Source organism: Geotrypetes seraphini, chromosome 12 (assembly GCF_902459505.1).
Source record: "Geotrypetes seraphini chromosome 12, aGeoSer1.1, whole genome shotgun sequence".
Lineage (NCBI taxonomy): Eukaryota > Metazoa > Chordata > Amphibia > Gymnophiona > Dermophiidae > Geotrypetes > Geotrypetes seraphini.
Genome location: NC_047095.1, coordinates 48,772,807 through 48,844,895, shown reverse-complemented (window position 1 = coordinate 48,844,895; position 72,089 = coordinate 48,772,807).

Here is a 72,089-nt window from a genome sequence, read left to right as displayed (position 1 = left end):
CCTTTAAGCCCCATTCTCAAAAAAAAAAAAAAAAAAAAATTGCCCAAGCCCCAAATGCCCAAAACAAGACCTTTTAGGTGTGGGAGGGACCGGTCCTTCACCTAAAACCAAGATTCTCTAACCGGAGTCTGTCATAAGCACCGGTTAGAGAATCGTGGAACAACCCCCCCACCCCACGCAACAATCGTGGCAGGAGGGATGCCTGGTCTTTCTATTTATTTGGTGTTGTACTAAGTACAAAGTCTAGTTTCTTTAATTTGGGTCTACTTATGTCTTTTTTTTTTCCCCAAACCTTTTTATCCAAACCTTTCTTAAAACCAGCTAAGCTATCCACTCTTACCACATCCTCTGGCAACGCGTTCCAGAGCTTAACTATTCTCTGAGTGAAAAAAAAATTTCTCCAATTGGTTTTAAAAGTATTTCCCTGTAACTTCATCTAGTGTCCCCTTAGTCTTTGTAATTTTTGACGGAGCGAAAAATCGATCCACTTGTACCCATTCTACACCACTCAGGATTTTGTAGACTTCAGTCCTATCTCCCCTCAGCCGTCGCTTTTCCAAGCTGAAGAGCCCTAACCATTTTAGTCTTTCCTCATACAAGAGGAGTTCCATCCCCTTTACCATCTTGGTCGCTCTTCTTTGAACCTTTTCTAGCGCTACTATATCTTAGTGTACTTGGTAAGTGACCTTCACAATTCCAGCACATATGTTCTTAACATAAGAACATAAGAAGTTGCCTCCACTGGGTCAGACCGAGGTCCATCTCGCCCAGCGGTCCGCTCCCGCGGCGGCCCATCAGGTCTGCGACCTGTGAAGTGGTTTCTGACCACTTCTATAACCTACCTCAAGTTCTATCTGTACCCCTCTATCCCTTTATCCTCCAGGAACCTATCCAAACCCTTCTTGAATCCCTGTACAGAGTTCTGGCCTATCACTTCCTCCGGAAGCGCGTTCCATGTGTCTACCACCCTCTGGGTAAAAAAGAATTTTCTAGCATTTGTTCTAAACCTGTCCCCTTTCAATTTCTCCGAGTGACCCCTAGTGCTTGTGGCTCCTCTCAGTTTGAAGAATCTGTCCTTATTTCCTCTCTCTATGCCCTTAAGGATTTTGAAGGTTTCTATCATGTCCCCTCTAAGTCTCCTCTTCTCCAGAGATGATACCATTCAAGTTACACTGACTATTGTTTTCAACTTGTAGTCTTTTGAGGTTTAATATACATTTAGCTCTGTCCTAAGGCTGACACAGAATAGCCGATAAAATAATTTTGCTCATCTATGTAGTCAATGCTGACCTTAATTGCACTTTACATGTTGGTATTTATATGTATATTACTAATTCAGCTGTCTCTTTTGAACTTTATTGGAATTGCAAATAGATTTCAAGCTGTTGATGCATTTTTTTTTTTTTCATTTTTATTACTTTACTAATATATTCTTTGTAAGTCTGTCCAGGTACAGCCAACTCCCAGGTGATCCATGCACACATTAGCTTTATACCCACTACAATATGAAAGTTCTTTTAGATATAACATAATGTACATCAATGCTTCTCAACTAATTCAAGCCAAGTACCCCCTAAGTCTAACAAATATCAACCGAGTATTCCCGACCATTGACCGCCCAAGCTCCGCCCCAGACCTGCCCAAGCTCTGCCCCAGACTCTGTCACCATTACTAATTATAATGCAATTTCTTCCATTCATTTTTCATTTATACACACAATATAATCTTATTAACAATACATAATGGTAACCACAAAATTAAACTACACAAAGCACACTGTTTTTTTTCAAATAGGACAAGGCAGATGACTTTAAAACTACAGAAAAATAAACAAATATAGTGCAAAATATAGTATAGACAGCAGGTATAAATTCTCAAAACTGACACAGTTCAATCACTATGAAGAGTGTTCAATAATTTATCAACCTCAAGAGGAAAGAAAAGAGTTTTCAAAAAACTTTTGTTTTATTTTTCAGTATAGTCCCCTAATAGCTCCATACACGTCATCCACTTGGGGGTTTTGGTGGATAAAACAATGAAATTGGCGGCACAATACGCAGCGGCCTCAAAAAAGGCGAACAGAATGTTGGGCATTATCAAAAAAGGTATCTCTACCAGAACCAAGGAAGTTATCCTCCCACTGTATAGGGCGATGGTGCGACCGCATCTGGAGTACTGTGTTCAGTACTGGTCGCCGTACCTTAAGAAGGATATGGCGATACTCGAGAGGGTCCAGAGAAGAGCAACAAAAATGATAAAGGGCATGGAAAACCTCTCATATGCTGAGAGGCTGGAGAAGCTGGGGCTCTTTTCCCTGGAAAAGCGGAGACTTAGAGGGGATATGATAGAAACTTACAAGATCATGAAGGGTATAGAGAAGGTAGAGAGGGACAGATTCTTCAGACTGGCAGGGGCAACAAAAACTAGAGGGCACTCAAACAAATTGAAGGGGGATAGGTTCAGAACTAATGCTAGGAAGTTCTTCTTCACTCAGAGGGTGGTGGACACCTGGAATGCGCTTCTAGAGGAGGTGGTAGATTTTGGGTTTCAAAATGGGATTGGACAAGTTCCTGAAGGAAAAGGGGATTGAGGGGTACAATTTGAGGGTTACTATATAGTACAAAACGCTTTAGAGTAATAGATCACTTATAGGTCATTGACCTGGGGGGCCGCCTCGGGAGCGGACTGCTGGGCATGATGGACCTATGGTCTGACTCGGCAGAGGCGATGCTTATGTTCTTATTAAGCTTATGTTCTTATTAAGTAAAAGTGGATCAATGAAGGCTGATTCCTAGAGGAACCTTATGGTCCATACAATTGATTACAGTGAACAGCTGTTCTGAAGATCCCAAATTTTTTTAAATAAATAAAACCAATTTAAATCAATTTAAAAATAAGGGACCTATATTCCAAATTTATGTTGATACTTGTGGGCGGAGCATAGTCAGGCCATGGGCGTGTCACCAAACAATGCACACAACTTAGAATACTTGTGTGCACTGATTGCTGTAACTAGGTGAACTCACTTACACCAGCCATTGACCAGGTGCAAGTGATTGTGTCTAACCTTTGGTGCACCAAAAATATTCTATAGTGCAGTATATCACAATCTGTGTGCCGCAAGATGGAGAGGCGACGGGGCTGGCTGACTGCTTACTGGACATGCCTCTCATGGCGAGAGGCACATTCTGTAGGCCAGGGGAAGGGAACTCCGGTCCTCGAGAACCGTATTCCAGTCGGGTTTTCAGGATTTCACCAATGAAATATGCATTGAAAGCAGTGCATGCAAATAGATCTCATGCATATTCATTGGGGAAATCCTCAAAACCAGACTGGAATAAGGCTCTCGAGGACCGGAGTTCCCTACCCCTGCTGTAGGGCACAGGCACCTCTCCCCCTCGTCGGGCCTCTCCTCTTGCAGCATCCGGGCCAGGGCCCCATCTGGAGGGCCTTTGACCATGCGCAGACATGACCGTGATGACATCACACATGCACATGACATTGTCACGTCGATGTTCGTGCATTTCCGGATGCCCTCCAGCCGGGGCACAGGGTTTAGTGTGCCGTGGCTTCCAGAAGTTTGCGAGCCACTGCTATAGTGACTTAAATGTGCCTTAGTGCCATTATAGATTTATTTACATTACATTACATTAGGGATTTCTATTCCGCCATTATCTTGCAGTTCAAGGCAGATTACAAAAGAATTATCCAAGATGTATTACAATAAGAACTTAAAAAAAAAAAAAAATTGGTCATTTTCAAAAAGAGTGAGAAATGGGTAAGGTTATTTGTTTGGGGTAGTTGGCTTTAGTAAGAGGTGGAGTTTGAGACTTGCGGTATTATTTTTTTTTCCAGAGTTTTCTTGAAGAGTATGGTCTTTATTTCTTTTCTAAAAGTCTTGTAGTCGAGGGATGTCGTCAGTAGATTGGCGATTTGGTTGTCTAGTTTGGCTGCTTGAGTGGCCAGGAGGCCATCATACAGTTTTTTCCGTTTGACCTCCTTAATTGGGGGGTATGAGAATGGGGTGTGAGTTTTCCTATGTCTGGTTGCGGTGTTGTGGATGAGGCGGTTATTCAGGTAGTTTGGACTGTCTCCGTATAAAGTCTTAAATAGTAGGCAGTAGAATTTAAATTGTATTCTTGCTGGGATCGGAAGCCAGTGATATGCTTCTGTAATGTGATCATGTTTCTTTCATGAGTAGATGAGTCTTAGTGCTGTGTTTTGGATAGTTTGTAGTTGTTTTGTTATGGATGTAGGGCATGGGAGGTAGAGGATATTACAGTAGTCAAGTAGGCCTAGTATTAAGGACTGAACTATGAGCTGGAATTGAGTTTTCTCGAAGAATTTCCGAATTTGTCTTAAGTTTCTCATGACTAAGAATGACTTTTGTATTGTTTTATTGATTTGCGGTTGCATGGTGCAGCATCTGTCGATAGTTATTCCTAGCAGTTTTAGGGTGGTTTGTATGGGGTAGTTGATTGCGTTGATTTCAATGTTGATTATGGTTGGTATTTTGTTGTTCTCTAGGAGGATGAATTTCGTTTTATCTGGGTTCAATTTCAGTTTGTGATCTTTCATCCAGGTTGCTATTGATTTTAGTGTTTGGTATATTGTGTTCGTCATGGAGAGTTCAGGTTGATCGAAGGGTATGAGAATGGTAATGTTATCGGCATAGCTGTAGGAGGTTATGCCTTGTTTGTCCAGGTGAGAGCTGAGGGAGGCTATATAGAGATTGAAGAGAGTCGGGGATAGAGGGGATCCTTGGGGAACTCTCCAGGGGTTTGACCAAGGTTCAGATTTTTGTTTGTCCGATTTTACTCTACAGGATCTTGATTTAAGGAATCCTTCAAACCATGTGTATACTTTATCTGTGATACCTATTGTATCCAGGATTTGTAGTAGAATGTTATGGTCCACCAATGCAGAGGTAAGGTCTAGTTGTATGAGCATCATTTTTTTTCCTTTGCTGAAATGTTGTCTGGCTGTGTCTAAGAGAGATCCTAGTAGTGTTTCCGTGCTGAAGTTGTTTCTGAAGCCGGATTGTGTGGGATGGAGTATGTTATGGTTTTCTAGGTAATTGGAGAGGAATTTGGCAACTAGTCCTTCTATTATTTTGACGTAGAGTGGAATAGAGGCAATGGGTCTGTAGTTGGCTGTTTGGTCTATCGGTCCTTTGGGATCTTTGAAGATCGGGGTGATGATGATTTCGCTGAGGTTGGTAGGGTAGTGGCCGTTTATTAGCGAGATTTGTATCCAGTTTAGAAGAAGAGCGTGGAATTTTGTGCTGGATGTTTTTAGGAGATATGGTGGACAGTTTTTGAGGTCACAGGATGCATGGCTGTATTTTTTGTAGTATTTGTTGAATTTGGGCCATTGTATGTTGGGGAATTGAGACCATATTCTATCTGCTGCAGTAGAATCTCTATCTATGGGGAGAATTGTGAATTAGTTAGGATGGGTAGAGGTGTCGTTGAGGGTAGCTCTTGCATTGGTAATTTTATTTTGGAAGTGTTTTGCTAATAGAGTGGCTGAGGGGGGTAGTATTGTTAGTGGTCAGGTAGGGTTTGGTATCGGTTAGGGTTTTTAGAATTTGGAATAGTTTTTTGGTGTCTTGGGTTTCAGTGCCTATTAGGTTGGTGTAGTGTGCTTTTCTCTTGTCCTTTAATTGTGATTTGTATTGTTTGTTGATTTTTTTCCAGGCGGATTTTGTATGATCCGAGTTTGATTTTCTCCATTTTCTCTCTAGTCGTCTACATTGTCTTTTGAGTTGTAGCAGTTCAGAATCAAACCATTTATCTGATCTCCTGCTGGGTCTGGATTTGGTTTGCAGTGGGGCTAAATCATCAAGGGTGTTGGAGCAAAGTCTTTTCCAATGTAAGATGAAGTCCTCGGGGTTGTTTTCTAGAATAGTTTCATCTATTTTAGACCAGAATATGGAGGGTTCGATGTGTTTGCGTGAGGTGTATGTTACTTTATTGAGTTTTGGTATAGTTCTTTTGTAGGTGTAGTGGTCTGACCAGATGGATCTGGACCATGTTCCGTTAGATGTATGAATTTCTGTTAAGGATGGTTGGTGGGTCATGAAGGCTGCAATATCAAGTTGGTGGCCTTTTTCATGAGTTGTTTGTGGATTTAGCATTTGGAAGGATAAGGCTTTGAGAAATGAGAGAAAGTTGTCTACTTGTTTGGATGATTGATCATCTAGGTGTAGATTTATTTATTCAGTTTTCTATACCGTTCTCCCAAAGGGAGCTCAGAACAGTTTATATCAGGGATCTCAAAGTCACTCCTTGAGGGCCGCAATCCAGTCGGGTATTCAGGATTTCCCCAACGAATATGCATTGAAAGCAGTGCATGCAAATAGATCTCATGCATATTCATTGGGGAAATCCTGAAAACCTGACTGGATTGCGACCCTCAAGGAGGGACTTTGAGACCCCTGGTTTACATGAATTTATTCAGGTACTCAAGCATTTTTCCCTGTCTGTCCAGGTGGGCTCACAATCCATCTAATGTATCTGGGGCAATGGGGGGATTAAGTGACATGCCCAAGGTCACAAGGTGCAGCGTGGGTTTGAACCCACAACCTCAGGGTGCTGAGGCTGTAGCTTTAACCACAGCACCACTCTAGAAATCAAATTGTAGTCAAAGTGAGACAAGTCTAGGACAATCAAGCCATTGTGACATCACTGATGAGGTTGGCTCTTAGGCATTGGTGGAATGAGGCATTGTGATGTCACAATACCAGCTCTGGTTATCAGAGGCTGAATCTTTTCACACTATTTATTTATTCAATTTTCCATAATATTCTCCCAGGAGAGCTCAGAACAGTTTACATGAATTTATTCAGGTACTCAAGCATTTTTCCCTTTCTATCCCAGTGGGCTCACAATCTATCTAATGTATCTGGGGTAATGGGGGGGATTAAGTGACTTGCCCAGGGTCATAAGGAGCAGCATGGGTTTGAACCCACAACCCCAGGGTGCTGAGGCTGTAGCTTTTAACCACTGCGCCACACGCTACGTACACCCCACTGTGGCACCTACGTCTTCACGCCAAATTATGGAATTGCTCCCTATATTTTTTTCCAGGATGAGAAAACTGCTCCTACCCAAGCATCTCCAGCTATTTGCCCATTTGCACAGCTCGGGAATTCTACAGAGCTGTTTGTGTTCATTCAGTTTGCAGCTATTCTGCTCATCCTAGAGGGGGACAGATATTCTGTCCTGATGCATTTTATAGAAAAAAATTAAAGGCACAAACACTTTGCTGCTTCTTTAAAATATATTCAAAGAGTGCTCATTTTCTGATTTTTATTGCAATGCTGGCTGGTGTTCTTGCACGCAGTTATATCATTTATTCTGAACATTTCACTTAAACCCTTTTTCAATAGCATGATTTTATTAGAGTCAGCTCAGTGGACTTTAAAAAAAAAGGTATTTAAGATCAAATAAAACCAGTGCTTGGAAAAATATCATTACAATATGAAAGCAGTTACAAAAACATTAGTACTGCAAAGTTTTATTTCAAATGGCTGAGTCTGCTGTACCCAGGTTACTGCACTTCCATTTCCTGAGACATATTTACTGGAAAAAGAACTACCAGGTTAAATGTGGACGTTGGATTTAGCTCATACCTTTTTCAGTTGTAGTTCAAGAGAATTACATTTGGGTATAGTAGATATTTTCTTGACCCTAGACGGATTATAATCTAAGCTTTTACCTGAGACAATGGAGAGTTTATTGACTTCCCAAGCTCACAAGGAGTAGCAGTAGGATTTGAACCTAGTTTCTCTGCTTCTTTGTCTACTGAACTAAATATTAACCTACTCCTGTACTCCTATAATTTTTTTAAAATCTCTATCTAAATCAATATCAGCATCAACATCGATATTTCTATCTAGCTCTCCACATGTATTGGTATTTACACATGTACTGTAAAATGCTATTTTAAAACCATGACATGTAATTATCAACACCTGGAAGAGTATGTGGACCATTTTAGAAAACTGTATGTCTAAATGCTCAAAATTAAGTACTGAGAATACATTTTATATACTGTTCTCCCAGGGGAGCTCAAAACAGTTTACATGAATTTATTCAGGTACTCAAGCATTTTTCCCTGTCTGCCCCGGTGGGCTCACAGTCTTTCTAATGTACCTGGGGCAATGGGGGGATAAGGTGACTTGCCTAGGGCAGGGGTAGGTAATTCTGGTCCTTGAGAGCCAGAGCCAGGTCAGGATATCCACAATGAATATGTATGAGATGGATTTGCATGCACTGCCTCCTTGAGATGTAAATCTATCTCATGCATATTTATTGTGGATATCTTGAAAACCTGACCTGGCTTCGGCTCTCGAGGACTGAAATTGCCTACCACTAGCCTAGGGTTACAAGAAACAGTATGGGTTTGAACCTACAACCTCAGGGTGCTGAGGCTGTAGCTTTAACCACTGCACCACTTTAGAAATCAACATATAGTAAAAGTGAGCCAAGTACAGGACAATCAAGCCATTGTGACATCACTGATGAGGTTGGCTCTTAGGCATTGATGGAATGAGGCATTATGTTGTCACAACACCAATAGAGGCTGAAACTTTTCACACTATTTATTCAATTATCTATAGTGTTCTCCCAGGGATCTCAGAACAGTTTACATGAATTTATTCAGGTGCTTAAACATTTTTCCCTGTCTGGCTTGGTGGGCTAACAATCTGTCTAATGTACCTGGGGCAATGGAGGAATTAGGGAGAGCCGACGCTGGCGTGGGCAGCAAACAGGTATGGGGGAAGGGAAGAAGCAGGCGAGTGGCAGGGGGATGGAGAAGAGTGTAAGAATTTCACACAGGAAACACACACACGCAGTCTTAGAGTCGAGAAGGAGGCGCTGCCAGGGGCTAGCTCCAAATCCCTTTTTATTATGCTTCTAAGCTAATGACATCATAGTAACTCCCTCGTTTACACATCTCATGATTGGTGGGTACAAAGGTACATGCTTTTACATTGGTGGATACAAAGAAAGATACATGCTTATACATCGTGATCACCCTCCCTATACCTCGTGCTTTTACCTCGTGATCATCCTCCAACTCAGCACTTAGGGCCTGATTAACATGTGGACAGAGCCTGAGTCTTTGCACATATGTCCTTTCCAAATAAGGACAGCTCAAATAAGATAAGCATGTGACAGTCCAAAGGTTATAATGCATACTCCTTAAGCTATCTTAATTAGCCTTAAGCTCAGGGCCTGCACGTAGGCAAAGTCTGATTGTTGCCCATATAAGGGATAAGGGTAAACCTGTGTCAGGTTAATATGTGACAAGGGTCTTGTGACAACCCCTATTACATAGAATGGCTGCATGGCAAGAAGGGAGAAGAATGGGAATAATTCATAATTCTTTCACAGGGGCTTATAATTCTTACTCAGGGGCTCAGAGCCTTACTCAGGGCCTAGATCCACACACAGGGCCTAGATACGTACACAGGGCCTAGATCAGTGTGCCGACCTGGCCTGGTTCAGAACTACCTGTGTGCTGACTTTGCCTGTGTTCTGATGCCCTGGGCTAGATGGACCATTGGTCTGACCCATTATGGCGATTCTTATGTTCCTATGTTGTCTGACTATTACATGTCTGAACTTTACGTGCTCCCCCTCCCCAGCTACCTATTAAGATGATACTATTAGGATCATATCTGTGTTATTTGAACATTATTGTATGCTGCCTATTATGGTCAAATATTCTGCCAATATTTATCATATTTCTGCCAAATGAATGGTCTACTGTGCTGTTTGAATTATGCATATTTATGGTACTCTGTCGTGTGGCTTCCGGTGATTTCTAGGATTCACTTTAAATGTACCTGCCTAATTTTCAAGATCCTACATGGCATTCTTCCTCCCCTAATCCCACTATCCTGGAATTCTTCGAGACCTGGCACTACCAGATCCGCCCACAAACTCAAACTATCTTTCCCCTCGTTAAAAGGCATCATGTATGCAGGTAAATTAGGGAAATCCCTTTTCTTCAAATTCACTGAGCTTTGGAATAACCTCCCTGCCCCGCTGCGGAACCTAGGCTCATTCCAATTATTCCGAAAGCATCTGAAAACCTGGCTTTTCTCCAAAACGTAAAGCTATCTATTTAAAACGTAAAGCTAGCTATCCTCTTCATAACCTCTTATTTCTTATTATGTCCTTCCCTCGTTTATTGAATTACCTTTAAACCGTGTCGAGCTCTATCTTTATGGAGACGATGCGGTATACAAACTTAAGGTTTAGTTTAGTTTAGTAGTTTAGTGATTGCTATCTCTAGGAGTTAATTTGCCTTTCTCTAAGTTTACCTCATCGATTGATGCTTACATTTGGTCATTTTAAAGGGGTAAAGGGGTCATGGATTTGATACACCGCCTTTCTGTGGGTACAACCAAAGCGGTTTACATACATTAATATGTTTACCCTGTTAAAGCAATGCTCATGTCAAGCTATACTGGTTACGGAGTAGAGTAAACTGACATAACAGCAGGTTGAGAACCAGAAGGGCCCAAGTTCAAGTCCCACAACAGCTCCCTGTGGCCTTGGGCAAGTCACCTAACCACCCTATTCCTCAGGAGAAGGAAATGGCAAATTAATCCTGGATCATACCAAGAAAAGTGGGGGAGGAAGTCCCCCCCACTCACTGTGTAATAACCAGGAGTGTCAAACCTGACTCAAGGACACATTTATATCTAACTTGGTGAATCTTTTCATACATGTGGTTAATACATCCCCAAATAAATATTCATCACTGCTTGAGTTGTTTTTCTCAGTCTTGAAGGTTTTATGCACTGGCAATTTGAGCCCTACCCAGATCTTAGGAATGGTGGGAGATTTCCCAAATATTTGTAACTTTTTTTTAAAGTGGCAGTCCAATAACACTCCTATTCAGTAGCTCAATTTGTTCTGCTGTTCCAGTTTTTCATTTCCTCATTCAAATAATTACACATTTGTCAAGCCCAAATTCCACTGAAATATCTGTTCTGAAAATGTTAACTCTGTTGAGTAATGATACAAGTTCAGCTTTAGATTTTCCATCCAGTTTCAAATCATCCAATACGATGGACGTGAAATTCTTTCTTTTATGTTTTATAGCCATAGCTGGAATTGTTCATTATCCTTGTTAATGGAATCATTGATAGAATGAACAGCATTGGTGATAAGGAATCTCCATGAAAAGATTCCTTCGCAATTAAGTACTAGATTAGTTTCCAAGAACTTCATAGTGTCTTTAAATAATTCTGTATACTTGTATTAACGCCAAATATTTCACTGCATGTGTATGATCCAGTTGTGCTAATGAATGAAATGTCTTATAATTGACCCAGACTATATTCATATCAGTTCTTCTTCTTTTAGAGTTATTCGAGACCATTTTCTCAGTGAGTAGCTGGTCCTTGATTGCTCTCAAAGGTTTGTACGAGTAATTGCTTAACTGGCAAGGCAAACTAAACTAAGAACTCAAGCAAAAGCTAATTGCCGTTGCAAGAAAAATAACAATATATGATGTTCAAATTAGACAATATAAACAGTGGCATAGTAAAGGTAAGAGGTGCCTGGGGGGGTGGCGCCCCTCCCCCTGGAGTCCCCCGCACTCCCACTCCTTCTGCACTCCCTCTCGCTCCTTTCTGTCCCCCATTACACACTTGTGCTCTCCCTCCCCCCAATACCTCATAATCTTTGCCAGTGAGAGTGGCTTCTGCAAGCATGTTCCTTGCGCCAGCGTGACCCGGAAGTGATTCAGAGCGGAACCAGGCTGGTGCGAGCAACAGGCAGAAGCTACTCGCACTAGAGAAGATAATACGGAAGTCCTGGGTGTGGGGGGGGGGGAGGGAAGGCGTGAGGGTGGCGTGGTGTGGCAGGGTAGGGTGGTGCCAGGGTGCCCACCAACCTGGTGCCTGGGGCGGTCTGCAGCCCCTTACTACGCTACTGAATATAAACAAAATGATCACTTTCACTTAAATCATCATCAATTTTTCAAAACTCCTGATCAGACATGTGAGATACTGCAAATGTTGCTGGTCATGACCAGGACAAACCATTAGAATTCTGGAAGAATTATGGCAGTGGACACGTGGCCCCAGCACTCAGTTAGCTCAAATGCTCTTCAAATCCTGTAAATGCACTAATTTCAATCTTGCCTACTTGATCTAGTAACTGCAATTAGTATTTCTTAAAGACAACCATGAAGTTTTGAAAAACCAACCTAGTACTAAATAATGAAATATTACATAGGTAAATATTAGAAAAAGAATCTGGCTATTCATTATGTCAATGATTCCATTAACAAGGATAAAGGGCAATACTAATTATGGCTATAAAAACATCAAAGAAATGCCAAAATAGTGCACATCTGCTGAATATGGACAATTTGAAAGCTGACCTTCCTTGCCCCACAGAGGCCACTAGACCACTGGGGTTTGTTAAGATAGGGCCCGTTGATGCTCTGTGGGAGGGGGTAGAGAGCAGCTGGTGAGGGGGGGGGGGGAGGGCACATAGGGTTGATATGGTGTTTTTGATTTTGGCTTTGGCTCCAGCCAAAACCGAACCATGGATTCAATTGTGGCTGGAACCAAAACAAGCAGTTTCAGCCGGCCTCTATGATTACACAACCCCAGTGGTCTCAACTGGTCTAGCGAGATTTAAAGGAAAAGAAGCAGGTAGGTTAAAACAAATTCACTTTTGCCAGCATCACTACACCCCATACAACCCCTATTCTCAAGTCAGTATCCCCCTCCATTATAAAACTGCGCTAACGTTTTTAGCGCTGGCCACCGTGGTGACAGCTCAAATGCTCATAGGAATTCTATGAGCGTTGGAGCTGTTTCCACAGCGGTTGGCGCTAAAAACGCTAGAGCAGCTTTGTAAAGGAAGAGGATGATCCTTATCGGTTTCTGTAGTTCAAGCTCATCTGTCTTCCTTTTAAACACAGCCTTTTTCTTTCCAGCTATTATACACTGGTACATGATACTGGCACCCTCTTATTCTTCCTTTCAAAAATGCTTCATGTATCTAGTTAGATATGTCACACAAAGTCTTTTTGTTTGTTTTTTTTTTGCCACACACAAGCCAGCCTTGGGACCTGTGACCATCAGAGCTGTTTTTATTCACCTTGGTTGCCTGCATGTCTTTAAAATGGTATAGGGATTTTTTTTTTAAGGTGACACCCGTCTCTGTTCAATAGGCTATAGATGAATTTTATGCCTCTGGAAGCTTTTGTCAGTCATGTTTGGAGTAGGCAACCTCATATCCCTTAACAATATGCTTCTTTTTTAGTTTTAGCTGTTCTAGAATGTGAATCTAAAAAGCTTATGAACTACCAGACAGGGACAGCCTAAGCCAGTCCTGATTTTACCTACGCTGCAGTAAGGGTGAGACCAGGACTGGCTCGGCCTGTCCCTGAATGATCTGAATCTGTCAAATTTATTTGTTGCAGCATTAGTTTGAACTCAGCTGCATTCTTAGCAAGTGACCCTTTTTTATTTTGTTTTTTTTTTACTTCTGGTGTATAGGTGTCTTAAGGCCATGTAATATCCATGTTCTGCGTACGTTTGACCGAGGTGAAGTATTAGCCAGTGTAATATTTGAATGCTGCCTTTGGCAACAGGAAATAAATGTAAAGCCCCAGAAAAACAAGGTGCTTAAAAGTCACAATCCAAAAGGAAGGGCTTGCCTTGGGGATTGTATACCACAGAACAACAACAAAAAAAACTTTTTGTGAATTTTTTTCTGTGACTGCAACCCTATCCCCAAGGCGAGCCTTTCCTTCTGGATTGTGCCTTTGGTGACAGGGGCATGGCTACATAACACTGGTTATTTCTAACCTGTGCGAGCCATACCAGTTCAACATGACTTACATGTCAAGAAAACAAGACACCACCCTGTGAATTACAGTTTAAATTTTCTATTCTTCAATTATTAGAGAATTATCTGAACTTTTTCAGACACAGGTGCACACCCAATTCCACCAGAATGCAAACCTGATAAGAAAATTGTTTAGTCAAGCTGATTTTATATACCACATGCTTTACCGACGGACAGTTTAGCCTCAAATAATGTCTGGAAGAAGAATCACTATACCTAGAAAAGAGGTTACAGCAGGGTTTAAAAAAGTCTTGGAAATTTCCTAAAACAAAAGTCCATAAGCCATTATTATGATAATTTGGGGAAATCCACTGCTTATTCCTAGGATATGCAGCATAAAATCTGTTTTACTCCTTGGTATCTTACCAGTTACTTGTGACTGGGGTTGGCCACTGTTAAAAACAGCATACTGGGCTTGATGGACCTTCAGTCTGTCCCAGTATGACAACTCTTATGTTCTTATGAAGTCATACAACTAGGTGAACAGTTTAAAAACAGATCTTGCTTCACATAGCCAATGGAATTTAACAAATAATGGAGTTATTCTTCCAAACAATGGAGGTCCTCTATACAGCAAACAAGCAGCAGTGTTCAGAGCTGTGGAAGTGTGGCTACCATAGGGGTAGAGCCATGCATTGTCACCTGACTCCATAAAACTGAATATGGCTAAAACCGAGCTGCTCATCTTCCTGCCTCTCCGCTTCACCCATTCTCTGTCTCTGTCTCTCATCCTCCCTGCCTTGTCTGCTCGCAATCTCAGGGTCATCTTTGACTCCTCTCTCTCCTTCACCACCCAGATACAACATATTGCTAAAACCCACTGCTTCTTCCTCTATAATATTACCAAAATCCGACCCTTCCTCTCTGAGCAAACTACCAAAACCCTTATCCATGCCCTCATCACCTCAAGCTTAGACTACTGCAACTCGCTACTCTCAGTCTTTCCATGTAGACATTTCGCTCCCCTCTAATCCTTCTAGAATTTGACTGCACGACTCATATTCCATGAAACTCATATTCCAAACTCACGTTACCCCTCTCTTAAAGTCACTTCATTGGCTTCCCATCCATTTCCGAATACAATTCAAACTCCTCTCATTGACCTACAAATGATCTCACTCGGCTGCCTCTCACTATCTCTCTTCGCTTATCTACCCCTGTGTTCCCCCTTGAGCTCCGCTCAGCTGGTAAGTCCCTCCTATCTGTGCTCTTCTCTTTAACTGCCAACTCCAGACTCCGTCCCTTCTGCCTTGCTGTGCCATATGATTGGAACAAGCTGCCCAAATCCCTACGGTGGGCTCCGTCTTTGGCAGTGTTCAAGGCCCAATTAAAAGCCCACATCTTTGAGACTGCTTTTGACTCCTAACTCCTCTTACCTTGGATTCTGCATCCCAACCCTATATGTCACGTCTGTCTGTCCAAGTTAGATTGTAAGCTCTTCTGAGCAGGGACCATCTATTAAATGACAAAATGTACAGTGCTGCTTAGGCCTTTCTATATAAGTAATAAATAGTAGTAATGGTAGTAGTAACTTGTGTCATTATTCAACAGAGTTAACATTTTCAACACAGATATTTCAATGAAATTAAGGCTTGACAAATGTGCAAATATTTTAATGCAAGGAAAAATTAAAAAGCCAAAACAAATCAAAGTGCTGAATGGCAGTATTATTAAAGGAATGCCACTTGAAGTTATAAATATCTGAGAATTCATGAAAATTCAGAAATTCTACATACAAAACCAAATTAGAAACGAGACTAAGGCAAAATATGCTACGTTATATTATGCTAATTAGGTTTTCTATTCCACCTTTACTTATTCAGTTCAAGGTTGGATTATATTACATGAGGTTGGGTCGATTACCCAAGAAGTTACAAAGGACAAATTAAAAAAAAAATAAATCCTAAAATCAAAACTAAATGGAGGAAATCCCTACATAGTTATACTGTTGGTATAGTAGACTGGATACAAAGGAATTCATTTTCAAAGCAGACGGATGTCTCAAGAAATATGTTTTATCTAAACCTGTTTGAATCACATCCAAGTTAAAAAAAAAAAAAAGATGCTCTGAATGACCAACTGACCACTGGAGGGATTAAGGCTTAACCTTTACTTAATCTCCCAGTTCATGATGTCCCCGTCTCAACCCCTAAGAACTGAAACTGAAAGGGGATACCACCAGGTACTATTAGCTAGAGCTTGTCACCTCTTTCCTCACCAACTCCAGTATCTCACAAACTCTACCCCATCCAATATGTGCTCTTTTTTCTTTATCCCCTTCTTCCATCCAGCATCTGCCCCCTCTCTCCACTTCCATTCAGCGTCTGCTCACCCCATTTGCATCAGCATCTGCCCCTTCTCTCTCCCTTCACCCTCCCTTCATCAACATCTGCCCCTCTAAACCCCAATTCCATCAGTATCTACCCCCCTTCTCTATCCCTCCACCCCAATTCATCTAGTATCCTGCCACTTTCCCTCTCTCTCTCTACCCCAATTGCATCCAATATCTTGCCCTCTTCTCTTTCCCTCCACCCCAATTCCATCCAGTATCCTGCACCGTCACCTCCCCACTGCTGCTTTCCCGAACCAGCAGCAGAGATAGTAAACATAAATCCAGCCAGTTTCCATTCTTCACACGGGTACATCAGTATCAGTGCATTAGCCTGGCATCACTTTATCAGTTCTTAGGTTCCCAGATGGAGTGTCTTGCTGACTTGCATTTGTTTTCAGCACTGTCAAATGGCTCATTGTCTTTCCAGCACTGGTTGGTGTCCTTGAGAAACTTCACAGCAAGAAATTTACACACTCACATGCCACACATTAGCATCTCAGCATCTAAACTGAAACCAGTTTGTACAAGCCCTTGACTTCAGCAACTCCAGCAAAATGCAGGAATAGGTCTCACAAGTTACAACCTGTAAAAGTCTCCCATAGGCTCCTGTCATCTATCTCAGCTCCTTTTACTAAACTGAGGAAAAGCTTCTTACTGCAGGATGGTGAGGTAAATGCTCCGATGCTCATTCAACTGAATGGGGTGGGGGTGAATTTGTGCTCTGGAATCAGCATAAGGCCACCTCTAATACATAAAACAGCTATTAAGCTTAACTGTATAGGACGGCTTAGGAGGGTAGTTGGTAAGACTGTATATGCTCATGGTTTTGGAGAAAAACTACCTTCTTCCTGAGCTCTGAAAGCTGGAGGGGCCTAGCTTGGCCTTGAACCTTAAGCCAATTCACTTCATTTACACACTCAGGTAGCAGGGCCTGGGGTAAGACTAAACTGTTCCAGTAAGAAAAGGAAGAGTAAAATATAGCTAATTACTTCTGAAAGATAACCTGGAAGCTCTGATTCGTCTGTTACACTAGCTCAGCATCACTTCATATACACTATAGTGTGGAAGCAGCCATGTTGAAGAGTCCCTTTTCTTACCAAATTAGCTGAATGTGGGACTAATACAATCCAATGGGAATTCGGAGCTTGCACTGAGTGGAGACAGAAGAAAAAAACTGAAAGGGTTCCTGGAAGTCTTATAACAAAACTGAGAAGAGGAAGAAGCATTAGAGCCTCAGGTGGACTCACTCCCCTAAAGAGACCCATGTAACAGGATGAGTCTTGATATACCGCCTTTCTGTGGTTACATTGAAAGCAGTTTACATATTATATACAGGCACTTATTTTGTACCTGGGGCAATGGAGGATAAAGTGTCTTGCCCAGAGTCACAAGGAGCTGCAGTGGAAACTGAACTCAGTTCCCTAGGTTCTCAGGCCACTGCACTCGCTAGGCCATTCCACCCACAAGGGAACAGGATCCTTTACCAGCTAACTCGGCTAGGGTCCCAAAATCTTGCCTGTAGTGCCCAGAAAGGAGTGGAGGAGAATAGTGCGAAGAAGATTAATGTCTTCAAGTTTCAAGTTTCAAGTTTAATATATATTTGATTGATCGCTTTATCAGTTTCAAAGCGATTAACACATGATTAAAATTACAATATAAAAGAAGTTTTAAAAATAATTAAAAACAAACAAGACTTGGACAGTTACGAGATAAACTGGAAACATTAGGATAAGTAGGGGGAGAAATTACAATATATTTGAGCAGAGTGGGAAACAAATAAAGGAAAACACATATGGGTGAGATAAGAGGGGGGATAATTGAAAAAATGTTATAGAAAAGAGAAAAGAATTGGTTCCAAGACTTGTAAAAATATATTAAATGAGACCAAATAGCATTAAATAAAAAAGTCTTCTTAACAGGAGGGGAGAGAAATAAAGCAGTTGTAGATTCTACTCTATATCCATTGGCAAAATCTAGCAGCTAGAACAGTGGACTGACCACCAAAGAAGCCCAGTTCAAATCCCACTGCTCTTCTTTGTGATCATGGGTAAGTCACTGAACCTTCCAAGTTGACTCAATATTTGATATACCACATCGGCAAAAGCATCTATTTGGTTTACATTTCATAAAATAGTATAGTAATTTAAAATGAGAAGATAAAATTAAATTAAAATAGAAAATATAGTACAATAAGAAAAGAAAAATGGAACCACATAATTAATAATAAAAGACAAGAAAAGTATAGTAAAAACTTCTAAATCCATATTGATCTTCACCAAGTCCTGCCTGAAAAAAATGGAGAGAATAGATAGAAACTGTTAATCAACTGCATCTGAGAATAAAAAAGCTTTTAAAAGGGATTTGAAACGTTCAAGATTAGATTCAAGTCGAATGTGATTTGGAAGAGCAATCCAAAGTTGCAGACCATTAACTGAGAAAATACATTCTCTGGTGGATGCATATGTAATATATCCTCCAGATGGAATTGTAAGAAGATTTTGTTGAAAAGAGCGAAGCGTAAGGGAAGATGTATATGGTATCAAATAGTTATCAAGATAAGAAGGAGATCGAGTAGATCATATCTTAAAGATCAAAAGCATAATTTTATACGTCAAATGGTGATTAATAGGTAACCAATGAGTTGATTTTAAAAGAGGGGTAACGTGATCTGTGGGGATGGGGGGTAGATATGATTGATTGAAGTCTACAAAATCCTGAGTGGAGTAGAATGGGTACAAGTGGATTGATTTTTCACTCTGTCAAAAATTACAAAGACTAGGGGACACTTGATGAAGTTACAGGGAAATACTTTTTAAAACCAATAGGAGGAAATATTTTATCACTCAGAGAATAGTTAAGCCCTGGAACGCACTGCCAGAGGTTGTGGTAAGAACGGAATGCGTAGCTGGTTTTAAGAAAGGTTTGGAAAATTTCCTGGAGGAAAAGTCTGTTATTGAGAAAGGCATGGGGGAAGCCACTGCTTGCCCTGTATCGGTAGCATGGACTATTGCTACTCCTTGGGACTTGGCCAGGTACTAGTGACCTGGATTGGCCACTGTGAGAACGGGCTACTGGGCTTGATGGACCATTGGTCTGACCCAGTAAGGCAATACTTATGTTCTTTTTTTCAGTTGTTAATTTTATAGAAATATTTTGAACTAATTATAAATTATATAAATCTTTGTGTCTAATATCATAGTGTAAAGAGTTACGGTAATCAAGTATACTAATGACTAAAGAATGGACCAGAATATTAATGGCAGAAGGAAGTAAAAGGTGAGATATTGAATGAATAAGTTGTAATTTTTAAAAAACTACATTGTACAGTAGTAGAAATTTGCACTAACATAGACTATAAACTCTTTGGGAAATGCCTACTCTACCTGAATGTAACTCATCTTGAGCAACTGCTGACAAGATATGTGCTAAATCCAAAAAAATATAACTACCTCAGGTGTTCCTTTGGCTGACATTTATCTTGAACAATGATTGTTCGTGAAGTTTGACCCCATTGAGTTGCCTATTTAAATTTCAAGTTTCAGCTACTTGACTGTGTATGAACCGGATTGATTTCAGGGAACATTTTAAAGAGACGTTCAAGCTCCAGTAAGCAGATCCCATGAGAGTAGCAAAAAGTGAGGGCTGTTACAGTTATTTGACCATGTGTGGAATGAACTAATTTTGGGGGAACACTCCTATAGAGAAAGTCAACCAGATCCTGTGAGAGTGTCAAAAAGTGAGTGCCTTGGAGAGAGCTGTTACCCTACCCCAAGGGACCCATCTTCTTATTTGTGCAGTCCCCAGATAATGCCCTTGGACAGGAGTGAACGTGGGGTTCCCCGCATTTATCTATCTTGATAAAGATATAGATCAGTAGATACGATTTGTGTGTGTGTGTGCATAATACAGCCTTTTCTGTAGATCCATATTTATTTTAAAAATTTATATTCCGCATATAAGAACATAAGAATTGCTGCTGCTGGGTCAGGCCAGTGGTCCATCGTGCCCAGCAGTCCGCTTCTGCGGCGGCCCTTAGGTCAAAGACTGGTGCCCTAACTGAGTCTAGCCTTACCTGCGTATGCTCTGGTTCAGCAGGAACTTGTCTAACTTTGTCTTGAATCCCTGGAGGGTGTTTTCCCCTATGACAGACTCCGGAAGAGCGTTCCAGTTTTCTACCACTCTCTGGGTGAAGAAGAACTTCCTTACGTTTGTACGGAATCTATCTCCTTTTAACTTTAGAGAGTGCCCTCTCGTTCTCTCTACCTTGGAGAGGGTGAACAACCTGTCTCTATCTACTAAGTCTATTCCCTTCATTATCTATGCAGATTACAAGAAAACATCCAGAGTCATAAACATACAGGTAACAAATTGTAACCTTACACTAATAACATAAAAAACATAAAACAACATAACATCACATAAAATGAAATAAAATATCCCAGCAGCATGGCAAATTCCCACCCTCCCATATTTGAAATGCGAAATAACTCTTGGCAATTCACTCACTACTATAAAAACGCACAAATAGAATAGTTTTGAGTTCCTTACTAAAGCATAACACAGAAGAGGCCTAAGGAAATACTTTTTTACAGAAAGGGTGGTACAGTCTCCTGGAAGAGGTGGTGGAGACAGAGACTGTGTCTGAATTCAAAAGGGCCTGGGATAGGTACGTGGGAAATCTTGGAGAGAGAAAGAGATAATGGTTACTGTGGATGGGCAGACTTGACGTGACCATTAATTTTTTTACCCGGAACGGGACAGCTATGGCTTAACCCCCCCCCAATTCTTTATATAGTGCCATAAGTTGTACATGCAAACCAATGCCGATAATTTATAATTAACACCTCATAATTGATGCTAATTAGCATTAATTAGAAGTTACGCGCAGAATTCGGTAAGTGCATTCTATAAAGTGGTGCACATCAGCTCCAGTGCATGAATCTGAAAAGGGGGTGTGGCCAGGGGAGGATCATGGGCATTCCTAAAAGTTAAGTGCACTGATATAGAATACACCCATTCCACACACTTAGGCGCAGGTATTTAGGCTTGGTTTTCCTTGGCCTAAAAGTTATGACGCACATTGGTGCTAAGCGTGATTCCATAGCGTATGTATACCTTTTATAGAATCATGCTAAGCGCCCTTCTAGTTTGTGTCAATTTTGGGGGCGCTATATGTACAATCAAGCCCTTAGCGATTACATCTGATGCTCATGGTTAAGCGGAGCTGAATATCAGTGGATCCCTCTGTAGTGAGGCAGGGCTGTGGCTCACTGGTAGAGCTTCTGCCTCTGCATCCAGAGGTTGTGAGATCAAATCCCAGTGCTGCTTCTTGTGACCCTGGGCAAGTCACTTAATCCTCCAGTGCCCACCACTTTGAAATGCCAAAGCAACGTACAAGTCACCTTTCCCTCTCCTCCCTAATTATATCACTTTGAATATTCACCCCATAAAGCTTATTTTTCACCACTACTTGAAGTACAGGAACCCCCCCCCCCAAAAAAAAAACCCCAAGGTGTCTAATAATAAGAACATAAGAAATGCCTGCACTGGATCAGACCAGGGGTCCATCTAGTCCGGTGATCCGCACACGCGGAGACTCAGCCAGGTGTACCCCGGCAAATACCTTAGTCACTCGTATCCCTCAATGTGTCCTGCAAGAAGATGTGCGTCCAATTTTTCCTTAAATCCTAGAATGGTGGTTTCCTCCACCACCTCTTCCGGGAGAGAGTTCCAGGTGTTCACCACTCGCTGTGCGAAGCAGAACTTTCTGACATTTGTCCTGGCCGTGTCCCCTCTCAGCTTCAGTCCATGACCTCTTGACCGAGTCCGAGTCACATTTGACAATGTGAATAACGTCGTTTCTTGCTCACCATCCTTTCCTCCTGCTGGTGAGTGAGCTTGCTCCATTTTGTCGATTCCTTTTAGTATTTTAAAAGTCTCTATCAGATCCCCTCTCAGTCTTCTCTTCTCGAGGGTGAATATAATCCCAGTTTTCTGAGGCGATCTTTGTAGCTCAAGTTCTCCATACCTTTTACTAGCTTCGTTGCTCGCCTCTGCACCCTCTTCAGAAGCGAGCAACCTCAGCACACAGCTGGAAGCTTAATTTCACAGGTAGACTTTTAAATACTGTCTTAAAATGACTTCCTATTCATAATACTTTCTTAAGTGGAAATAGGCTTAAAAATGTAAAGTCTTTATTGCTTCTTAAAAGGCAGAGTACCCTGTGATAAATTCTCATATTTTGACTGTTAATATGTTTGAATGAAAATTATTTATACATTTCGGCGAGGTTGAGTGGCTTTCGTTTGATTGCTGCCTCTGGAAATGAAAGCAGAGTAGCAGGAAATTTACATGTCATGCTGTGATGTATACCCAGATTATGAGATGATTGTGCGGCAGACGAACACCAAGTAAAATCATTTGCATCAAACTGTGACAACCGCAGTTCCTGACAAGGCCTCTTAGTTTTTGGGGCCTATTATGGTTGTACAAGGATGTAATCTATTGACAGCAGGGCTGTTTAATGCATTTAAAGGCAGACAGTGGAAGGAATTTTAAATGTTTTCATTCGCCGCTGCACCGGAGCTCAGATCAAAAGTGAATTATATTTGGAAATATGCGCGTATGATAGGAAGCGTGACATTCATCAGCCTGTTTAGTCATGGTTAGGCTGAGATGCGGAAAAAGCTGGCCTTGCTGCCATATGTGCTCGGGAATAGAGACATGAGGCTGAAAATTGTATTATTGCCCTGTGGAAGAGAACTAACAAAAGAGCATAGTCTTGCTTAATCTGCGCTCTACTGGCTTAATCGGGGTTGAGGTGGTTTTTTTTTTTTTTTGGGGGGGGGGGGGGGTTTACACGTGGATTTTCTGCAATCTTTTCAGCTTTAATTGCCTCACCACAGATTCTAGCGGGAAAAAAGTCCGAAAAACGGTTACATAAGAACATAAGAATAGCCTTACTGGGTCAGACCAATGGTCCATGAAGCCCAGTAGCCCGTTCTCACGGTGGCCAATCCAGGTCACTAGCACCTGGCCAAAACTCAAGGTGTAGCAATATTCCATGCTACTGATACAGGGCAAGCAGTGGCTTCCCCCATGTCTTTCTCAATAACAGACTATGGACTTTTCCTCCAGGAACTTGTCCAAACCTTTCTTTAAACCAGCTACTCTATCCGCTCTTACTACATCCTCTGGCAACGCGTTCCAGAGCTTACGTATTCTCTGAGTGAAAAAAAATTTCCTCCTATTGGTTTTAAAAGTATTTCCCTGTAACTTCACTGAGTGTCCCCCTAGTCTTTGTCATTTTTGACAAAGACTAGGGGATGGAGATGTTTTGCTGAATTTCCAGGTACTGAAAACTGAAATGGTACCAGCTGATCGCCAAACACAATAATGATTTTGCTTCCTCTAATGTGGAGGCCATTGAAATCTTCAAAAGAACAACAACAACCCTGTCTGGGATTCATGCTTAACCCTGGGTTGATTATGAACACCAGATGGGCTACACTAATATATTTTATATGCTCTGGCTAAAGGTTAGGGCCGGGGCTAGCTAAGCTAGAAAAGCAGGTGGTAAAGAATCAACTTACCCCACATTCCATCTCTTAAGCAATTAAAGAATTCCCACAGCAAGGGTTTTCTTCAACTGGGACAGTCAAATAACTGGGACATCTATTTCCAGAAGCTATTTACTCTTGTATATTGTAGTAAAGATAATCAGAGTAAAAGGTAACAGTCCTCTACACTTTTCTTCCTTATTCTTCTTCCCAATGTATCATTTCAAGGTAGAGCTTGTTCCTACCCCCTATAAATAAATTTGGGCATAAGAGGCTTTATTTTAAACATAGAAACATAGAAATAGACGGCAGATAAGGGCCCACGGCCCATCTAGTCTGCCCACCTTAATGTCCCTCCCCTACCTTTGCCCTGTGAATAGATCCCATGTGCCGATCCCATTTGTCCTTAAAATCAGGCACGCTGCTGGCCTCAATCACCTGTAGTGGAAGACTATTCCAGCGATCAACCACTCTTTCAGTGAAAAAGAATTTCCTGGTGTCACCTCGTAGTTTCCCGCCCCTGATTTTCAACGGATGCCCTCTTGTTGTCGTGGGACCCTTGAAAAAGAAGATATCTTCCTCCGCCTCGATGCGGCCCGTAAGATACTTGAACGTCTCGATCATGTCCCCCCTCTCTCTGCGCTCCTCGAGCGAGTATAGCTGTAATTTGTCAAGCCGTTTTTCGTATGGTAGATCCTTGAGTCCCGAGACCATCCGGGTGGCCATTCTTTGCACCGACTCCAGTCTCAGCACATCCTTGCGATAATGCGGCCTCCAGAATTGCACACAGTATTCCAGGTGGGGCCTCACCATGGATCTATACAATGGCATAATGACTTCCGCCTTACGACTGACGAAACCCCTTCGTATGCAGCCCATGATTTGTCTTGCCTTGGACGAGTAATTTCCTTGACTCCAGGCAGTGGTGGAAAACATATTCCCCATACCTGTGTTTCCTTGCACACGTTCTAGGAGCTTTATAGTCTATGAGGCTGATTCCCACTTGTGAATCCTTAGAGTCAGCTATTGTGTCAGCCAAAGCTGGAAGCTTAATATATTTTAGTTCCTTTGTATTGAAGTTAGGGGAATAGCAAGGGACTCTCCCAAACCTTGGAACCCTTATATAGATGGGGGGGGGGGGTGAGAGTGATGTCCACTTGCTCCCATCTTGTGTCTTCACCTCATCAAAATGGCAGCCGAGGCGCAAACAATAACACGAAAGCCTGACCTCTAGCGGCAATACAACACTATTACAGCTAGAGAACTCAGCAGGAATGCACATCTATGGTACAGTGTTCCCCCGTGAATTTGCGGTTCGCGAATCACGGACTCGCGGTCTACTCCGACCGCCTCTTCCTGTAGTAAAGTCAGTCTACACCAATCAGGAGCTGCGAGTCAAAGCAGCTCCTGATTGGTGTAGCCTGACTTTACTACAGGAAGAGGCGGTCGGAGCAGACCGCGAGTGATTTTCTTCACCCGCCGGCGCTCCAGCTGCCCTCTCCTGCCTCCCTTTCCTTTTGACAGGTGAAAACCCCCCGCAAATTTCGGGAGAGTACTGTATATCTAAAAAGACTGACATTGGGATTTACATCTGCTATTTGGGACATCTAGGCACTGGTGTAATAAGAGGGGTGAAGTCTGCCCCAGGCGCGGTCTTTGTAAAGGGCCCAGGCACCTGTCCTCCTCTCTGCCCACTCCTTCCCGTCCCCTCCTCCCACTGCGCACGTGTGCCCTTTCCCTTTTCTTCTCTTCCCTTGTAGCTCTTTAATTTTTCCCGCGTGAGCAGCATTATGAACTTGCTGCCTATGTCGGTGTCGCCTCTCTCTGACGTCACTTCCTGGCCCAGTGCCTAGGAACTGATGTCAGAGGGATAGCCAACACGATGCAGGCAGCAAGTTCGTGCTGTTGCTCTCGTCTGGAGAATTAAAAAGGGACGGGGAAGGGATGGGGGCGTGTGCACTGCAGGGGGGATTGGGAAGCAGCGGGGGAGGAGAGCGGGCAGGGGTGTCACTGCTCTATGCACCACTTACCCTTGCTACACCCCTGCGTCTAGGTTTCAGAAAAGTGCTCATTAGCGAAACTGGCAAATAATAATAATCAGTTTATATAATTATCAGTTTATATACCGCAAGGCCGTAAAGTTCTATGCGGTTTACAATAGTTTAAAAAAAAAAACAACAATAAAGGAAGTTGAACAGAACTAAAAAAGTTAAAAGCCAATAATTAGAGATGGTGGAGCAAGCCTGGACCTTATTCAAGGACACGGTAAACGAGGCGCAAAACCTGTATATACCCAGATTTAGAAAAGGGAGCAAACTGCTGGGCATGATGGACCTATGGTCTGACTCGGCAGAGGCGATGCTTATGTTCTTATGTTCTTTTATCAAGCCACGCTAGCGGTTTAATGCGTGTAATAGTGCACGCTAAACCGCCGGCCGCGCTAGCCGCTACCGCCTCCTCTTGAGCAGGCGGTAGTTTTTGGCCAGCGCAGGGGTTAACGCCTGATGAAAAGTCGTGCGTGTTAACCCCGCTAGCGCGGCTTGATAAAAGGAGCCCTAAAATGATCAAAATAGTGCATAATAAAATTTTTACGAATTAGCTGCCTAAATACTTCGAAAACAGACATGTTTTTAGTTGTCTCCTAAATTCCCTTTACGTGTCAGTAAGCAAAAGCAATTGTTCTAAATCCTTACCCCATAACGCTGCTTGATATGAAAAAAGATTTTGATGATGTTTTCTAAGTTTACATCCTCTAACAAGCGGAAAAACAAACTTCAGATGTGAGTTTCTCTTATGTCTGTTGGTTGCAAAAGAGAAAAGCTCAATTATATATTTGGGAGCTAAACCGAACAAAGGCTTTAAACAGAAGCAACCAAACTTAAACTTCACCCGCGCCTCCATTGGCAGCCAATGCAGGACTCGATAAGAGGGTGTTATGTGATCGTATTTCTTCAACCTAAAAATCAGCCTGACCGCCGCATTTTGTACTATTCGCAATCGTTGCGTATTCTTCTGGGAAATTGCCAAACAGGCAATATTGCAGTAATCAAGCTGGCTTAGTATAAGAGACTGTACCAAAACTCTAAATGATGAAACATCAAAATACGCCCTAACGGACCGAAGCTTCCAAAGAGCGAAGAAACCCTTTCTGACCAAAGAGTCCACCTGGTTCTTCATACTCAAGCCCTGGTCCAGTATTATTCCCAAAACCTTAATGGTAGATTGAATAGGATAGCTGAATTTATTTATACACAATGAAGTTTTAGTATCAAACGGGCGCGGTGAAGTTACAAAAAAACTTTGTTTTTTCTGAGTTAGGCAAAGGATACTGGACTCCGTGACAGCTTTGGGAAAAATAAACATTTATATTTCTTCAAAATGACCTACACTGATGCTGAATTTCCTGGTCATCCTGTTCAAATTCTTGGACAGAATGATTACATTTGAATTAAAATATTAGAACTTGAATCAAAGATTGGTTCATGCAGAACTTCACAGCAACTCACTGGCTCAGTATGTTAACCCCCCCCCCCCCCCGGGATCCCCAGAGGTTTAAGAATACATAAAGAGCCTAAACTTTTTAATATCAACTCTCAGTTCATGAGTAAATGGAATGTCATCTTATATAAATGCAGTTTAGATCTGATGTTACTCCTGATAGAACTTCAAGATATCTCAAAACAAGAGTAGTCAGAGAGTCCTATAAAGAGTTAACCCATAAAAATGAGTTCTTAATGAGGTCCGAAAGGGGTATCAGACGGCCCAACAAACAATCTAGTTTGAAGGGAATAAAATCTTCATTTGCCCCACGGTACCTCCTCCTCCGTATTAATACTTTTTCTTTTTTTCAATTATTATTATCACTTTTGGCCATTTCTAGTGCTTATATCTTATTATTTCATACAATTCCTCATGAATATCAATTCTGAATACTTAGCTTTCAGCCTTGAAATCATTCCCCTGAACGCCAACGCGTTTCGGATTCTTTGTTTCAGCTTTCCCCATGTCGCCTTGACAAAGAATCCGAAACGCGTTGGCGTTCAGGGGAATGATTTCAAGGCTGAAAGCTAAGTATTCAGAATTGATATTCATGAGGAATTGTATGAAATAATAAGATATAAGCACTAGAAATGACCAAAAGTGATAATAATAATTGAAAAAAAGAAAAAAAGAAAAAGTATTAATACGGAGGAGGAGGTACCGTGGGGCAAATGAAGATTTTATTCCCTTCAAACTAGATTGTTTGTTGGGCCGTCTGATACCCCTTTCGGACCTCATTAAGAACTCATTTTTATGGGTTAACTCTTTATAGGACTCTCTGACTACTCTTGTTTTGAGATATCTTGAAGTTATTATTGAGAAGAATTGGTAGTAAGATGGCTCAAATGCAAGTAACTCCTGATAGAAACCATCACCAATACATGGAAGGAAACAATGTGATCCATTCAGGATATGAAGAAGCAGTTATATGAGTTTTCTTTATTTAATTTTTTATATTACGCAAGTATGACAATCATAACTTGATAAAGATGCTGAAGAAATTTAACATTAACAAAAGAAAACCAAAATATAAACGAGTAATATTTACTCTTATTTAGCCCACAATAGATGAGATCAAGAAAGGAAATAAACTTCAAATCAACTTTTTTTTTTTTAATTTTTTTATTACAAATTTAAAACTTTAATATCAAATGATACCAAAGAAAAAGGATTCTTACAGAAAGATTTACATTAATTATACATATACCACACACAAAAAAATTCCTTTTCAAGCCCACTAAACTGGGGAGCCATTCATCTATATCAATTAACATAAAATACAAAGAAAACTAAGAATGGTTACTGATTCTATGAATCTTATCAAATCAACTTTTAAATCATATTAGAGTAACGACATCAGATATCCTATCCCACAGCCAGATAGAAGATCATATCTCATTAGTTATGGTTACCAAACCTTCTTTAGAACCAATAAATTCTAAAAGCTGTTTGGGCTCAAAAAATAAAAAAATTCTTATTTTGAAATAATACGTGGAGGGGCATAATAATAAAAAAAACCCATCTAAGTCCCTTTTTGGCCTAAGGCCCTAAACGTTGAAAGTAGAAGCAGGGAAAATGTCCATTCTCAAAACAAAGTCCAAAAGGACGTTTGATAATAGCATGCCTCTATGTACAGCTGCTTAAACATCCAGACTACCACTATGTCTACACTTAAGACATATAATAAACCCCCAAAAAGTCTAAGTCACGAGCGCCCAAAGCTAGGCCTTTTAGGCGAAGGAGGAGCCAGTCCTTCACCTAAAAGCTGGATTCTGTAACCGGTGTCTTTCAAAACAACACCGGTTACAGAATCCACCCCCCCCCCCCCCGCAACAATGATCGCGGCAGGAGAGATGGATCATCTCCCCTGCCACGATAGCGTTACCACCAAACGATCGGATCGGGCAGGAGGGAGCCCAAGCAGGCGGGTGGGGTTTCGGTGGGGCAGGAGGGTTTGGCTCCCTCCTGCCCGATCCGATCAGGGGGAGGGGTGGATTGCGGCAGGAGAAATGAGCCATCTCTCCTGCCTCAATCGTTTCAGTAGGGGGTAGGCAGGTTGCTGGGGCCACTGAGCTGCTGCGATCAGCTCAGCGGTCCCTTTTTGGCACTTATACCTGTTTTGACTTGGTTTTGTGATTTCTCTAAGGAGGAACATCAAGCCTTGCTGTCTTTGTCACAAAATTTTGAAATAGTGATTTGGAGGCATAGTTGTTTTGGATAGACAGAAATATATTTGGGAGACTGAAAGAGAAATTAGAGATCTTCAATATTACATTCAATTAGACACTGACCCTACCTCTATGCTACAATCAGAATCTCGTCAAGTGGTTGGTACAGCTTACAAAGCAGGACATATTGCAGCAAAAGAAAAGGAATTTTGGACTGTACCTACAATTTATGTTCTTCCAAAAATTTATAAAATATTAATAGATCCCCCAGGGAGACCAATTCTTTCAGGGAATGGTTCTGTACTTGAATCACCCAAATTTGTGGATTTTTATTTTCAACCTTTCGTTCCACAGAGAGGGTCTTTTGTTAGAGATTCCACTTGTATCATTTGGATAAATTTGATGGTGATCTCACAGATATTATTTTAGTCGCATTAGACATCGGGTCCCTTTACACCAATATCCTGCAGATTGAGGCCCTTCTTGTCATTGAGAATACATTGCAGAATCAAACTACATATAGGAGAATTCTAATTATTTCAAAACACTCGCAACTATAGCATTAACAGAAGGCAATAAAAGCTCCGTCGCTCATAGGAATTCAATGATTGTTGGAGCTTTTATTACCGTGGCCGGTGATAAAAAAGCCTAATGCAGCTTCATAAAAGCAGGCCAAAATTATTTCTGTTTTCAGGATGAATTTTTCCAGCAAATAAAGGATACCACTATGAGCTCCTCGAAGGCCCCAGACATAGCAAATCTTTATGTTTCCAATTTTGAACAAGTTTTTTTTGCAACATTTTCCATTTAAAGCGGAGGTTGTATTTTACAAATAGCACATTACATAGAAACATGATGGCAGATAAAGGCCAAATGGCCCATCCAGTCTGCCCATCCACAGCATCCACTATCTCCTCCTCTTCCTAACAGATCCCAAATGCCTGTCCCACACTTTCTTGAATTCAGACACAGTCTTTATCTCTCCACCACCTCTACTGGGAGACTATTCCACGCATCTACCACCCTTTCTGTAAAATAGTATTTCCTTAGATTCCTCCTGAGCCTATCACCTCTTGATTTTATCCCATGGCCTCTCACTCTGGAGCTTCCTTTCAATTGAAAGAGACTTGCCTCATGAGTATTTATGCCTCATAGGGGTAGCCCTGGACCCGCTCGCACTCACACAGTCCAGGGGCTCTAGCCAGCTTTGCAGGTCAGGCACCCACAATCATGGCTCACAAAAAGAAAGATTTGTTTGTTGTGTGGCTGTCTTTTAAAAGTCTCTTGAGCTTGGCGGCCAGAACTTACTCCTAACTTCCCTCTTTTACTGTAACCCCTCCCACTCAGTCTAAGGGGCCTCCAACTCCTCCCACTGATCTCTGCTATCCACAAGCACATGTACTCAGTGATCCCCTGAAAAATCCAGGGTCTCCTGCTCTGTAGCAAAGGCATTTTTGAGGGGGGTCATGCTCTCCCCCTACCTAAGAAAAAAATGAGTTCCCATAACACCCAGAAACCATTTTTCCTCTGTCCTCAGAGGGCACCACTTTACTTTCCCCCCACATCCAGTGGCATAACGAGAGTAGGTGGCAACCTGGGTGGTGGTGCCCTCTTGGCCCTCCTCTCTGCCCCCCATGCCTTCTGTGCCAAACCCCCCTACTCCTTCCATGCCCCCACACCACACTTGTGCCCTCCCTTCCCACTCCTGTCCTTTTTAAATCTTTGCCAGTGTGAGCAGCTTCTCCGAAATGGCTTTCCCTCTGATGCAACTTCCTGGATCCACAACCTGGAAGTGATTTCAGAGGGAGCCAGGCCATCGTGAACAGTAGGCTAGAGTAGTTGCTCGCGCTGACAAAGATTTTAAACAGGTATGGGGAGTTGGGTTAGGGAGGCCACATCTCTTAGTCTTCTATCACATTCTTCTAAATACTCCTACTTCACATAACTCTGCTTCAAACATCATCATCATCATTGTATGTTTCCCCCGTTATTTTTCCTTAACAATAACTGTGTCCTTCATTTATTCTCTATTCATTTAACACAAAAGCAACCTTAATCATATGCCTTCTAACATATTTTCCTAAACAGCATTTCTCAGTGGAGCAGAGCAAACAGTGGTGTGCCACAGGGGTCTGTACTGGGACCGGTGCTATGTAACTTATTACTTCTTGCCAGTGGCTGTTAAGGGTACTTTGCAGCTTCCCAGCCACCACTAGCTTAGAGAACTGAAGACCTGATTTGGGATTTGAACCCAGTCCCCTACGTATGCTGCTAAGCTACTTGGCTGGCATTACATCTGGAGTAACTAGAGGTACGCCACATTTTGCATGTAAATAGCTGGTTCTAAAAAATTCAACCAGTGCAAATGTACTTGCGAAGACATGCGGTGCAAGCTTTGTCATAGGTGTGTACGGAGCGGAGTTCACAAATGCACGCAAAATTTCTAACATATGCTACTTTATACGCAAGTATAAATCTTGTGCCTGCGATATAGGCGTGATTTTTGCTGCTTACACTCAGCGGCGTTGTGAGGGTGAGAGGCATCTGGGGTGGTGGTGCCCCTCCCCCGCCCTCTTCTCCAAGTTTCCAAGTTTATTTGTCACTTAATATATCTTTCCTGCCCCCAGCCCCTACACGCTCCATCCCCATTCCCAAGTTTATTCGTCACTTAATATACATTTCCTGCCCCCCCTCGCCCCTACATGCTCCTTCCCTGTCCCCTGTTTCCCCGAAAATAAGACCTATCCTGAAAATAAGCGCTAGCATGATTTTTAAAGATGCTCCTAATATAAGCCTTACCCCCAAATAAGCCCTAGTTAAGATTGATCCCCGAAGCCTCTGACACTCCCTGACTCCATCCCTGACATTAGTGCTGCCTGATTTGCTGAAAAAATCAGACTCGTCAATTCAGCAACCCCCACCCTTGCTACTTTAGGAGGCCTCGGAGCGGAGTCTCATGGGGGGAGGGTCGGTGGGGTTCTGCTGCACAAGGCGATGGGTGAGAGGGAGGAATGATGCTGCACATGGGGAGGGAAGAAAAGAGGAAGAATACGGGTAGAGGAGAGGAAGGGAGAGAGAGATGATTGTTGTACATGCTGGTGATGGCGGTATAAAAGAATAAAAATAAGACATCCGCCAAAATAAGCCCTAGTGCATTTTTTTGGACCCAAATTTAATATAAGACACTGTTTTTTGGGGGGAAACAAGGTATACTGCCCCCTCCTTGCCCCTTCCCCTTCCCTCCCCCCCATTGTGGCGCTTTTACGCCGCTTTCCTTCCCCGCACCTCTGTAGCATTCCTGGCGTGAGTAGCAACACCCAAATCTGCTTTTGTGCCTGCATGGGCTATGACATCACTTTCTAGGTGCGGTTCCAGGAAGTGACATCAGAAGAAGAGCTGCCGTCGGCGCGACAACAGGTTAGGGATCGCTGCTGGCTGCTAGGAACAGAGGTGCAGGGAAGCGATGGGCACGCAGCAGTGGGGAGGGTAGGGAAGGAACAAGGAAAGGAGGGGGCAGAGAGGAGGACAAGTGCTGTGCCCTCTTATCAAGACAGCACCTAGTGAGGACCACACCCTTCTTACTAGTATTTTGTAAAGAAACATAAGATGCCTTCTTGCGCTCTTAAACTAAGCCAGGGGTGTCCAATGTCGGTCCTCGAGGGCCGCAATCCAGTCGGGTTTTCAGGATTTCCCCAATGAATATGCATGAGATCTATTTGCATGCACTGCTTTCATTGTATGCTAATAGATCTCATACATATTCATTGGGGAAATCCTGAAAACCCGACTGGATTGCGGCCCTCGAGGACCGACATTGGACACCCCTGAACTAAGCACTCCCTTATAAAAGTAGCCTCCCATATGTTTAATAATAATAATAATCATCATCATTATAATAATTTTATTCTTATATACTGCCTAAGCCATGGGTGGGCAACTCCAGTCCTCAAGGGCCAGAATCCAGTCGGGTTTTCAGGGTTTCCCCAATGATTATGTATTGAAAGCAGTACATGCAAAAAGATCTCATGCCTATTCACTGGGGAAATCCTGAAAACCCGACTGGATTCCGGCCCATGAGGACCAGAGTTGCCCACCCCTGGCCTAAGCCTTAATAGTTCGAGGCGGTTTACAACAGGAAATACTGGACATGCAGTAGAAAGCTACATATCATCCAAAATACAGTATTAAAATAAGAATGAAAATGAGTTAAAAAGTTAAAATAATAAACCTTCAAATTATAAACAGCTGGGTTTTTACTAATTTTCTAAAAGTGAGATAAGAAGGTGCATGCATAAAGATATTACCCAAAGAAATCTCGTCGGAGATGTGCATTAGAGACTGTGATAGTTTGGGGGGAGCCTGCACAGTGCATGAGAAAAGGAAGATGGTAATAGACATGTTGGCATTTATTCTTTATGTATGAATATTTGTTCCTCAAAGTCAGACTATGGGGAATATTAGCATTTGCATAAATTATTCAGCGTTTTCTAGAGCAAGCAAGGGGGGGAAATCTTTTCTGCATTACAGAATGATGGTCTACAGCTCAGTGGCAGAAAAGAGAAAGCTGTCATTTTTTCCTTCAATTACAAAAGGCAAATATTTATTATTTATAAGTATTCACCTTCTAGAGGCTTAAATGTTATTTATGAACCTGTTGCATAGTGATTTCCAATGTAACTCATTATTTCTGGCCTAAGGGTGTTGTAAAGGAGCATGGATATATTTAATGACACTCTGCTAGTCAGCGCAATTACACTGTAATCATTATGTAAAATGTGCTATTAATTAAACCAATTTCTAGTTAGAACAGTCTCTTCTGCAGGGCTTTATCTTAATCTTCAGCAATCTTTCTCTTGGTTTTGTACCTATTAATTATATGGTTATTTTTAAAGTTAGAAAAGGTAAAATAAATATTTCTTTAAATTGTTTTGTCTTTTTTTTTCCTATTCCATGAGAGCAATTAAATCTAGGCATTAAATATGTTTATTAATGTGGAGATTATTTGTTCTTACTAGCTGAAAACACGGGGAAATGAGGGTTAGGTTTCTGGTGGTTTATGAAGTACCTACGTATGGTGGTTAATTAGCTTTGTCGTTGCTGGGCTGGCCTAATGGCCTGTTGGCAGTGGCGATGTCTGGTTGTGATTAACAAGTTGGACTCCTGTTCCTTGGGCCAGAATCACTGCAGAGGCAGCCAGCTCAGACGCAAGATAAAATCTCAGGCACTACTTAATACTGACTTCTATAGACTCAGCGATATCGGTTGGCTCCATTTTTTTAAAATAGGACAGATCAGTCCAGAGTGGGTCATACCCTCTTCCACAAACACCTCATTGTAATTTCTCTATATTATAGCAGCGGAACAGTAGCTTGGTGGGAGCAGCAAGCTAAACCTAGTGGGAAAAAAAGATGGCGTCAGATGGAGAGCTCATATCTAGTAATAGAGTAAATGTTGTGAATAACTTAAGGAAGGACCTAGCTGAAATTTGGCAGCTAAGATTTAATGCTAAGAAATGCAAGGTCATGCATTTGGGCTGCAAAAATCTGAGGGAACGGTACAGAACCTTTGTGCTCAAAAGAGGAGTGGGACTTGGGTGTGATTGTACGTGATGATCTTAATGTGGCCAAACAGGTTGAAAAGGCGACGGTGAAAGCTAGAAGGATGCTAGGGTGCATAGGAAGAGGTAGGGCCAGTAGGAAAAAGGAGGTATTGAAGCCCCTGTACAAGACTCTGCTGAGACCTTGTTTAGAATATTGTGTACAGTTCTGGAGACCATACCTTCAAAAAGATATACATAAATAGGATAGAGTCGGTCTAGTGGAAGGCAACTAAAATGGTTAATGGTCTACGTCATAAGGCGCACAGAGACAGGCTTAAAGATCTCAATAGGTATACTTTGGAGGAAAGGCAGGAGAGGGGAGATATGATAGAGACGTTTGAAATGCCTACATGGCATAAAAGTGCATGAGTCAAGTCTTTCATTTGAAAGGAAGCTCTAGAATGAGAGGGTATAGGATGAAGTTAAGAGGTGATTGGCTCCGGAGTGATCTAAAGAAATACGTTTTTACAGAACGGATGGTAGATGAGTGGAGCAGTCTCCTGGAAGAGGTGGTGGAGACAGAAACTGTGTCTGAATCCAAGAAAGCGTGGAATAGGCATGTGGGATCTCTTAGAAAGAGGAAGAAGTAATGTTACTGCAGATGGGCAGACTGGCTGGGCCATTTGGCCTTTATCTGCCATCATGTCTCTATGTTTCAATATAGTTGCTTTGGATTTCAGTCTATGATCATCTCTAGGAGATCTGGCATCAAGGTGCTTGAGCTTCAGAAACAATGAAAGGAAGTGAGGGAATTGTAAAAAGGGGAGTGAGGGGAAGTAAAAAGGAGCAAACACTCAATGGCAGGCAACAAATTGTTGTTTCATCATAGTTTGTCTTTTAGTGTTTGTAAAATATTTGTGTTGTTTTGTATTTTTAGGCATCTACCAATAGCATACACTTAAAAGATGCCAGGCCCATCCCTTTACTAATTAAAATCCATTCACCAAGCTTTAACCTAAAAAAGTCCTTCCCTTTCAAAATTGACCCAAATATAACAAAATCATAGCATCAATATTCAAAAGATTTAGCTAGCTAACCAGTGGTGTACCTAGCATATGTGACACCTGGGATCCATAATTTTTTAACACCTCCCTCCTCTACACGAAAAACATGATTTTTAGTAATAATCCACACGTCGCACAACAAGAGGGTACCTAGGAAAAGGTAGCATCTTACATACTGCAGTGTGCAGTAGAAAATTTGTCAAAGCTTGACCAGGCCCAATCAGGTTTCAGATGACACCTGAGCACGGAAACCGTACTAGTAGCAGTACAAGATTTGGTCCTCTCAGCAGCCTTCAACCTAGTCTAACATACACTGCTAAAATCAAGATGCATGACCTTGGGCCTCAAAGGAAATGTCATACCATGGATTGAATCCTTACAAATAAACTAATGAAGGTAGAATAGCAAGGGAATTACTGATAAGAGCCCTTATCAGTAATTCAGATAAGTGCATTATATTACTAATTAAAAGTACCGATTAAAAGTTATGTGTTAAGCACACAATTGCAAAATAAAAAATTTTCCCATCGGCCACAAGAGGTTTTTAAGACCAATGATAGTGAACCTGTCCTGCTGAGTTACCATTGTTAGAATTGAATATTCTTTATGGTGCAGGCTTCTGAGGTCTTTTCCTCTTGGTTAAAGATTATTGCAATTGCATGTGGAACCTGTGTATTTTTGTTCTGTTGTAAACCCAAACCTAGACATGACAATATAGATCCAACGCATCGTAAAAAATGCATCTGGCAAACTATACTAGGTCTGAGGGCTTAAACCCTACCTCACCCACCAAGCAATGTCCAACGTAACAATAACGTTGGTATTCTCAATCTTTAATTACTATAACGCAATCCTGCTAGGCATTCCAAAGTACATAATTGAGCAGATTTAAATGGTACAAAATTCAGCAGTGAAATGTCTTTTTTTTTTTTTAAATTCTTTATTGATTTTCAATCTTTCAACAGTGCAATACAACCAATGCAATGTATAATGATACAATAAAAGCACATTCAACTTTCACATGCTCATAATCAACCATTTACCACCACCCAATAAAACCTAAATACATATATTACCATAAACACCTTACCCTATTTTAGATAATGATATCATCCAATCCCTCCCAAGTGTAGAAATTCAAAAATCAAATTATGAAATAAATAACCCTCTCCCACCCTACCCTGGATATGTACCAAATAAACAAAAACTGATTCACATTAAACACTCAATTATTATCAACTATAATGAGGTAACATAAGATGCCACGGTGCCCCATGTCAATTTAGATATATTACCATGCCCCAGATTCTCAGCATTTATTCTTTCAAGTCTATAACTAGAGCAAAAACTTGCCCACCAGAACGAAAAATTTAAACAATCACAGTACTTCCAATTTCGAGTGATCATCTGGATGGCTATCCCAGTCATTATAAGGAAAAAAGGACCTCTATATTGATCTAAAGGGGGTTTAACATGTAATATTGTATCACAAATAACTGCCTCATAAATTAAAGGAATTGATTCTAAAATGTTATTAATTTTACCCCATATTGACCTCCAAAAGCTAAGTATCAAAGGACAATAGAACACCAGATGATTCAGTGTCCCAATGTCTAAATGATTTGGAACTATCTATCTTAAGCAACCTAACAGGGGTCCAAAAAGATCTATGTAATTAAAAAAACCATGTCTGTCTCATAGATGCTAGTGCTGTACATTTCAATCTCCAAGTCCAAATTCATGGCCAGCGAGACGCAGAAATATACTGCTTTAATCTCAATGCTCCAAATGTCACGAAGACTATTCTTTGGATTTTTTATTCAAGAACTCTGATATTCATTTATACCACCTGGCAGCCTGATGGCCTAACGAATCTATCTGGGAGGAAAGGATCTGCAAACTATAATAATTTTTTAGATTTTGCCAGTCAGCAAAATTTCTGCTGGGAAAATCAAAGAATTTAAGTGCCAACCCCGCTACAGAAAGAACTACACTGGCTCACGATCGAAAGCAGGGTGAAATTCAAGTTCTTGTTGCTGACACACAAAATTATTCATCTCTCAGAATCACAATAACTAGCAGACAGACTACATCACCACACACCAGTATGCGCACTACGTTTGAGCCAAAACCTCCTGCTGGAAATACCCTCCTTCAGAAACATCAAATACAAAAGCATCAGGAAAAAATGTTCTTAGTGATGGCTCCAAGGTGGTGGAACGCCCTTCCTAAGGAACTAAAACTAGAAAAGGACACCAGAAAGTTCATGAAAGGGATGAAGACTATCCTCTTCACAGAATACTATAGCCAATAATGCAACAAAGAGGAGATAGTTGGCCAGTCCCCACTAGGGACAACTATAGGATAAACACAGTAGTGACAGGAGATAAGATAATCATAGCACAGATAGCCAGATTTATCAGGAAGTTAGTACTTCCAAGATGAACATAGATCATGATACTAAGCAAGAATTGAATCAGTAGTATGAACACATGATACTAAATATGGATGCATATATTTATATGTGTATATAAGAAGGTATAATATGAATAAATATATGATTAATTTTAAATAGGTATGTACAAGCAGGTATGTATAAGCAGGTAGACTGATTATATATTATAGGTGGAAATAAGAAAGAGGATTGATTATGGTTCAAGAGGGCTGTATTGAGAACAACTCAGAAAATGCTAACTCTGTATTGTAACACCTTTACAAAAGCACAAGTATTAAGTAAAGTTTATGGCTTAATAATGTCTGTATTGAAACTATCCCAGGAAATGCAAACTCTGTATTGTAACACCATAACAAAGCTCATATAAACTGCTCTGAATTGACTCCCCCAGTCATTAGCAGTGGTATAGAAGCTTTCAATAAACAATAAACATCAATACAGCCATTGTAAAATTAAACAAGCCAAACTAGTACAGATCAATCCTGCACAAACACCCTTGCCCAGTATGGAATATGTAATCACAAACTAAAAATAGAAATATGTAGACAAAAGTTAAACTGAACCACCAAGAAGCCAGACTCTGCATACAATGCAACATCATAGAAACAGTGATTCATGTCCCCTAATATTATGCAAAATATAAAGTGGGAGATGTAAATTTGAAAAAAACTGAAAAACAGCAATCATCACTTTTCAACTTAACAAATAAAAATAAAACAAAAAATGTAAAATAAGATAATACTATTTTATTGGACTAATACATTTTTCAATTAGCTTTTAGAGGCCACACCTCTTTCCTCAGGTCATTAAATAAAAGGCTTATCTGCATTAGGAAAGATCTCTTGCACTGATGATGGCCAGCGTTTCACATTCATGGCTGCTGCAGGGTGTGAACACACTGCACAGAAACCACCTCAGTGGTGTCTTGCTGCTTTAGAAACTCAGTGTGTTCTGAGAGACCTTTCCTAATGCAGATAAGCCCTTTATTCGTTAATCTTTAGAATTTCATTGGATTTACTTGCATTGCACAGAGCACCAATTTAATTTGTATATGAGGAGGTTTTTATTCCTATGAGGTTTTCCCTGCTATATCTGTCACCTGTCTCTGTAGGGTGGAGGTTGGGATCTGAGGCTTTTTCCTCCTGCTATGCTTCTCTGGGCAGTTGTAGTTCCCGTGTATTTAGGGTTACCAGATGTCTGGATTTCCCTGGACACTTTGTCCAGGTTTTGAAAAGTTTTCCTTCACGCAGTAGAGCATCCGCGCATGTGCGGATATGATGTGATGACATTGCAATGCATCCGCAAATGCGCGGATATCCTGCCCGACGAAAGCAGGCAGTGGGGGGGCAGGGCTGGGGAGGGATTGGAGGCGGAGTTGGGGGCGGGACCAGAGTGGGATTGGGGTGGGACCACGGCATGACAGGGCAGGGATGGGTGGAACTGGGAGGGCCTGGGAGCAGGCCTAGGGGGGTCCAGATTTTCCAGATGGAAAATCTGTTAACCCTACCTGTATTAGTACCTGTTTTGGTTTTAATGACAAATAGAAGTGTGTTTGGTTATTACAGTATTTCTCTGCTTTCTTTTGTATTGTGTCAATTGATTTGTTTTTTTCATTGCATAATTAACTTTCTTCTATGGGGGTATATCCAGCTAGCCTAAGACGTTGGTACTGGACCCTAAATATTTTGTATTAAGCAACTCAAAGAATGCACTTTTAAGAAATAAGGAATTTAAAATTTGATTTTAGCAGGTTATATATAACTTTTATGACAGAAAGTTGCCTGGGGAGGTCCTGCCCCATCTCTCCCATGTGTCCCAGATTAGCAAACCAAAAATCTAGTAACCTTAGGCTAGTGGTCTAGCTTCTACTGGGAGAAGGAAGAAGAGGTCTGAGGGTGCAATCAGGAGCTAAGGACCAGGGCTAACAACCCAGCCTCTGCTGGAGGCAGAAAGGAACTCTCCAGGAGCAGGGTGGATATTTTTTTGGAAGGTCTGACTCCTGCAGGGAGAGGGAAGTTCCCCGCAGGGCTACTGCGCTTCTATAGATCCTCAGGCGAAAAGGGGGGGGGGGGGGGAGCCTAAAGCACTAGCAGACACCTGTTGAGCTATAATTAACTTTCCAGGGTCTATCGCAGACTACAATGTTTATCATGATTTGCTTTAAGCTCCTTTAATATTCATTAAACAGTTTTGCATGTATCATTATTTTCTTCATGTTGGTTCTTTTTGCAACATTAACAAAAATCAGGCAAGCATTGCTGATGTTATGTGCTAATGTGGTTTTAATGTGTGTTGAACAGTGCAGCTTAGTAAATGGACCCCCCCTAGTGCAAGTAAGAATTAGCTTTGTGTAGAGGACGACTATTTGTTTCTTTGCTTTATCGTATGAGAAAATGGTGTGATGGGCTTCAGAGACTGTGAGGACAGCAGCTGTGGAGCCTGTTGAATACCTAGGCTAGGAAGAGACCATGCTGTATTATGATACCAGGCACCCTGTGCTTGTTAACTTATCGGCAGACAATACTTCAGCTGATTAAACACAAAAACAGCATAGTATTAAGACAACTCTTCACACACTGGTGCCCCCTTGTGGTCATTCAGCTGACATTGAAGAGGTGGAAATCCTACATGATAGCTCTTTATACAGTGATATCAGGACGGACTTTTAGTAGCAGCAGTCAATAAGAACATAAGAATTGCCACTGCTGGGTCAGACAATGAATGAATTTAAACGCTGGGAATGATGTTTAAAATACATATATTAAGTGCATCTATCCCCTTAATTCTATAAACGTGCATGCATAATTTTACACTTAGCACACAAAGGGCTCCTTTTACGAGGGTGCGCTAGCGTTTTTAGCGCGCGCTAACCCTGCGCTACATGGAAAATACTAACGCCAGCTCTATGGAGGCGTTCGCGTTTAGCGTGTGCTAAAACCACTAACGCACCTTGGTAAAAGGAGTCCAAAGTTGTATATAGAACTTAAGGAATTAAGTCAGATGTGCACATACAGGAACTTAATAGTTTAGTTAGCTGCTATTTGCTGGCATTAATGTTCACTTATGGGATGTAATTGGTCTTAATTGGTGCTCAATGGCACTGAATAGCAGTTACATGCATAACTGGAATTAGTCAGCATTCTAAATATTGCATTGACAACTCCCCCCCCCCAATAAACAGAGCATACAACTGCAGGGGGACCTGGGCATCGAAGGGCATGGGTGGGTAGAGGGTGTGTCAGGCAGTTATAAGCACAGATTATAGAATACTAGCATTTAAGCACGTAATTGTCTATAGTTAGGCGTGAGCAGTGGCGTAGCGACGGAGGTTGGTGCCCTCCATGCCCCCCCAATGGGAGCGCAAGGACTTGTACATGTACTGGAAGTCCCCCACATCCCCTCATAGGCTTTAAAGCGGCAGGAGCGGCGGTGTGCATGCGTCCTGCGTGCAATTGTCGGCACGGGATTGACGGCATGCCAAAGTCTGGCATGCTTTTGATGGGCCTAGTGAGATGTGTCTAGTTCAATTGCTCTGGATTAGCTAATTTAAAAAAAATTGGGGCTGCGAACGGATATAATTAGGCAATGCTAGGTATCCACAACTAGGGTCCTAGTGATACCTAACTTCTAGGTGCCATTTGTCACCGTTGTCAATCAGCCACTAGAGGTAATTTATAGAATGGTGTCTAGTGGCACCTAACTGATCGTAGATGTCAGTAGGCATTCTAATATCAGGCACTGGTATAATAGGCGTGGGTTTTCCTGGTTTAATTTACTGGTGCCCAGTGGCAAAATAAGGAGGGGCTGGGGCAGGGGTACTTTTTTAGTCTTTAGTGGGCTCACAATTCACATTTTGTTCCTGAGGCAGTGGAGGTTTAAGTGACTTAAGGGCCATTTTCGAAAAGGATGCCCAAGTCTGACTTGGATGCTTTCCTGCTAAATATCCAAAGTCGGAAGCACAGAAACATCCATTTTCGAAAGCCAAATTGCTAGGTGTCCAAAAATATATTTTCTTTGAAAATCACCTAGTTGGATGCCTAGGCCGACAGGATATCCAACCCTTAGGATGCCTTGCTTTATGCCCCATTTTCAACCATAGAAACATTCAACTTCATCCACATCCAATAATAATAATAATTTATTTTTATATACCACCTAACCTGCAGTTCATAGCGGTTTACACAATTAGGTACTCAGCATACAACATAATAATAACATCATACATAATAAAATCAGAGTAACTAATACAAGCATTAAAACTAATGAATAAGGATAACATAATATCAACTAATAATAATAATAACAACTATATTCTTTTGTACCGCCATAACCAAAAGTTCTAGGCAGTTCACACTAAAAAGAGCTGGACAATCAGCGAAATAAAATAACACAGTAAAAAAACAAACCAACAAATATTTGTAAAATAGAATTTCAATAATAGGGTAGAATGGGACAGGCCTGTGGGTGTGGCCAGGGGGTCCGGATTTTCCTTTGGAAAAATCTGATAATCCTACTTAGAACTCTGGATGCACAGCAAGCAAAGCGCATTACTAGACTTTCAGAAAAATGGTTTTTGGACTTATGGTTTTTGGATATGTTTTGGACATTTTTATTTTTTTTATTATTAGCCCCTTTCCCAAATTCACAAAGAACAACAGTGGGATTTGAACCCAGTGCCTCTGGTTTTTAGCCCATTGTGTTAACCTTTAGGCCATTCCTTCACTCTGCTTCAATGTGGACAGTTTCTGGTTGCTGTTCATGCTCTTTCGTTTCTCTGTTCTTATATGATTAATGCTGGGAGCATTAGTCACATTTTCATCCTAACACTATCTGAGTAGGTTTTTTAAATCTACAGAAAGCAAAGCTATACATTCATTGGACCCTTTAATTTTTAAATAGCTCACTGACCGATTCCCACTGTTTGGTTAGATTGACAAATTAATCACATGCCCAAAAAAACAACAACTGAAAAACGACCTCAGAAGAGAAGCACAGCTACAGACCCACAGGGGGCAGCCATTTTGTTTCTTCCATACCCAACATCACCACAGTTATAATGAGAATTGTTGCATCCATTACTGGAGAAATTGAATATACCCCAGGGAAGTATATACTGTAAATCTGAATAGCATGATATTTTTGTGTCATGTTAACTAGTGTTTCCATCTTAAAGAAAGTTAAGTGCTATATGCAGAATGCACAAGCAATCATCGTTCTGTACTCAGTGCTTCTGCTGTATTTTGATGTATTCTTACATTTAATAACCAAGACCATTCATGAAATAGCTCCAGTACAGGTCTATTACTTTCAGTGAAGGCACATGGTGGCAATTTTCATGAGCTATGTGCTAGCATTTTCTTCAGCCCGAAATGTACATAAAAAGGCGGAGGGGAATGGGAAGTGCCTGCCTTAATATGATAAAGAATAAGGTATGTATTTAAGTAGCAAATGTCTACCGAGTCGATCCACTGAACCGGCGGTGGTGTCGCTCCATTTATTTTGTTGGTGTTCTTTTACCGGTTATATACAAGAAAATTCCCATCCGCACCTGAAATTCTTGCTTAGGGCAGTGTTGTCCAGACCGTCATTTCCTGTGAGACTTAGTTTCCATCTTTTCCCTCAAGTATTTAGTGTAAAGGCACACGTTTTAGAATGTCTCATAATGTAGTTCAGTGGTATAAATAAAGGGGTACACTAGGTTGATCGATTAAATGCATGGATTCATGGAGAATGCAGATCCCTTTTTTTTTTCCATGGTGGATACGGTGCAGTAGACACATTTATGCCCCTGAGCAGAAGCGTCTTTTACCGAATTGGCTACTGTTGATGAAAATTCTTTTTTTTTAATAAATTTTATTATTTTCCAATATGAACAGTACAATATAAATATATACATCTGAAAAATATCAAACCTTTACAAAGCACTTTTGAACTACAGAAATTAAAAGACATCATTACCCCCAACATTGTATAACTCAGAAATGTAAACATACATCACATATATATGCGGTATCCCCCCTCCCCTCCCCCAGATGTGTATGGGAACGAAACCTAATTTAAAAGAGAAATAAGACATAAATATATAACTACATATCTTAAATAGATGCAACAAAAGCTGATGAAAATTCAATCCCGTGTCAGTAAAACACAGCATATAACACTGTATGAATCACAGCAAGTTCAAGTATTTAATTCACGTCAAAGGTAAAATCTGTAGATACCTCTTCAAACCTCAGATTGCAATGCTGTGTGGTAGCATAACGCACATCGGTTCACATCCTTTGTTTTAAGTGCAATTAGCCATATCAAGTGCTTCTGTTAATGTGCAATTCTCGTATGTTCATAATAGCGTTATTTTTCAATCGGTTTACTTAATTAATTTAATATAAAACTTATCTCATATTGTAGCATGCGGATACTACTCCTTCTGACGCGTTTCAGAAACTTTCTTCATATATCAGATGGAAAGCTGCTTGACTTTTCACGACTGCAACAAACATTTGGTTTTGCTAAGTCTCAAAATTATAGGTGGTTGCAGTTGAAGCAAGCCATTCAGAAGGGGTTCCTTGCTTGGCAAAATCTTAAAAATCAGTATAGTTTGCCGGTCCTATGCTTTTTACAAACTAAGAATGATTCGATCATTGACCCCTTTTCTTGATACTAGTTCTCTCAACATTTTGATTCATTCACTCATAATTTCAAAAATAGATTATTGTAATTCGCTTTTAAAAGGTATATATCACAAAGATTTGAAACGTCTGCAACTAATTCAAAATACGGCAATCAAGATAATCTCCAGAGCAACAAAGTATGACCACGTTACTCCTCTGTTAAAAGATGCCCACTGGTTACCTATCTCACATAGGATAACTTACAAAATTGCCCTTTTGACATTTAAAACTATGCAGACTAATTCCCCAGCTTTTATTGATCGAATATTGATTCCCTATGATCCACCAAGATCTTTAAGATCCATAACCCAATCCAATTTAAATATCCCCTCCTTAAAAATAATTGGTACACGCCGAACCTCTATCTTCTCTGTAACTGCTCCTACGATTTGGAATGCTCTTCCGCTTTATCTAAAAACAGAAAATAATTTAAAAACGTTTAAAAGTAGCTTAAAATGTTTCCTTTTTAAAGATGCTTTTAATTGAAGTTGTTATTTCTTAATTTTTTTTTTTTTTCTCTTCTTCTCTTTCTTTTCTCTTTTCTTTCCTTCTTTTTTCTCCATTAAGTCCTGCCCTTTTGTTCTTTCCCTTAATGTCTCTCTCATTTACTATAATTATTGTATTTCCTCCCTCTTTCCTTCATGTATCTTTTGTTAGTGCGTCCTTATTTAACCTAGTACGTGTTGTAGTTCGTCTAACAGTTTTGTATTTTCATTTTTTTAAAAGTTTGTTTTAATGGTAATTCTGTTTGTTGCAATGTTATTTTATCTAGTGTTTTGTACAACACTTTGCAGAATCGATAAAGCGTTTAATCAAGAAACTAATTAAACAATAAACAATAAACAAACAGACAGATTTCCTGGGACATCAGGCCATTCAGTGGTACAAATTAATATCTGAATTTTTGAATAAGAAACCAAAGACTGGTCTTCGTGGCATTTGGTGCATTGAGATAAAGCAGCAGATTTCTGTGTCTCAATGGCCACAAATTTTGAGATGTACAGCGTCTGCATTTATGAGACATCATAGATCTTTTTGGACCCCTCTGTTCATTTACAGAAATTGGATAGTTCTAAGTCTAATAAATGTTGGCACTGTCATCTCAATGTAGGGACATTGGATCATCTACTGTTCTATTGTCCCTTGATACTTAAATTTTGGAGATCCATTTGGGATCAAATGAATAAATTATTGGAAAATCCAGTGGCATTGACGTACGATACCGTGCTATTTGGCACATTAATGAGGGCTAAAAACCAAATATCTTCCCATAATAATAAACTTCTCTTTATTATGACAGGAGTTGCCATACAACTTATTTTGAGGAACTGGAAAAACTGGGATCGGTTAAATTATACTTTTTGGTGAGAATCTCTATGCCACACTGTTAAAATGGAACATATGATGGCCATACAACAGGGACATTATAGGAAATTTATGGATGTTTGGAAGCCATTGACAAAATTCTGTATAGAGCGATTGTTGATTTTGCCCTTTGATCATACACGTCCAGGGTGGGTGGGTGGGGGAGATACTTTTAATTTGAGTGCAACTGTTGGATATGTAGAAAGTGGGGGGGGGGGGGGAGGGGATGATATATGTATTTGTCATAAAATATAATTTGATAGAATTTAAGTGCTGTTAAAGTGTAAAATGTCTGTATAACATGTTGCACTTATTTTTGGCTTTAAAATGAATAAAGATATATTTTAAAAAAGAAACTTTCTTCAGTGTCAGGGCATTATCAGTGGTTATAAACCACATTAACTTTATAGTTTCAACTTGTTAATTTCTTGACTTCTATAGTGATCTGCTCGAACTGCTGGCATGTCTTTCAAAAGGCCTGACACTTTTAATGTGGAGAGAAATCTATAAAATATCCTGTGATAATGTGTTTGAACAATGCCTTCTATAATCATAGTTACACTTATAATTATAATTATATATTGTGGAAATCTCAGACCCAAAAACCCGTGAATGGTGATATCACCATAATGAGGTTCATTTAGGGGACCATCATAGATTTTCACCGTCCCCACAACCATCCACGTGAAAATTATATAGAAAACAAAATAAACAAGCAAATTAAACAAAACTTATCTGTGAATAGGATGGTATGATATCGGTAATGAGCCTCATCATCAAAAGGCCTGACCTGAGCAGAAGCAACACGACACATGAAAAGTCAGGGACACGAGGCACACAACAACAGACAACAAAGTGGATAATCACGAGGCATATCTTGCCTGTTCTCCCTTCCTACTGCAAAAGCACAGGCCCCGCTGCATCTCCGGCATTGTCCTCACGTCCTCACCACTCATGTGTTTTTGGATGCCATTATTGTCTCCACCGTTCTGAAAGGATTGCCCAGGTTGCCGGAGGAAGGCATGGTTTGAACATCGATTGCTTCTCTCTCAATGCAGGTAAAAGGTCTCTACTGCATGGGCACTCTCCCCCATTTACGTCGCAGGAGGAAATCGTCTGTGGTTTTTATGTTTGTTTTGTGTTTCGTGTGTTGTTTTGTAAACCGCCTCGAGTGAAATTGGAAGGGTGGGGTAGAAACAGGTTGTTGTTGTTATTTTTCCAAGATGGCGGCAAGTTAGGCTGTGAGTTGTGGTGCCTACCACCTTTTTTCTGTTTTTATTGTTTATTTGTTTTTATTTTCTGTTGTTTTTGTATCCTTATATTTTATTTTTAACATTCTAAGTTATTTCTTTTTCTTATTCTTTTAATTCATTCCGATTCATTAATTTTATTTTATCATTTTATGCTCCCAACCGAAACACCCATTCTTGGCCGTTAATGTTGGCCGCTCCTCGGATGTGCGGTTTCACTTTGGGCCATTCCCTTCATATTGGGCCGAAATCTGCTTCAGGCCTCCTTTCTCCCTCGGGCCATCGCGCCCCCTGCCTGCCTGTGCCTGGTCGATACGCTGCAGCCCTATTCGGTGGGAAAGATGGATTGGGACGGCGAGAGATTGGGACGGCGGCAGATCTCCGCTCATCTATGCTGGTAGTCTTGACATCGAGCCCTGCCCTGCATGTCAGGCGGAATCTGCTTCAATGGAACCGGAGGACCTGATGTCGGGCGATCCCTGGTGGAGCTGTGAGGCATTCCAGAGAATTGGCCTTGATAGGAAAGGATATCCGTGTGGCCTTGAGACATCACACAGCCAACGATCCCGATGAATCGGCCCTGCTGTCCCTTGGGCCTGTGGCTGTCCCTCCTCTGGCAGCGATTTTGACGGTGGACTTCAATGTCGGTTTGACTCCTTCTTCTGCACTGGTGGTGTATGTCAATGAGGGATCGTCTACATTGAACTATTTGAACTGAACTTTTTTTCTTTCAGCTTTCTTTTAATTTTTATTATATTTGCTTTCCTTTCCTTCCCATTCCATTTTTTTCTTTTCTCTCATTGGGATTTTAATTTTCTGTAGCGTGTGTAGTGGAAACTTGTGTATGTATTCTTGTAACCCGTTATGGGCTCCTGGGGAGGACGGGCTATAAAAATGAACAAATAGATAAATTCATTTTCAAATCTTCGGCATTATTTTCTTTTAACATGTTTCAGAAGCTCCAAACATCGTAGCAACCATTGGTCATTGACGTATTAGATATTGGTCCATAGGTGCTGGGCTGGGGGGAGGGCATGATGACCTCATCTTGTTTCTCATCCCTCCCCTCCTTTCTGTCTTTGGTGATTGGCAGGATGAACTCCACTAGCTACCGCAGGCCCAGCAGAGGTCTCCTCTCTCTGGGGAAATGAGATTGATTCGTTCAGGGCAGCAATGATTTGAGCTCTTAGGGGTAGGTGGCAAACTGTGATTGACCTGTTCTTCAGTTGTAGTGCAGAGCAGTGGTGCAGAAGAGAGCAAGATCAGCTTGGTTTCTTTATCTTCCCACTTTTAAACAGCAGCAGAGCATATGCTCTGAGAAGTGGACAAGGGAGGGGACAGGCTGTGGCTGAACCACTGCATTTCTTCAGTTTGGCCTGGACAGTGTCCCGTGGTGAGAATGGGGAGAATTATGAAGAAGCATGACAGATTGGACATGTTGGAGCAGTTGAGAGAGGAGAGCGGAAGACCTGCAAAGAGGGAATTACTTTAGCCCACGAGAGATATTACCAGTTCTGGGGCAACCACTGGGCTGAGCTTCCTCATCATCTTAGTGGCGGTATCGATTAGGGGAGACAGGTTGAAAGAGGATAAGTCTGGCAGCTGACTCCCAGCAGAAGTAGCGGTAGGCTCTAGGGTCATTAGCTTTCTTATTGGGCACGTATAATGCCAGGCGACCACAAGGGCAACTTCTTGCTACCAGCTCTTCTTGTCCACAGTGTAATTTTAAAAGCACTTTTACTTTTATTTTACATATGTAAAAAAGTTTTTTAAAATAAAATTTCCCCACTGGTTATAAGCCTAAAAGTATGCAAAATGTAAGAAGGCACATACTGTTATGAAACCCACATTGAAGCATGTTCTGGAGTGGAGTTTAGATGAAAGCAAAGTGTAGATGTAGTATGCCTATGTTCTACTGTATATGGTGCGGCAACGCAAGAGGACATTATCACCAACGCTTGGATTTTATCTATATTGAGACCACACTTGGACCCCTGAGGATGACATGGACCGTGTTGGGTCCAGGTCTTCTATTCCAAGGTGTGGATATATTTTATTGACTCTTCCACTTTGAATAAAAGCCCTTTTCAGGAACATCGGTCGCCACAGTTTTGATTTGATTTGTTTTGGGCTTTCGGTTTCAATTGTGAGATCTACAAGTCAATTTCTTTGGTTGACTTACAAAGACGTTCTACCACTGAAAATCCAAACAGCAAACGCTTCCAAAGAATATTCAGGCATCGTTATATTATTTTAGCCAGACCCGACAGCAGCCCTGTTTCGCATAAAGCTATCTCAATGGCTCTGGCCATCTATTCGCTTTGTAAAAAAATTTTTTCAGCCAATAAACATGTAGTATATCCCGTCAAAGACTCACCGGAACTGTGGAAATCAGGCTCCAACCACAGCGTTTAAATCTCCAAGTGATTCTGCACTATTTACTCTTGGCCACACCTCACTTCCGTTTGTAGTGCGACTTCCCATGTGGGCAAAATTTTCTTAATTAGTACATGTCACATACTGAGAGCCAAAATCAAAAACAAAAACAAAAAAAAAATAGAAATAGAAAACTAAAAATAGAAAAAAACCAAAAAAGCCCTAAGTGAGTCGACAAAATTGCACAAAACTTATATCAAAACAAAACAAACTAGCAGCTTTCCATGCCGTGTTAACTTTGGCCTTCACAGATAACATCATCATCACTCTTCTTACTTTTTATGATGGTTATATCTTGTGTGTCATATATCCATGTTATACAAATGTTCTAATACATTGGGTATTAAGGGATTTCATTTGTATTGTGGAAAAACAATGGTCTAAGCTGAAAGGAGCAATAAAAATGGCTACGGACCTTTATGTGAAGAAAATAAATAAAAACAAGAGAAAAAGAAAACCGGTATGGTTCTCCAAACTAGTGGCAGAGAAAATAAAGGCAAAAGAGTTGGCGTTCCTGAAATATAAAAAACCCCAAGAAGAAGAGTGCAGAAGGGACTACCGGGTGAAACTAAAAGAAGCCAAGAGAAAAATAAGTCTGGTGAAAGCGTAGGTGGAAGAGCAAATTGCTAAAAATGTAAAAAAGGGAGACAAAATTTTTTTCAGATATATTAGTGAAAGGAGGAAGATGAAAAATGGAATTGCTAAACTAAAAGATGCTGGGAACCGATATGTGGAGAGTGATGAGGAAAAAGCAAATGTGCTAAACAAATACTTCTGTTCTGTGTTCACGGAAGGAAATCCTGGGAGGACCAAGATTGTCTGGCAAAGTTACACAAGAAAGTGGAGTAGATTCTGCGCTGTTCACAGAGGAAAGTGTTTGTGAACAACTTGAAAAACTGAAGGTGGACAAAGCGATGGGACCGGACGGGATCCATCCCAGGATACTGAGGGAGCTCAGAGAGGTTCTGGCGGGTCCTATTAAAGACTTATTCAACAAATCTCTGGAGATAGAAGTGGTTTCTGGGGATTGGAGAATAGCGGATGTGGTCCCTATTCACAAAAGTGGTCACAGAGATGAAGCGTGAAACTACAGGCCAGTAAGCCTCACTTCGGTTGTTGGAAAAATAATGGAAGTGCTGCTGAAAGAAAGGATAGTGAACTTCCTAGAATCTAATGGGTTACAGGATCTGAGGCAACATGGCTTTACTAAAGGTAAATTGTGCCAAATGAACCTGATTGAATGTTTTAATTGGGTGACCAGAGAACTGGATCAAGGACATATGCTAGATATCATTTACTTAGATTTCAGCAAAGCCTTTGACACAGTTCCTTATAGGAAGCTCTTGAACAAACTTGAAAGGCTGTAGTTAGGACCCAAATTGGTGAACTGGATTAGAAACTGGTAGTTGGACAGATGCCAGAGGGTGGTGGTTAATGGAAGTCACTCGGAGGAAGGAAAGGTGAGTAGTGAAGTCTCTCAGGATTCGGTGCTGGGGCTGATCCTGTTCAATATGTTTGTGAGTGACATTGGTGTAGGGTTAGAAGGAAAGGTTTGCCTTTGTGTGGATGATACCAAGATTTATAACAGAGTAGACACTGAAGAGGGAGTGGAAAACATGAAGAAGGATCTGCAAAAGTTAGAGGAATGGTTTAATATCTGTCAACTAAAATTCAATGCAAAGAAATGCAGAGTAATGCATTTGGGGATTAATAATCAGAAGAACCGTATGTGCTGGGAGGTGAGAGGCTGATATGCACAGATGGGGAGAGGGACCTTGGGGTGATAGTGTCCGAAGATCTAAAGGCAAAAAACAGTGCGACAAGGCGGTGGCTGCTGCCAGAAGGATGTTGGGCTATATAAAGAGAGGCATAACCAGTAGAAGAAAGAAGGTGTTGATGCCCTGTACAGGTCATTGGTGTATTGGAGTATTGTGTTCAGTTTTGGAGACCGTATCTGGTGAAGGACATATGAAGACTTGAAGCGGTCCAGAGTAGGGCAACGAAAATGATAGGAAGTTTGCGTCAAAAGATCTATCAGGAGAGACTGGAAGTCTTGAATATGTAGACCCTAGAGCAGAGGTCTCAAAGTCCCTCCTTGAGGGCCGCAATCCAGTCGGGTTTTCAGGATTTCCCCAATGAATATGCATGAGATCAATGTGCATGCACTGCTTTCAATGCATATTCATTGGGGAAATCCTGAAAACCCAACTTTGATTGTGGCCCTCGAGGAGGGACTTTGAGAACCCTGCCCTAGAGGAAAGGAGGGACAGGGGAGATATGATTCAGACGTTCAAATACTTAAAAGGTATTAACGTAGAACAAAATCTTTTCCAAAGAAAGGAAAATAGTAAAACCAGAGGATAAATTTGAGGTTGAGGGGTGGTAGACTCAAGAGCAATGTAAGGAAATTCTTCTTTACAGAGAGGGTGGTGGATGCCTGGAATGCACTCCTGAGGGAGGTGGTGGAGAGGAAAACGGTGGCAGAGTTCAAAGACGCGTAGGATGAACACAGAGGATCTAGAATCAGAAAATAATAGTAAATATTGAAGAACTAAGGCCAGTACTGGGCAGACTTGCACAGTCTGTATCGGTACATGGCCATTTGGTTGAGGATGGGCTGGGGAGGGCTTCAATGGCTGGGAGGGTATACATGGACTGGAGTGAGCTTTGACGGAGACTTCAGTAATTGGAACCCAAGCACAGTACCGGGCAGAGCTTTGGATTCTTGCCCAGAAATAGATAAGAAGAAAAAAAAAAAAAATTAAATTGAATCAGGTTGGGCAGACTGGATGGACCATTCAGGTCTTTATCTGCCATCATCTACTATGTTACTAAGTATATTATATGAATGCTCTTCTATTCTGTCAATTATAATGTATTATTTGCACTCTGCTTCCGTTTAACATAGTTTATTACATGATTTTTCTACTATAATGTGTATATTTCTGATATTATATCATGTTACCCTGTTGATTGTATTTAAGCATTTGTTTGATCATTTCACGATTGTTATGCTGTTAACAAACTTGCAAGTTTTATAACAAGCTGTACCAGGGTAAAAACCGCCCTTAGTGTGCCCTTTCAGGGGTTTTTCCCACGCGCTAAGGCCATTTTTACCGCAGCCATGAAATGACCTTCCTTGTAGTGTTTAGTATTAATGGCCGCGTGCCAATGTTGCCATTAGCGCACAACCATTACAACGTTTTACGGTGTGAGCGCTTACCACCGCCCATTTTGTCGGCAATAAGGGCCAGATTCTGTAATTGGGGCCTAAACAAGATAGGCGCCTATTGCACGTGAGTCACTCTTAGGTGCCCGTCACAGAATTGCACTTGGCGGCGCCTAACTTAAAACGTAGGTGCCTGTAATGTAGGCCAGGGTTTTAAAGGCCTGTATTATAGGTGCCTCAGTCCTTTAGAGAATCGCTCTATGGGGTTAACGCACGTGACTTTTCATCGCGCGCCAACCTCTGCGCTGGCCTAAAAACTACTGCCTGCTCAAGAGGAGGCGGTAGCGGCCAGCGGTTTAGTGCGCGGTATTACGCGCGTTAAACCGCTAGCGCGCCTTTGTAAAAGGAGCCTTTAGTCTTTCTCCACCTCTAAACACGGCTACTTTGCTGTTAGGCGCCTGTCTTTTGTAGAATTGCGCCTAAGAAAGGTGCCTATCTCCCAATTAAATGTTATTTTTTATCAATTATGAGCTTATTAATAGAGAATGACAAGGTGACAAAATTCATCACGGTTCCCGTCCCCACGGATAACCGCGGGAAACCATCTTCATGTCATTCTTTAAGGAGAGAGGGAAGAATCAGAGTATGAATGGCCACAACCACTGACCCTCAAGCTTTGCTTTGAAGAATGCTGGTGTAGAAGGACTGAGGTTGAAACAGACACTACAGAATGACAGTCTCTGGTATCCAGAGCAGATATTGTGATGTCATAATGCCTCATTCCACCAGTGCCTAAGAGCCAATCACATCAGTGATGTCACAATGGCTTCATTATCCTTGGCTCACATAAGAATCAGAGTATGAATGGCCACAACCACTGACCCGCAAGCTTTGCTTTGAAGAATGCTGGTGTAGAAGGACCGAGGTTGAAATAGACACTAGAAAATGACATGGGATTATTTCCCGCGGTTATCCGCGGGGACGGGAACGATGATGAATTTTGTCACCATGTCATTCTGTACTTATTAAAGCTCATCATTGAAACCAGTTTACTAATTAGCTCTCCCTTTTACAAAACCGTAGCGTGGTTTTTAGCACCGGCCGCAGCGGTAACAGCTCTGACGCTCAAAGGAATTCTATGAGCGTCGATGCTGTCACCACCGTGGCTGGCGCTAAAAACTGTGCTGCGGTTTTGTAAAAGGGGAGGAGGGGGGTAAGTTAGGACATCCGCTCAAACTCAGGGGAGGGAAGTTTCGTGGAGACGCCAGGAAGTACTTCTTCACGGAGAGAGTGATTGAGCATTGGAACAAGCTTTCAGTGCAGGTGGTCAAGGCACACAGCATCCCAGACTTCAAGAACAAATGGGATACCTATGTGGGATCCCTACGAGGGTCATGCCAAGGGATAGGGTCACTAGGGTATGGACTTGAATAAGTGGGTCAGTAGAGTGACAGTATAATTACAATTATACTTAGGGGGTCAGTAGACTTAAGAGGGTGGGTAAATAGTGTGGGCAGACTTGATGGGCTGTAGCCCTTATCTGCCGTCAACTTTCTATGTTTCTATGTTTCTATCTAGGCGCCTCTTATACTCATAGTATTTCCCCATAAGGGCCTGATTCTATATATGGCGGCTAAAAATTAGGTGCCAACTATTGTTGCGTGAAGTGATTCTATATAAGTTAGGCATGATTTATAGAATCATAAGAACATAAGAATAGCCTTACTGGGTCAGACCAATGGTCCATCAATCCCAGTACCCCCAGTAGCCTATTCTCACGGTGGCCAATTCAGATTCCTAGTACCTGTCCAAAACCCAAAGAGTGGCAACATTCCAGCATCTCAAAGTATAGCAAGATTCCGGAACCCCAATGAGAGCAACATTCTAGAGCTGAGATTATGATGTCATAATGCCTCATTCCACAGTGCCTCAGAGCCAACCTCATCAGTGATGTTACAGTGGCTTGATTGTCCTAAACTTGACTCACATAAGAATTGTCATACTGGGACAGACCAAAGGTCCATCAAGCCCAGTAGCCCGTTCTCATGGTGGCCAATCCAGATTCCTAGTACCTGTCCAAAACCCAAAGAGTGGCAACATTCCAGCATCTCAAAGTATAGCAAGATTCCGGAACCCCAATGAGAGCAACATTCCAGAGCTGAGATTGTGATGTCATAATGCCTCACTCTGCAGTGCCTCAAAGCCAACCTCATCAGTGATGTTGCAATGGCTCGATTGTCCTATTCTTGGCTCACATAAGAATACAAGAATAGCCATACTGGGACAGAGCAATGGTTCATCATGCCCAGTAGCCCGTTCTCACAGTGGTCAATCCAGGTTCCTAGTACCTGGCCAAAACCCAAGGAGTAGCAACATTCCAGCATCTCAAAGAATAGTAACATTCCAGAGCTGTGATTGTGATGTCATGCCTCATTCCACAGTGCCTCAGAGCCAACCTCATCAGTGATGTTACAATGGCTTGATTGTCCTATACTTGGCTCACATAAGAACATAAGAATAGCCTTACTGGGTCAGACCAATGGTCCATCAAGCCCAGTAGCCCGTTCTCACGGTGGCCAATCCAGGTCCCTAGTACCTGGCCAAAACCCAAGGTGTAGCAATATTCCATGCTACCGATCCAGGGCAAGCAGTGGCTTCTCCTGTGTCTTTCTCAATAACAGACTATGGACTTTTCCTCCGGGAACTTGTCCAAACCTTTCTTATAACCAGCTATGCTATCCATTCTTACCACATCCTCTGACAACGCGTTCCAGAGCTATTCTCTGAGTGAAAAAAAATTCCTTCTTTTAAACTTCCCACTTTAAACTAAAGTTTTTCCCCGTAACTTCATCGAGTGTCCCCCTAGTCTCTGAGTGAAAAATCGAACCACATGTACCTGCTCTGCTCCATTCAGGATTTTGTAGACTTCAATCGTATCTCCCCTCAGCCGTCTCTTTTCCAAGCTGAACAGCCCTAACCGTTTCAGTGCCAGCCACCTAAGAGGCCTTAGGTGTCGCTAGGCGTTTTAACTTTAGACGCACTCTATTTATGTCAGGTGCGTAGCCTAGGCACACACAATTAGGCCAAGAAAACCCTAAGTCCCAAACAGGTGCCTACATGCAAAACATGGGAATGGCTCATCACTAACCACACCTACTTTGTGACATGTGCCTTGGATTAGGTGCCAGTGGGGAGGAGGGGCAGGTGGAGGACCGTCCGGGGCATCGCCTTTGAGAGGGGCGCTGGCACCTCTCTTTCTCTCCATACCCCCCCCCCCCCACGCCTCTTTAAATGTTCACCGGGATGAGCAGCATTTTCCATGCTGCTCATGCTGGCCTCGGCTCTCTTCCGGACTAGGACGTGATCTCAGAAGGGAACCGAGGCTGGTGCGAACTGGAAGATACTGCTCACAGAGGTGAACATTTGAAGAGGTACGCGGGGGGGGGTGGGGGGATGCAGGGGGCACGCAAGCAGCAGGGAAGAGTAAGAGGGTGTCCAGGTGGTGGGGAAAAATGTGTGTGGGGTGCTCAGCATGGCAATGCTGGTTGCCAATCTCCTCCGCTATGCCACTGCTAGGTGCCTACTTCAAGGTGGTAGACACCTACTAAGTTTGGCACCTGATATCCAGTTAAGTGCAATTTATGTCTTCCTTTCACACTAGAGGTCTAGCGAGGAGAGGAGACATCTGGGGTGTTGGCGTCCCCGCAATCTTCCCCACCGCGCCCTTTGACCCCATTCCCCATACTCTTCCTCACTGTGCCTCCCCTCCCCCCCCCCCTCCCCGCACTTTCCTGCTGTGCTCGGTCCCACATACCTCTTCAAAAACTTTTGCCAGCGGCGAGCAGCTCTCCCTCTGACGTCACTTCCTGGTTCCACTTACTTCACGATGCCTGAGCATGTCCCACAGTGAGCCGTTTTTAAGGTGCCGCAAGCGTGCTAGTGATTACCGTAGCTTAACCAAAGGACTCCTCCGTGTTTTGAAAGTAGGCTAAAAGTAGGCGCTCGCATTACCCTCTAAACCAGGGATCTCAAAGTCCCTCCTCGAGGGCCGCAATCCAGTCGGGTTTTCAGGATTTCCTCAGTGAATATGCATTGAAAGCAGTGCATGCACACGGATCTCATGCATATTCATTGGGGGAATCCTGAAAACCCGACTGGATTGCGGCCCTCAAGGAGGGACTTGGAGAGCCCTGCTCTAAACCTAGGTGACCCGTTGTAAAATTGCCCTCATTGAGTCATCACAACCATGCACGTACCAAACAAGTTTTTAAGTCAGTGACACAAAATGACCCACAGTATTTACAGTGAAGTGGACAGTCTGTTTCCCCCCCCCTAATGGTTTTTATTTCCATAGTGCCATTGGTGTGTTCAGTGCTACTGTACTTCGCAACGTCCTCGTACCAAGGAATCCAGACTCTTAAGCCCGGGTATGGAGAGGTTAAGTGACTTGCCCAGGGTGACGCAGGGAATGATGGATAGGAGAACAAAGCCGGCTTCATGCTGTGACTGCTACGCCACGCACTCTATCATCCCTTTTAATCCCATGGATAGGGACTGCTGCTGATTAGTAAAACTCAGAAACACATCAGGCTTCGGTTCTGATCACGCTCAAAGCGGGAGCAATGCATCTGAACTGCCTTCAGAATAAATATTTTTTTTTTTCTCTCTCATAAAAGTACTCCGTTTCTTTCATAGACGTACTCAATTAGAATATAATCTTAATTAAGTTTAAAAAAAAAAAAATGAAATGCCACTGATGTGTAGCCAGTGATTTTTTTTTTTTGTACCATGTCCTCTTTGGGCCTGTTGGTCTATTAAGTTACTGAATGTGTGCCCTACCTCAATTGCTTGCTACATTGATCAGTTTTTTAATATACATTGTTGACCCTAATGACGGTCTATTGAGATGAGGGCACAGAATGTCTGATCAAGTGGAGATTAATTTTTGGCTCTGCTGGCTGGAAATGCATGAAAATGTTCTCCTCTTTCTAGTTAATAAGACTCACAGGATGCGTTTGATTGATTGACTAGTTTACAAATGAAGGTGATAAAATTAGGTTGAAGACCACATACATTTCTTAAAATGAGGCCGGCTGGTTGCGAAGACAATGAGGTTTGGACAGATTGTATTGCTGGTTTAGGCAATCTTCTGAACATGTCAAGATTTATAGACCTGTACTAGAATGCTACAATTGAGCTCCCCGATATAGGTTTCTTTTCAAATTCTTTCCCATTTTATTTGAAAAAGGCCATTAGAGAGTTATAGGCTATTGAGAAAAGCTTTTTCTTGGCTAACCTTAATAAACTCTTCCCAAGAACAACGTGTGCATTTTGTGATAAGAATGGGTTCGGATATATAAGATTTTCAAAGGGACTTATTCCTGAGCCTAGGTTAATAGTGCAGAAAAGTGCCTATTTTTTTGCTTATGTGTCTTTATAAAATACTAATCAAAATCCTGCAAAAATAGCGCCTGCCCTAGACTGTGGCACAGAGATTTACCTCTGCTCAGAAGCAGGCATAGATGTTAGCTTGTAAAGTGTGATAAATTCTATATATGGCACTCATAAATTCGGCACTGAAAAAAGTGCTATTCTATAAGTTTAAACTTAGCTGTGGTTTATAGAATAGCGCTTATGCCCAGGAACTGTGACTAAATTTAGGTGTTACCATTTGTCCCGAGAAAATCGTGGAAATGCTTTCAGCTAAATTTTTTTTTTTTTTTTTAGTTCAATAATTTTTATTGAGTATTTTGAAAAATACAGGGAGCATTTCAAATACATAAAAACAAAATAAAGCTTTGTGTATAAAGAATCTGCAAATATATATTTAACTGTAGAGGACCATAGCAGTAAGAAAAGCTCCAAGTATTGGAACTGCTTGTGAAGACTATATGAGAAAAAGATGAGGGAGAACAGAAATAGAAATTAAAAGAGAAAGGAAAGAAAGAAGAAAAGAGAAGAAAAGGAAGGGAAGACAGGAGTGTCTACGAAGCAGAGCGTACATAGGAATCCAGGAATGACCAGGGTGATTTTTTGCTCTTCAAATTCATGGAGGTTCGGAGTGTAATTATATTCTCATATGCATAGGATTCAAATCTATGATACATACACAGAGAGTTCCACCAAAAAGTATAGTCTAGTAGCGAAGATGATTTCCAATTTTTCAGAATGTGCATGAGAGCAGTCACAAACATGGTATTGATGAGCTTAGGAGGACAGTTTGATTGTGCGAAACAGGGATGTTGAGAGCGAAGGATTATAATGTCCATAGAGATCTCTTCCGAGCAGTTAGTGATAGATTGTATGGTGTTCCAAATTTGAGACCAATTTGATGCCCTAATTCTATAATTACATATATAGCTTAAAGTAGCGCTCCCAATCCACTCAAGACCCGTCCATTTCAGCACCCCCCTTTTTGACTTGTGTAAAATTTAGGTGTGTATTTTGTGCCTAAATCTACACACATAGAGCCTGATTCTAAAAATGGCGTCCCAATTGTAGGTGGCGGTAGATGTCCTACTGCCATCTAACGGACCAATTGATGGGTCAAAAAAATTGATGGGGCGTAGGATGCTTTCAGTGTAGGCATTTGTGCATGAATGGAGATGTCTAGGCACACCTACAGATGGCGTAGTTTGTGCCAGAAGTGGCCTTAGGCCTCCGTAGGCGTTGCCTAGGTGTTTCTTGTCGGCGTGAGGCAGGTGCCTTAAATGTAGGTTTATAAAATGCTGGCCTACATTTAACGAGTCACAATATACGTCTCACCGCCTGAGTTGTTCAATGTATAACAAATAAATAATCAAACACTACCAAAGAGGTGAGATTATCATTTGCTAGCTGACAGCTAAAGGCATCATCTTATGGCTGTACCTAGGATCCTCAGAATGCCACTTAAGTAATATAACTCTATGTGGCCACAGTCATCATTGATCCTGGTAACTATTTAAAAAATTTTTCTAGCATTTTTATTCTCCCAACCCCAAAGAAGTAAATGAAACACATCGGCGAGGGGTGGTGCAGTAACAACTAAGCTAAGTTTTAATTATACATACTATTAAATAAGAGATTAAAAACGCTAGAAAATTTTTTTAAAAAGTTACCAGGATCGATGAAGACTGTGGCCACTTTACTTAAGAAGACAAGAATATCCAATAGTTCCCTCTCTTAAAGTTCTGGGAATCACACTAGATCGTCATTTAACCCTGGTGGAACCTACTGATATACTTGTTAAGAAATGTTTTTTCGCACTATGGAAATTGCGAACCATTAATAAATATTTTGACCCAGTCTCTTTCAGATTACTAGTGCAGGTATTAATCTTGTCCATTCTTGACTACTGCAATATAATCTATCTGGGATCCTATAAAACAATCCTTGGAAGACTAAGGTTAATTCAAAATACAGCTGTCCGTTTAATTTTTGGGTTGAAAAAACAGGAACATGTCAGCCCTTATTACCAATATCTGCACTAGTTACCAATAGAAGCTAGAATACTTTTCACATTCGCTTGCATTTGTTATAAACTGTTATCTGGATTATATCCATTCTATCTTTTTTTTTTTTCACTTCGAATTGTATAGTTTGATTAAGTCTACTCGTCGTTCTGGTTTATTTACTTTTCCCAATCCCAAAAATTGCCGTTGCAAAAAGTTTTTTGATAGAACCTTGGCCTATCAAGCAGGTAAAGTCCAAGCTTGGTTAGATGATATGATTCAACAAACTGCATCCTATTGCACTTTCAGGAAATTAGTAAATACCTATTTGTTCAAGAAATGTGTTACTTGATTAGTGACTACGGTATATCATAGTATTTACACTATAATAGTATAAAACTGTATATTGTACTGTTGTTTTTCATATGTTTTGTATTTCATCACTGAATTGTTCAGTTCTCTTATTTTGTGAACCGCTTAGAACTCTTTGGGTGTTGGCGGTATAGAAAAAAGGGTGGAATTCTATAAATGGTGCCAGGAAGATTCACATCAGGTGAAAATTCTATAAAGGTCGCTCCGCACTAAGCCACCCTTGTAGAATAGTGCACCTAACTTTGTGTGTGAGAAATTTTGCCTGCTGAAACCTGGCGTGCAGTGGCGTAGCAAGGGAGCAGACTGCCTTGGGTGCCATCTTCACGGGGTGCACCAGCACTGGCGCCTCTCTCTCTGTCCCCACATACCTCTTTAAATGTTCACCGGTGCGAGCGGCATCTTTCACTTGCTGCTTGCGCCTGCGTCTGATGTCAATTTCTGGCCGTGGGACCAGGATGTGACATCAAAAGGGAGCCACGGCAGGCGCAAGCAGCGGGTTGAAGGTACTGTTTGTGCCGCCAAACATTTTAAGAGGTACACTGGGGGAGCGGGTGCTCTCGTGCGGCGGGGAAGAGTGGGAGTGCCCAAGCGGAGGGAGTGCATGGTCTACCGAGGCCGGGCACCAGTGCCCCGGGCGTCAACCTCTCTACGTTACTGCTGGAGGGCTACCAATGGTAGTTGGGCATGTGAATGATTAGAAATAATAATTGGGGGCAGTTACGGAGAAAGAGTTCCATAATTGGTGGGAAGTTGCAGAGAAAATTAATGTACTGGTGGTATCGTATAGAATTTGGCATAGTGAAGGTATAACTAAGAGATGTTGATTATTTGATCGGAGTGTTCTGGATGAGTAATAATGGATGATCAGCCTGTTGATAAATTCTGGGGTGTGAAAAGTTCTGTATTTGAATGTTAGAAGTAAGATTTTATAAGTAGGCTTGTTTAGGGGTGGAGAAAGACTTAGGGCCTCTTTAACTAAGGTGTACGCGCTAAACGCTAACTGAGGTATGCACGCTAAACGCAAACTAAGATGTGTGCGCTATACGCTAATGTGTGCATGTGAGTCTATGGATGCGTTAGCATTTAGCGTGCTCTAATTAGATTAATGCACGCTAATTGGTTAGCGTACCTTAGTAAAAGAGGGGGTTAGGCTCTACTAGGCGCAATTCTCTAAAGAACGTAGGCACCTATAATGTAGGTCTTTAAAACCCTGGCCTAAGTTTAAAGTCACTATACAAAAACCAGAAGCTTTGCCTAAATAAATATTTATGATATCAAAACATCATTAACACTTCACATACAATGTAATTAAATGGATCCACCCTACACATAGAGACAATAAAACGATGAAATCACTGAAGCTTTCATCGCAGTAGTAGAAAATCTGGAGTCTTTAAAGTCCTTCTCAACAGTACAGGACGTCATGATGATTTTCAACCTTTTTTGATACTTGTTGCGCTCTTTAGACGAAAACTCCTGTCATGGATATAGCAAGACAAAGTTGGTGAATCGCCCTCTCTGTTTTTATCCAAACTGTGACCAGTCAGCCCAACGCAGCACCACCTTTCGCTATTCTAGCGTCATCGGGAGCTGTAACGGCATCAGGGTCTCAAATCTCAAGTCTGAAATCCTTGGTATCATCATCTATCAACAGCAGGACGGGTTCTCAATCCATCGCAACCCTCTTGAAAGGAACCAACAGCAAGAATCTCACTAAGTTTAAAGTTAGGCACGGTTCTGTACTGGGCGCCTAAGCTTGACTGATAGGCAATGGGCGCTTAACTTTAGGTGCCTATCTTTTTAGGTACCAATCTGGTCCTAAGGGCCTGATTCTACATACGTCACCTAAAAACAAATCAGTGCTGTCTAGTGTGGTGCTAAGCACTAATCTATAAAAGTTAAGCACCCGTTACAAAATCTATTTAAGCCAGGGTTTTCGTGGCCTAAATGCCTGCACCTAAGTTAGGCACCCAACGGGTCCTAACTCACAAAAACATGCCCACGATCTGCACTTCGCACGAGGCACCTGTTGTAGTTAGGCGCCTAACTTTCAGTTAACTCTAATTAGTGCCAGTTAAGAGATTCTGAGTGTCGATTTAGCCTATTAATTAAGTTAGGCGCTTAAATTTAGGCGCACTTTATAGAATTTTGGGGGTACAGGCTCAAGTGCTAATTCTGTGCTAATTATTTAGCATGCAGTAATGCAGATATGCTCACTGGCATAGTAAGGGGGGGTAGACTACCCTGAGAGCTGCCTTGGGGGGGGGGGGGGGGCTGACAACTTTCCACCCCCCCAGTACCTTTTAAAAATCTTCTACTCTGCCAGCTGCTTGTGGCCTGGCTCCCTCTGAAATCACTTCTGGGTCGCGGGGCCAGGAAGTGATGTCGGAGGGAAAGCCAGCGCAAGCAGCAGGCTGGAGAAGCAGCTCATGCTGCTGAAGGTTTAAAAAGGTATGGTGGTGGGAAAGGAGGGCGCGAGTGTGTGTGGGTGGGGGAGGGGTGCAGGGGCACCAAAGGAGGGCGGCGGAGATGAGGGCACGTGGGGCCTCCCGCACCCTGGGCGCCTCCTACCCTTGCTATGCCAGTGGATGGGCTAACTGATTAGTGCAGAAACACCCACTCTACCCCCCCCCCCCCACACCAGAAGACATTTATTTTTTAGTACTGTACGCTTCTCCCTCCGTATTCATGGTTTCAGCAAACACGGTTTCAATTATTCACGGTTTTTAGCTTGCCAGCTCCTCCCCCCCCCCCCAAATTACATCAGCTTGCATAGAGAAATCGCTGGTTCCAAGCGTTTACAAAGAAAAATCGCTGATTCCTAGCACTTCGGTTTCACCATATTCACAATGGTTTTTAATAGAAAACAGCGAATAACAGATGAAAAAGTTATTCACGGTTTTTCTGTATTCGTGGGTCTGTTAATCCCCTATCACAGCGAATATGGAGGGAGAAGTGCACACACATTGTAAAATTACTGCTGGATGTCTCAGTGCCCTTTTAAGCTGAAGTAAGCCTGCACTACAGCTTATTAAAAGAATCCCCATAATGTCTTACTCCAGTAGAGTTTCTGAGCCAAACAGGTTGAAAAGGTGACGGCGAAAGCTAGAAGGATGCTAGGTTGCATAGGGAGAGGTATGGCCAGGAGGAAAAAGGAGGTATTGATGCCCCTGTATAAGACTCTGGTGAGACATCATTTAGAATATTGTGTACAATTCTGGAGACCATACCTTAAAAAGATATAAAAAGGATGGAATCGGCCCAGAGGAAGGCTACTAAAACGGTGTGTGGTCTTCGTGATAAGGCGTATGGAGGAAAGGCAGGAGAAGGGAGATATGATAGAGACATTTAAATACCTATGTAATATAAATGTGCATGAGTCGAGTCTCTTTCATTTGAAAGGAAGCTCTGCAATGAGAGGGCATAGGATGAAGTTAAGAGGTGATAGGTTCCGGATTAATCTGAGGAAATACTGTTTTACAGAAAGGGTGGTAGATGCGTGGAACAGTCTCCCTGAAGAGGTGATGGAGACAGAGACTGTGTCTGAATTCAAGAAGGCGTGGGATAGGCACGTGGGATCTCTCGTAGAGAGAAAGAGATAATGGTTACTGTGGATGGGCAGACTGGATGGGCCATTTGGCCTTTATCTGCCGTCATGTTTCTATGTTTCTATAATTAAGATGGGATATTCATTGCAAGGTACATTGTCTGAAGAAGCTCATAAGATTTCTTTCCTACTGTACTTGTATATTAAAACTGGGCACAACATGCTTAGAACAGAGGAAAGCATGGCAAACAAGCCACTATTGTGTGACTGATAAAGCCATTCTTGTATGCAAAATCTAAAGTGTTTTTGCACAGTGTGAATTCTGCGTTTTTTTCCGATCAACTCAGCAAGCCTGCAGCCCTCTGGTGTTCATTAATGCAGAGAAAGACAATCTGTAGAGTGCAGGTACTGCAGCCTTCTCTAATTTCAAAGCAAACTCCCTTAAATCCATTTGAATACCTGCGTCCAGCAAAAGCCAACCGGCCCTCCTTGCCATGCTAAACAATGCTGCAGACGTCTTAAGTGCTTTGAGGAGGTGTAGGGAATCGAGAAACCGAGGCATTTTAAAGGTTTAGATATGTTTGAAACACAGCTATTTTTCAAGCGCTTAAGGCAACTAATCCAGGTGCCTGTTAGTCTACAAGTGTCTGCCATCTTTCTCTATGTGTCAGGGAAAATAGACTGATGGATCACTTCCCTGTGTCACTGCTCTAGACTTGTGACAATCAGTGAAATGAGTGTGTCTGCCTCTACACATATCTGTAATTGATTGCCCAAACCCTAAGACTCTCTTTCCCAGTTGATATGATGGAACATAGGACTGAGATCATTCCCGATGAGGAGGAGCCGGCACCATTTGTTATTTAGCTGCCTGCTTACCGCTTTCTCCTGCCTGGCTTGGAATTGTCCCACAAGAACACATTATGGTAATCGGGTAGAATGCATGTGCAGGAATTCATCAAAGGGAGAGCCGTCGCAAGAGTTATGACATTGCAAAGTCTGTTTGTAACTTTTGATTTATGAAAGAATTTCTGTTTTACAAATTGAGAGTGAGGCATTTCGGGATGGTTTAACCCAGAGCTTCCTGGGACCGGGGTCCCCGCAGCCAGTTGGATTTACATGATATTGGCAACAAGCATGCATGAGATGAACTTGCATGCAAAGGAACCCATAATTATTCGTTGCAGGCGTCCTGAAAACCCAGCTGACTTGTTCCCAGGATGGGTTGGGAAATCTTGGTTTAACCCCTTGAACTCCTCTGGAACAACAGCAATGAAAATAAATAAGGAATTGGCATATCCAGTCATAGGAAGGAAGCAGAAATATGCACTATAGGGTCCAAATAAAGAAATTGCAAAACATGTCTTTGCTGAGAAGCATGCTCGCAAAATAGCCACGCTTCACCTAACCAGGTTGCATCAGGGATCTTGCACTAGCAGTGTACAAAATCCAAATTGTCTTCCAACTGAAGTAAATATATAGGATCCCTTCTAAGCCCAGCCTGGGATTGGCACAGAGAAGGGTATGGCTATGGGACTGTCACAAGTTTTAAGCTGTTGTGAGGTTTGATCCAAGGAGAGATGGGAATCTAACCCCCAGGGTTCTTATATCTCTTGAGGCAATCCCATGGCCATAACCTCCTCTGTACCAGTAAGCAGTACTTCACAGACCAATTACTGTCCTTATGAAAACATATAGGAAAACTTATGTATTGACCTCTAAAGTTTTGCTTAGATGGCAGAGTTTTGCCTTGCTTAGATGGCAGAGACCTCTAGTGGCTCTACTAGCAAATTGCATTGTGACCTCTTTATACCCTTGCTGTTTCCAGAATAGGAAAGGCTCTTCTGACCAATGAGGTAATGGTAGGAGGATGCAGTTTTTAGAGAGGCTGGTATAAATACCAAGCCCCAAAAGTGTTAACTGTCTGGCTGGTCAAACCATTCAATCACTAAGTTGCACATCTAGGGCCATGTAAATCAGCACACCAGATAGAGAAGGAGAGTTTGGTTGGATAAGCCAGTGCAACACTGCTGAAAGAAGAGCAAAATAGTGAGAGAAAGTGTCTCTGGAACACAAAGGAGCAGCAAAGAGCCCCTGATCCTGGAAATAAAGAATATAGAGGACATCCCCTGGATCTGGGAAAAGGAGGGCCAGGAACTGCCATCATATTGCATCTCTGACCACATCTGAGTTCAGACCAGCTCTTTCTGGGGAAAGGTGTTAGAGAGGAAGGAGTTCTCCACCCAAAAGGGAGAGTTTAAGTGTAATAGAAACATGATGGCAGATAAAGAACAAATGGCCCATCCGCAGTAACCATTATCTCTTTCTCTCTCCGAGAGATCACACATGCCTATCCCAGTCCCTTCTGAATTCAGACACAGTCTCTGTCTCCACCACCTCTTCTGAGAGACTGTTCCATGCATCTACCACCCTTTTTGTAAAAAAATTATTTCCTTAGATTACTCCTGAGCCTATCACCTCTTAACTTCATCCTATAACCCTCTCATTGCAGAGTTTCCTTTCAAATGAAAGAGACTTGACTCATGCGCATTTACATTATGTAGGTATTTAAATGTCTCTATCATATCTCCCCTCTCCCACCTTTCCTCCAAAGAATACAGATTGAGATCTTTAAGTCTGTCCTTGTACGCCTTATGATGAAGACCACATACCATTTTAGTAGACTTCCTCTGGACCGACTCCATCCTTTTTATATCTTTTTGAAGGTGTGGCCTCCAGAATTGTACACAATAGTCTAAATGAGGACTCACCAAAGTCTTATACAGAGGCATCAATACCTCCTTTTTCCTCCTGGCCATACCTCTCCCTATGCAACCTAGCATCCTTCTAACTTTCACCGTCACCTTTTTAATCTGATTGGCCACCTTAAGATCATCACATGCAATCACAACCAAGTCCTGATCTTCTGTCATGCACATAAATTCTTCACCCTCTAAACTGTACCATTCCCTTGGGTTTTTGCAGCCCAAATGCATGATCTTGCATTTCTTAACATTAAATTTTAGCTGCCAAATTTCAGACCATTCTTCAAGCTTCGCCAGGTCTTTCTTCATGTTATTCACACCATCCGGTGTGTCTACTCTATTACAGATTTTGGTATCATCTGCAAAGAGGCAAATCTTATCCAACAACCCTTCAGCAATATCGTTTATAAAAATGTTAAAAAGAACAGGCTCAAGAACAAAACCTTGAGGCACACCACTGGTAGCATCCCTTTCCTCAGAGCGATCTCAACTGATCACTACCCTCTGTCACCTTCCACACAACCAATTCTTGACCCAGCCCGTCACTTTGGGACCCATCCCGAGGGCACTCAGTTTATTTATTAGACATCTGTGTGGAAAACTGTGAAAGACTTTGCTAAAATCTAAATACATCACATCTAGCACACATTTGCTATCCAATTCTCTGGTCATCCAGTCAAAGAAATTGATCAGATCTGTCTGACAAGACCTACCTCTAGTGAATCCATGTTGCCTCTGGTCCTGAAATCCACAGGATTCCAGAAACTTGACCATTCTCTGTTTTAAAAGTGTTTTCATTAATTTGCTTACCACAGAAGTCAGACTTACTGACCTGTAATTCCTTACTTCTACTTTTGTGGAGAGGGACCACATCTGCTCTTCTCTAATCCTCCAGTACCACTCCCGACTCTAGAGACTATTGAAAAGGTTAATCAGTGGAGCTACAAGAACTTCCCTAAGTTCCTTCAGCACCCTCAGATGTACACCATCTGGCCCCATCGCTTTGTCTACCTTTATTTTAGCTAGCTCCTCATGGACACAGCCCTCTAAAAATTGATCAGGGTCTATTACTCCTCCATCCCTATTCACGTTTGTCTTCTGTGGTCCCACTCCCGGTGCTTCAGCCATGAACACAGAACAGATATATTTGTTAAGCAATTCTGCATTTTCTTTATCAGCTTCTACATATTCTTCCCCTTCACCTTTGAGACTCACAGTGCCACTTTTGCATTTCTTCCTATCACTACAATTGTATAGCTAAAAAATGTCATGTCTCCCCATTTTACTGTTTCAGCTATTTTTTCTTCCATTTGCATCTTTGCTTTCCTGACTACACGACCAACCTCTCTTAACCTTTCCAGATATTTTTGCCTGTCTTCCTCTTTCTGCGATCTTTTGTAGTTTATGAAAGCTAACCGCTTATTCCTTACCTTCTCAGCTACTACTTTTGAGAACCAAAGCGGCCTTCTTTTCCTCTTTTACTTACTTGCCTCACAAAAAGTTTTGTCACCCTTACAATCGCTCCTTTCAATTTTGCCCACCGCATTTCCACTCAATGACCCCTTAAAACTTTAAATCCTTGATTTAGAACAATATTTGACCTGGACTGATTTACGGTTCATAGACAAAACCGCCGAAGACAAAGGCGCGCGCCGACAACTGAGTGCAAGATGGAAGCGCGCGCCGAAGAAAAAGAGTGTTTTTAGGGGCTCCGACGGGGGTTTTTGTTGGGGAACCCCCCCCCCCCACATTACTTAATACAGATCGCGGAAGCGTTGTGGAGGGTTTGGGGGGTTGTAACCCCCCTCATTATACTGGAAACTTAACTGTTTCCCTGTTTTTTAGAGAAAAAGTGAAGTTTTCAGTAACATGTGGGGGGTTACAACCCCCCAACCCCCACAATGCCCCCACAACGCGGCGCGATCTGTATAACGTAAAGTGGGGGGGTTCCCCCCCACACCCCCATCGGAGCCCTCCCATCCCCCCCATGCAGCAGAACCCTGACGACCCTCCCACTGTGAGGCAGACAAACCTCCGTTTCAAACAGCAGTGGCAGCAGCACTGAACAGGCTGTTTTGCGGCCTTCCCCACCGGAGCTTTCCCTCTGCCGCATCACTGATGCCCATGCACTCCTGACGGCACCCCCCAACATCCTCAGCAGGAAGGATGCCCACTCCCTCCTGCCGGCACCCCTCAAACATATGACTCTCCCCTGAATCCCTGACCCCCCCCACCCTCCAAAGTCCACCCAAAGTCCCCCATACGTATATAAGCAAGGCCGGCCAGAGGGTGTCTAATCCCTCTGGCTGGCAGGCCCACCTCTACAGAATGGCGGAGTTTCCCATTTCCAGTGCATCCTGGGATGCACTGGGAGTGGCCTAAGATTCTGATTGGCCATATACTTAAAGCTACTTCCATGGGGTCCAGGGGGCTGGGTGGGCTTTGAGGGGTGGTGGTTTTGGGGGGTGGGGTCATGTGATCAGGAGGGGTGCTGGCAGGAGGGAGTGGGCATCCCTCCTGATGGGGATGTTGGGGGGGGGGTGCCAGCAGGAAGGAGTGGGCATACCTCCTGCCGGCCAACTTGTGGTAGGGTTCGGGAGTTCCCTGCCATTACCGCTCAGCTGATCGTGGCAGGGAGATTCCCTCAGCTCAGTGGCAATACGATTCTCTAAACAGTGCATGCGACACGGACGCTGGTTCGAGAATCAGGGTGGTTAGGTGGGGTTAGGCTTCTGTCTGTTAGGACAAGACGCGATTTTGTATAGGACACCCGTGCGCGATTCTCAAAAGCCGTTTAGGTGGCTGCTGAGGCCAGGCGTCCTACACAGAATCAGGCCCTTAGTCCAGAGAGTTTCCAGTTTTTTCTTAACCTATTTTTCCTATGATACAAAAAAAAACCTGGAAACTTGCTGGTCTAAGCGTATAGCCTTTGATGAAGACTACGTTATTTAACTTGCTTTTTTTACCAAACTTTTCAAACCAACCTTGTATTAAAGGCAATTCTATAAGTGGGCACTGACTTTTATGCACCAAGAAGGCACCAATTTGGAGCTTATTCTATAAAGGAAAGAAGTTGCTTTCTCTCCTGTATAGAATATTTGTGTATGTTTTAGGTGCTACCACTTTATTCCAGCCACAGCGTTATACCTATATTGCTGTGATTTATTTGCACAACTGTGTGCCCCACCTAGACTCCACCAATGTGTATTCCCACCGTGAAATTTAGGCTCCACAAGAATACTGGCAGTCTTGTGCAACTGTGCACGGTTATAGTTGTATATGCTGGCGTTCTGGTTATTTAGGCATATCGTTGGTGCCTAAATGCTGACAAATTGGTTTGTGTTCAATAATGAAGTTTCCTGTGAAATTAAAATGTCAAAATAGCCACAAGCCACAAAAATGGCAGACTCTCTCAGGACTGTCACCGACTGGTCTGGCTTTCAGTGTACTAGCCAGAAGCTACGGAAACAATTTTGGTTCATTTTAGGACTTAGCTTTGGATTTACACAGGTTTATTTTTTTTTTATTAATTTCAACTATTCATATAGGAAAACTATTTTAACCCACATAAGAACAATTTAATGTTCTACAACCTCAGCACCCTGAGGTTGTGGGATGAAACCTACGCTGCTCCTTGTGACCTTGGGCAAGTCACTTAATCCCCCCATTACCCCAGGTACCTTAGATAGACTGTGAAACCGCTCGGACAGACAGGAAAAAATGCTTGAGCACCTGATTAAATTCATGTAAACCATTCTGAACTCCCCTGGGAGAATGGTATAGAAAATTGGATGAATAAATAAATAATTTGCTTGGGGGGAGGTGGGCGAATGATCAATCTGTGCCCATCACAAGTCACATTATGGACTTTACATTAGGGTAAAATAACCCAAGATAACTACTAGCAGTAGTACCATGAGACTATTGCTAGGGCTCTCCAGCGCCTTTTAGATTCCAGCGCCGGAATCACTCCTGCCTGCCCTTTAAACCACTGGAGATTTTAAGGTATAGGTTTGGGAGGGTCATGGGGGGAGTAGGGGAGTCTTTAACCCTTTCAGGACCATAAGGATCGTAGGCCAATTTTTGTGGTTTTGATGACATTTTTATGGTAAAAAGGGCTTGCAGATGCCAAAAAATTGATTTTTTTTTTGTGAAATATCATTATTAAAAAAAAAAAAAATCACACTTCTGGCTTATGGACAGTGTGGCAAGTGAATCTTCTCGTCAATCTGGCAACGACGCTCATGAATGAATGTCGGAACCAGTTTGTTTACATAAAGGCAGTATCCTATGGAATCCGTACATATCAAATTTAGAACTGTAGATTATCCCAATCAAAATTTATAGGATTTTAAAGTTATGGGACAAATATGTCCCTTGGTCCTGAAAGGGCTACAAGCTTGGGAGAAATACCTAGGGGGTATGGAGGACACTATTGGTTGACAGTGGGGTTTTCAGTTCAAGGTTTGCATGGAAGCAAGAGACATACATCAAAGATATCAGACCTGGTTAAAATAAGTAAACCATGA